This window comes from Gossypium raimondii, chromosome 13, assembly GCF_025698545.1.
Source record: "Gossypium raimondii isolate GPD5lz chromosome 13, ASM2569854v1, whole genome shotgun sequence".
Taxonomy (NCBI): Eukaryota; Viridiplantae; Streptophyta; class Magnoliopsida; order Malvales; family Malvaceae; genus Gossypium; species Gossypium raimondii.
The window spans coordinates 55,579,814-55,631,111 of NC_068577.1; the positions used below are offsets into that span (position 1 = coordinate 55,579,814).

Sequence of the window (51,298 nt, forward strand, 5' to 3'; positions counted from 1 at the left end):
TTTGAAGGCTTACCCGGTGCCCCGAACTGGCAAATGTCATCCAAAATACGCTTTATGATCATCCTCTGTTCCTTCCAAGCTTCAGCAAATAGCACCAAATCATCAACAAAAAACATATGAGAAACACTCAGTCCGTTCCTTGCTAAATGGGTTCCCAACTACCCTCCTTCACCTCATAACTTATAGATCGAGCCAGTTGTTTCATACAAAACAAATAAATAAGGGGACAAAGGATCACCTTGTTGAATTCCTCTAGATGGTTGAAAGCTCTTTGTCATTGAACCATTCCACAATATTTGTGTCGTTACAGAAGTCACACAGTGCATAATCACTTTTCGGAGGCCCTCTGGGATTTCAACGTCTATCAAGGTATCCTCGATGTAATTCCACTCAAGTCGATAGTAAGCCTTCTCAAGGTCAATTTTCAGTGCCATCCACCCTTTATGCCCCTTTTTATTTTCTTGGGCATAATGATATTATCTATTCCACAATACTCCTACTTGGTACAAAGCTCGTCTGATTAGGAAGTACCCATCTGGGCAAGAATGGTTTCAATCTGTTCACTATGACCTTAGTGACAATTTTATACAACACAGTGCACAAGATGATGGGTCGAAAATGACAAAGTTTTAGGGCCTTCAATTTGGGAATTAACACAACCAGTGTTCGATTAATCCAACCAACTAAAGTGCCTCCCGACATGATACAACGTACAAAATCACAGACACTACGGCCTACGATATCCCAATTCTTCTGAAAGAAAACGGCATGTAGGTCGTCAATCCCGAGGCTTTAAATGGATGCATTTCGGAAACCACATGATGCACCTCCTCATCTGTGACTTGTAACTCTAAACTTTGCATCTCTAAATTGCTCAGCCTTTCAAAACCAGCCCTAGTCCCCCAATCACGTGAATATCTAGCATCACTTGTAAAAAATGCTTTATGATAATCGATAGCCATCTTTTGCAATATCTTATGATCCCCACACCACATTCCATCCTCTATTTTCAGCACATTAATGCAATTTGCTCTATGCCGCTTGACAGTAGAAGCATGGAAGAGCCTTGCATTCCTATCACCACTCTCAATCCATGAGCTCGAGATTTTTGGAACCACAAACTTTCCTCCTGCTCAAGAACCAAGTCCAACTCCGTCTTTTATTCTTTATCTAACTCCACCAGAAAAGTCGAATTAGCCCGATCAAGTGCCTCTTCAATCCCTCGAATTCGAGCTAGAATGTAGTTCATTTTTCGACTCCATAACATTATTCCGGAATAAGTCGATATTAGCAATTATTTCACCATCAGTCCTCCACACATTATTAAGGAACTCTTTGAAATTCTCATGAGCTTGCCAGGCAGCAATAATATCGGCCGATTATCAGAGCCAATACGTTCCAAATGTCAAACCTGTTAAAGCCTGTTATTTATTATGGTTTATGTACAAAATTTACTACAATGATAAAAAGAAGAAGGGTAAATTCTTATAAAAGAAATATTTCAATAAGAATGTATCAATCAAAATTTTATGATATATCACACATTATCCCCCAAGTGTTATCTTCTTTAAACCAAACCTTCCTTAAAAATAAAAGGTAAACTACCTTTAAAGTCTCTAAACTATTAGTAATTTTACAATTTAGTCATTAAATTATTCAAAAGTAACAAATTGTACACTAGCCTATTAAGCTTCTAACGTACATTAGATGTGAGGATTGGTAAATTTACAATTAGTAAGTTTACAATTGGACCTAGTCGCTCTAAAAAATTAATTTTTCAATGAAAATATTATTAAATTATAGTAGAGTGATCAAATTTTAAATTTACTAATAGTTAATAGTTAAAGTGAACAAATTATAAATTTATCCATCTCCACATCTAACGTCTTTCAGGAACTTAATGGGCCAGAGACTCACTCGTAACTTTTGAATAATTCAATAATCAATTTGTAAACTTACTAATAGTTTAATAACCTTGGGTATAATTTACCCAAGAATAAAAATGTTGACATTTAAAACACGTTCGTCATCTCGGATAATGCTGAATACATATTTTGGCTTAGCCTGGATTGAAAGTTTGAAACCATAAACAACGCGGCGGCCATCGGATCGGAAGTGTGGGAGTGGTGAGCGGTCAACGACAGTCCAACGCGGTGCCTGCCGCATCGACTGTTCAAAATTGGCGAAATTAAAACAAAAAGACAGAAGCAGATAACGACACCGGCTGGACCACTGGGGAGATAGATGAATCCAAAGACAGCACCTTACGGCATGTCTCTACAGACTAGCAGTACGCGTTTACATTGAATGTTTCCAATAAAAAGGATTTCCACATGCTCAAGGCCCTCCCAAGTTGTACCCCGAAAAACAACAATACAACTCGTCTTTGTTTTGCTTACCGTTATATTCCGTAAAATATGCGAATCAACGGTGGATCAATTTGCCCCCAAATATATTATTATCTGTAATTAGGGGCCAAATCAGAAAAAAATTTTAGTGGTCAAAATTAAATTGTAATTTTTAGGATAGTAAAGGTACTATTTTACTATTTTAATGGCCTATATTTTTAAAAATTTAAAATGACTAAATTAAAATTTTATCATTTTTAGGGGTTAAAGTGTAATTTTATCTTTATTATTTTAAAATTAAAAAAAATTTTAAAGGGCGTAAATAAAAAAAATTCCATTTTAGGGGGCCGAGGCCCTTGCTAGCCCCCTAGTTACGCCCCTAGGTGTAATATCATGTCAAAATTGCTATTTTTACATATTACTCATAAAACATCAGTTAATAGATTTAACGGTTGTTATTGTAATAAGACTGAAATTTCGAAATTCAAAAAACATAACAATTAAGAATAATACTGATGGAAAACATGGATTAAATCTACAAATTTACGCATAATAGAGGACTAATAGCGAATTTAGCTTAACAGATTTAATTGTTCTTTGTTTGGTCACGACTAAAATTGACCAATTCAAAAATGTATGGATTGAAATTGATTAAATTAAAGTATATATACTAAATCCACAACTTACATAAAGTATAAGGTCTAATAGCAAAATTTGAAAGAAAAAAATATGCCTAGATTCATTTAAAAAATAAAAATTTAAAGGTATTAATGTCTTTTAATAATTTTATATGTTTTTAAATTAAATATTTTAAGAAAAACTATAAAAATGTTTTTAAATTAAAGGTATCACAAATTAAATATTTTTAAATTAAAGGTATTTAACGTCTTTTAAGAAAAAAATATAAAAATAGATAAATTAATTTTAATATTGTTTATAAATTATAAACTAATATTATTTTTAGATATTTCTTTGGGACAAATTGTATGTTACTTATTATATCTTTGTCATAATATATCCCACGTTTTGTGATCATCCCGGGCCCACTATCCTAGGCCAAAATGACCGGAACATTCGGTAAAAAAGATAAAAAAGTACATAACGACTCACCTCCACGTGTCTATCTTATCCGTTACCCCACCTTCCCCTCACTCTTTACCCTTTATTGCATCAGTGCAACCTCTATAAATTCCTCGATCTCCATTTCAACTATTTTCCAGAAATTTCCCAAATTCCAGAAACCCTAATTTCCTCTCGATAATCCCTTTAAATCAAGCGTTTTCAATGGCTACTAATCTTCTCACTTTTCGTCCCGCCGGAATTTACGCCAGTGCTATTCCCGGTCATACAAAACAGGACCCGAACCGCCGGAAGAGTAATCCGTCGCCTTCTTCCACGAACTGGTGGGGACCGCTGTTTGGAATGTCATCAGAGCCCGACTATTTCGACTCCGATAACAAAACCGATTTCAAAGAGAAAAGAGAAGTCGAACCGGGAACGGATACGGCACAAAAGTCGATTAGATCGAAGTTTTCTCCGGGAAGCTTCACGGAGGAGAAGGCAAGGCAACTCCGTATGATGACTACGAACACGTCATCGTTTCACGACGCTATGTACCATTCAGCTATCGCTTCTAGACTCGCCTCCGATTTCAAGGATTGTTCCGATCTATGAATCGCCGGTGATGCGGTACTATATTTGAATCTTTCAATCTTTTTTCAAAAGTTAGAAAATATAGTATTGTTAATGTCAATGTAAGATAGTGATGGCCAAAAAAAAAAATGTAATAATCAAATGTTGATGTATATAAAATAATTTTTCAAATATTTATTTTATTAGCACTTGAAAGTTGATTTTAACTTTAAATTAAAGTTGTTAATGTCATGTTTTATCTTGTTTCGATTCCGCCGTTGATTGACTAGTTTTAGCTTAGATTGATTATTTAAACATTTAAGGAATATACTGGAATTCTCCAAGTTGACGAATATACTGTATCAGAAAATCTTAAAAGAGGAATATGCTTAATTGAGATTATATTGATTTGCTAATCAAGTGATCTAGTATCTGTATTATACATTTTAAATATTGTTATCAAATAATAATTGTTCGTACAGGATTATGTGCTAATTTATGTTATTAGATATTGGTAAGATTTTTCTAAGATTTTGAGTTTGAGTCAATCTTAATAATCTTGTTAGGATAGAATTATTCTGTATGGATAAATTCAAGTCATGTCATAGATTCTTTATCCGTTTCTAAGGTTTTTTTTCAAATTATTCTTTTAAGACTATTAAATATTTGAATTTGGGAGTAGATTAATCATAAATTTATCACGTATTTGTGCATTTTATCATGTTACAATCATATTAAATAAATTGAATAGAAAATTCAACTATTTTAAAGATGGTCAAATTTATCTGATTTAATTGATTTAATTAAATAAATTAATTAAAATTCAATTTAACCTCTTGGATCCATACTTTTTAACTAATTTCTTGTCCGACAAAATTAAAACAATTAGGAGAACTTTACGTCGTCAGCCTAATTATTCACCTCTTTTAAATTATTGTTGGATCTTCACAGAACGAAAGAGAGTGATGGCATCAATAGAATCTAACTCTTGAACATTGAGATACTAGCTTGCTCTTTAATATATTCATATCATATTTATGTTTTTTAGACCATATTTTAATTACTTTTATCTGGTGTTCAGATTGTATACCTTTATCATGTATAATATTATTTGCAAAGTGGATGTAGACTCATTTATGGGTTGGGTTGGAAAGATCTACTCGAAAAGTGCAAGAGTTTAAGTAAAAATATAAGTCTAAAAATGAGCTTAAGTAAAAAAATAAGTCTCGTTTAGAAAACAGGTCGGGGCTCAGGGAAGGCCTTTTTGGCCTCTAGCATAGCTCAGCCTGGTCTGGCCCGATTTCACAAAAATAAAAACAAAAAATACTGTTTTTTTATTATTTTGTTGTTATTTTCTCTCTATTTTGTTAACATTTCACTATTATGTTGCTACTATTTTATTGTTATTGTTTGGATGTTGTAAAACTCTTATTTTATTGTTAATTTTATTACTATTTCTTATTTAAGTACACTTTTTTAATTTGTTGGAAATATTTATTTTAATATTTTTAGTATTTTTGATGTATTACATATTTTTTAAAATTTTAATATAGGTAAGCCGAGCCCGGGTTTCAACATTTTTATTCAGGTCGAGTTTACGCAAAATTTTAAGTCTATTTTTTAGATTGAATTGGACTCGAACTTAGTAAACGTATCTAAAATTTTGGTTGAATCCATTCTGGTCCAGCCCATAAACATATCTAATTGTACATAGGTATGATAGTATTAGGAGGATAGTTATTAAATTAAAAACGTGGTCATAAAGAAAGCAAAAGCAGACGCTAAGGGAAGTGAAGTGTTGTGAAACTGTGGTCCAAGACCACCGCAGGCAGCCACTCGTTTTCTGTTTCCTATGTCCCGTTAAATCCAAGCAACCGACAACTTAAAAGACATATGCATAAATTCTAAGATACAAATGGGTGTAAGTATTATTTGAAAGTTTTTATTTAAGTTATTAGATTGTTAAATTTTTTTTTTTGTCTATATCGTCTGCACCAACTGAAGAAGATAGTCTAGGTTTTTTTAATGAAACAATTTTAAATTGTTATGAATTTGCAAATTCAAATCCAAATAACTTTTTTCTCTAATCATCAACACTAACCGTCGGGTCGATTTGGATCTAAGGTATGTTATTCTACTCATCGATGAGTATTGATCTATTGTATTGATCGTCGAATAATCACTTAGAGCTCGCTAGCAAGATTTATTTTAAAAAAAAACTTAGCAATGTAGTGACTTAAATAAAATATTTCGAAAAGTTTAGTGACTTGAATGAAAGTTTTTGAATGATTCAATAATAATTTTATAATTTTTTTAATTAAGTGATCAAAACATAAATTTATTAATAACTTGGTTATAGTATACACATTTTATTTTAGTTGGAATGAGACATGGAGATAAGCAATCAATGAAGAAGGCTAATTAGTGGGCAAAGGAAAGATGAGGACATGAGTTTTACTTTAGTTGGCCTAAAAGTGGGGATTGTATTGTGCACCAAATAAATAATATAATGCTAATATTAAATAAAAACAAACATATTTTGTTAACTTTTTTTAAAAATAATATGTAAGCGTAATCTGATTTGGACAAAATTTAAGCTCATGTTTCTAACATAGGTAATTGTGTATTATATTGTTATCATGTATGATCCCGCGTGCAAATCAAAAATAGTATTGGGTTTAGCTTATTAAGGGAAGACTTGGTTTGGGATCAAATATATTTTATACTTGTTTAAGTTTGGTTGGTCTGAAATATAAGTTTAAAATTTCACTTAAATTAAGTCCATTTTAAGTCGTCCAAATTCTTTTTATTTTTAAAAAGTTATATTATTTGTTAACATTTAATAATTTTATATACTTTTTCATTTATTAAAAAATTTATATATAAGCATCTTAACAAATTTTTTATATTATAGCATTGTATATTATTATATAATTAGTTTTTATGTGTTATAAATTATATAATTTATAAAGAAATAACATAATATATTATAAATATAGAAAACAAGTCGGATGGATTAAGTTTGGGCCTTGAATATTCATGAATATTCAAGTTCAAGCTTGATCCATATTTTAAATACACTTATTTTTTTATTGAAGTTTATTTTTAATCTAATCTTTTGTCTAAACCATCACAAATTTCGAGCAAACCTTTAGACTTTAATAAATAGCTTGAACATGAACAGGTTTATTTGAGACAAAATAAACCATAATTAAATCTATGAAAAGATTGGATTGTTTAGTTGATTCAGTAAACCTCCAAGTATAAAGCATAATTCATATTTTTTATTCATATCTAAATAAATATTAAATAAAATTATATAAATCAATAAGTGTTGGATATAACGATAAGACACGTTACATTCTCAAGTGTTGTATTTAATAAATCGTTGATAGTTTTTATTTCATTGATTTTTTTTAAAATTTAATTTCACTAAGTAAAAGATAGAACCCAAATGGATGGGCTTGAGTAAACATACCATATATACTAATATAGATGATTACTCATTGTATATGATATTGATTTACCCTACTATGCTTTCCTTTGTATTCCAAACAAGTATGGACATGGTGAAGAATTAGAGGGGCTACCCCTCAAAACTACTCCCTTACCCTGTCTCTTCTTTAAAAATAGTAGACGGGAAAAAGCAAATTGAAGCGGATTTCACTCTAATCAAGGTTAACACGTAATTCTATCACCAATTAAAAGACATCTCGATTTAGTAATATTTAGATCTCATTCAAAAATGTATCACAAGTTAATTGATTTTTTAAATTTTAAAATTAACAAATTTAGTGAACTTAATTTAATAAATTTCGTTTTATCCGTGCATGTATTATAAATTTTAGCAAAAATCTTTCTAAGTGTTGTAGGTTTACTAGCGTATAAAAGGCTACCAATGGCACTAACAATGGTTGATGCCAAGAAATGACGACTCGACGTTTAACGTAAAAAATGTTCACATATAAAAGGTTCAATTAATTTTTTAAAAATTAAAAAAACCAACTAATAATTATAAAATAATTTAAAATTTTTATTAAACCTCCGATAATTTTTCAAGTCAAATATTATGTTGATAGTTACATTAAGAGTGTAAATGAGACTTGGCGTTCGTAAGTTATCTGAGTTCGACTCTAAAAGAATTCGACTTTGATTCGATAATTATCAAGCTGAGCTCAAGCTCGAGCCAAATTCATGCTTAGTAATACTTGACTCGAATCACTCGTGACCCTTATTGTAACACCCCAAACTCGGTCTAAACGTTATGACCGAATCTGACGATGTCACATTGTAACACCCTTACCCGTATTCGACGCTGAAATAGGGTACGAGGCATTACTAGAAGACATACATTTGCATACATATTAAACGAGTTGCAAAATTTTATCCGAATTAAAACTTTTAAATTATTAACATGCTTTTATCAAGAAACATATCCTCGAAATATTATATTCATAACAAATAGTGCCTACGAGACCCAATATTTACTCATGTAATTCAAAGCTTTATTTCCATTTCATTCAATTCACAATTTCTCATGTTCACATCAAATCAATTTCTCAATCCAATATATATATTTCAATCATCTAAGAATATAATTCAAGTTACACGAACTTACCAGGCTAAATTGCAGAAATACTTAAATTCAGGGACATTTTGGTAATTTTATATTTTCCTCAATTTCCACCCAATCTTGATATAAATTAATATTTCATTCAATTTATTAATTTAAATAATAAAACAACTCATTTCATGCAATTTGGTCACTTTTTGACATTTTACAAATTTACCCTTAAAATATTACTTTTATTCAATTTAGTCCCTGAACCTAAAACATTCAAATTAGCCATTTTTAATGAAAACTCATGCTAGTTGAATAATCATATATTTTCCTCCTCCTCCTCTCCATTCCACATCCTTGTTGTATATAACATGTTTATATGTAACATTATCTATAATTTTACTATTTATTTATTTGTTCATTCAAAGCTGTCCACTTGAGTCATTGTCACAAAATTATTTATATCTTGAGCTATGTAACTCCGAATTGAGATCCGTTAATTTTCTCTGAAACTAGACTCACATATATTCTTAATATAAAATTTTTAGAATTTTTGGTTTAGCCAATAAGTACAGTTATTCTTTAAAGTCATCCCTATTCTGCTGCCTGACAATTCTGACCCTTCTTCGCTAAAAATTAATTATCTCCTCGTACAGGATTCGGATGATGTTCTCGTTTGTTTCTCTTGAAAATAGACTCATTAAGGATTTTAAACATATAAATATAAGCCCATAATTATTTTTCTCCAATTTTTTTATAATTTTCCAAAGTCAGAATAGGGGAACCCGAATTCATTCTGACATTGTCTCGCATAATTTATTATATCTCATGATTTACAATTTCATTACTTACACCGTTTATTCTATGAGAAACTAGACTTAATAAGATTTAATTAAATGTTTTTTCATCCTCTAATTTTGATTTTCATAATTTATGGTGATTTTTCAAAGTTAGCCTATTGCTGCTGTCCAAAACTGTTTTAGTGCAATATGTTTATTACCATGTTTATAACACCCTTATTTTCTTTCTCTACACTATTTCTCATCACTTTCTTTTATTTTCTATTCACTAACATATCAAGAACATAGGACCATATATAATAAAACCCTACATTAACATCAATTTCATACTTTTTCAATAATATCAAACTCAAAAATATATTGAAATCTTGATGTTCTTACCTTGTGCTAATGATTTCAATCTTTAACTTGATTTTCTCTCTTCTCCAGCTTCTATTTCTTGAATCTAACTTGATATTCTATCTCCCCATAGTCTCCTTATTATTTTTCTCTTTGGAAGCTATGGAAATTCTTTTGATTTCTAAGTGAAAATAGTGATTTTTTTGGTAAAAGGACCAAATTGTAAAGAAAGCAAAATTTTTTTTCTTCTCTTCTCTTCTAACGTTGGATGCATGGGAAGAAGATGAAGATTCATCATCTTTCCTTCCATATATATATACTAAATAGAATAATAATAAAATAATAAAATATCATTTAAAAATCAAATTAAAATATTAATAAACTATTAATTAATTAATTAATTAATTAATCTAAAATATCACCAATATCATAATTGCCTTCTAAATTTCTCTCTCTTCTAACTGACCATTTTACCCTTTATAATCTTTAAAAATTCCATCCTCGAGTCATCACTTAATTTGGTAAAATTGTGATTTAGTCCCTAAAAATTATTCACCTTTTCAAGTTGGTCCTAATTCATCCATTTTCCTTAGTTTCTAGATTATTCCACCCTTAAAATATTTACACTATTGGTCCTTCAACATTTTGTAATTACACTTTAACCCCTCAAATTTCGAGTATTTACTCTTGGGCAACAAAAATTTTCTCACTTTTGCGATTTAATCCTTTCTTGAATTAATATGTCATAATATAATTCCCAATGTTGCCATAACTCAAAATTTCCCCTTTGTCACTTTATTTCCTTATTTTACTATCAAGGATACTTACTTTCTTACTGTAGAAATTTTTGGGGTATTACAGTAGTAATTTTCGGGATATTACACTTATTAAATTTTTCATAATTTTATATTATTATTAAATCACGTTATTGCTCTAATATATATTATTAACCCTAAGTTTAATTATTGAGTCGAGTTTGAATATAAAAAGTAGTAAACGAACATAATCGAACTCGATTATATCTCGAACTTAAAGTAGACATATGATCAAGCTTAAGCTAAGTATCAAACTCAAGCTTGACAAGATTTCAGTTCGATTCAACTTGAATACACTCCTAAGCTACATCACCAATTTTTTTGCAATCAACTTAGGGCATTTTTTGATGGGCATTTACTTCTTTTTGTCTCACGAAACAATACTATTATAATATCTAATCTTATTGCTATCGTTTGTACTCTTAATATGACAAAAAAATATTTGAATTAAGGGTTGAATTAATTACAATTTTCAATTAAAACTCAATTATTTTATAATTTTATATTTTAACATTTAACATTATTTTATATTATCTTTTGAGAGAAAAAAAATCCTAAAAACGACAAAATACAAACAAGAGGAATTAGAATAGTGGGGACAAAAAGAAAAACAAAATTTGGCCTTTGGAATTTGAAGACCAAAAGAAATCGAGATTTTCTTGGTATCTTTAAAGTCTTTCATAGTGTCTTCAGTCTTCGCATCCAGTCGACGTCATCCTTGAAAAAAAAAGGTGAACTGCCTAAAACCCTAAAACCCCTTTTCGTTTTTGATCTGTCCTTTTCCCCACTTTCTTCATTTCTTAGAATTTTTGTTTAATTTTTTTGCAGTTCAATCTACACTTCTTTGCAACCTATTGATCCTCGAAAACAGTTGACTTAAAGTTTCGTTATTGTTCCTTTTTTTGGGGTTCCTTTATTTATTTATTTATTTATGATTTGCCATCTTAGGTTTTTGAATGAATACCATTATTTGGTTAGAGTTGAAGTTCCAGTCTTATGAAGGGTTTTGAAAGATATGTAATTTGGATTAGCTAGAAAAAAAAGGGATTTTCTCTTTGATTATTTTGTTGTAATGTACCTGTTTTTTATTGGCAAGTTTTGATTTTGAGTTTAGTTAAATAACTTGGGCAGGTGCCTAGTTGTTTAAATCATAAGTATCATGTATCGATGTAGTGAAACTGAATTACATTGTGGAACTGGCTTTTGATTTTCGAATATAAATCTGGGTCTCTGTTCGTTGCAGGATAGTGTTGCCTTCTGCTCGTGTAATAGGCGGGGTTTGGTTAGTGCCGCTTTTCTGTGGATTACTATGAGCTTCACCGGTCCTTCGGTTGGCCCTGGTTAGTTTATCTGCTTCTTTCCCTCTTGCTATGGTGATAAATAATTTCTAAAATGAGAGCTGACTAGCGAGCTTGCATTAAATATTGCGATTGTTTTTATGGCAATTGAAATGTAACACTTATAACTTAATGTAACAAATTTTAGGTGGTAGAACTGCTAGAAGGGCACTTGAGTTTGGAAGAACCTATGTGGTCAGGCCAAAAGGTAGGCACCAAGCTACCATAGTTTGGCTACATGGTCTTGGTGATAATGGTTCGAGGTATGATAAACTTTGCATTGCTTTCTAAGTTTCGTGTTTGTAGTTACTGGTTCTCTTTTGGTTGAACAAGTTTTAGATTATTTTCTCTATGGCCTCATTTGTTTAACTTTTTTTCTCCTAGGAAAAGGAGACAATTGATAGTTCAGGTTCCTCATCACTCGTTAATTTTCAATTTTTTGGATGGAGAAATATTATGTATATTATATGCATGTGGAGTTTATTTCTATTTGTTCCTTTCCCTCAACAGTTAAACAATCTTTCAAGGAAAATAGCAATTGCATGTGTTTTATTATTTTCCTTTTCATGATTTTGGTAATGGCAACTCTTTTCACTACTTCCACTTTCCCTACAAGCTATGTTTCTTATGTGTTCCCTATCTTTGTGATCAATTGTTTCGGATATTAGACAAAAAATTGTTGATAGCTTTTCAAATATCTATTCATCCTTGTTTATATTTTTCATCTTGTTTGACAGCTGGTCCCAGCTCCTGGAGACGCTCCCTCTTCCAAATGTAAGGATGACTGACTGTAGCCGAAGATGTTTACGAGAATATATTCTAATGATTAACCAATGAACTTAATTTTCTTGATTACATCATAATTTCCATGTTTGTGATGATCCATCCTATGGTGCACAGATTAAATGGATATGTCCAACTGCGCCTACTCAACCAATAAGCATATTTGGTGGCTTTCCATCAACTGCTTGTAAGTATATTCTTAAATTTATGTAACGATGCAATCTCATATGATGGAAACTAAATGCATTAAATTTATTTTCTTAAACCTTTTGATGATGTTTCATTGAATGCTAATCAAATTGTTGAATTCTAATGTGAAATACATCAGGGTTCAATGTCGGTGAGCTTTCAGAAGATGCTCCTGATGATATAGAGGGTTTGGATGCTGCTGCAGCACATGTTGCAAATTTGCTGGCAGCAGAGCCTGCTGACAGTATGTTTTCTATTGCTCCTTTTTATGAGGTTTTATTATGCTAAATTTTTTTTCAGGGGCATTATTTTCCCATTTCTCTTCCAAATATTTTGCTACCAATGCATTATTTTTGTATAATAGTGAGAATGCATGGGACATAAAGTTTTACATCGTACAGCTGCCAATCTTTTGCTTTACATTCTGCAGGGTTTATAGTTTTTAAGTTTATTTCCTGTCATTTTTGGCTACTAAATGTGAATTTCTTTTTCTATTTTTGGTCAAGTAAGAATATGAGAAGCAGTGCTGGTTTTAAGAGTGGCAGAAAAGCTGCCTCTCAAGTTTGTAATGGCCTAAAGAGCTCCTTTTAGTCTTCTCTTCTTATTTATGTTTCTATCTATCTTGACAATCATGGTTTCTTTGATAACTTTTTTTTTCTGGGTTAAACCATCATTCCCGTTAATGTATTTAAAGAGTGACTGAACTTTTGGGGTTAGTTTAAATGCATGTAGTTTTCTGTTGCTTGATTAGTTTTGCTTAAAACCAATGCAATGTTGCATTTACCTTGCTTTTCACTTTTATCAATGGAAGTTTTGTTTTCTGTCATTGTTTTTGACATTGTTCTAATAGTAGTTTTTTCTGGTTACAGTTAAACTTGGTGTTGGAGGCTTCAGTATGGGTGCAGCTACCTCACTATACTCTGCAACCTGTTTTACTCATGGAAAATACGGAAATGGAAACACATATCCTGCCAATTTGAGCGCAGTTGTAGGACTTAGCGGATGGCTTCCGTGTTCAAAGTTAGTTTCCTATATTAGCACCTTCTTATACGAGCTTGACACTCTCTCTCTTACCACCGTTTTGTCTGGTTTATTGTTATAATTTCTGTTCTTTTCCAGGACTCTGAAAAGAAAAATAGAAGGAAACAATGAAGCTGCAGGACGTGCTGAGTCCTTGCCAATTTTGCTATGCCATGGAAAAGGTATCTAGTTTTTACCTGCACTATGTAAATTATCATGGATTGGTTATTCTGTTTAGACATGGTGCCAGATTGTTGGCGTTATCTTATCCTCTGGTACTGAACTGGTTGCCATGTCGATTAGCACCATTATTTCGATTAGCAAATAGTAACTGGTATTGAAAGATAGTACTGAATACTAGTTGAGGAATTTGTCCAGCCAAATGTTTAGTGTCAATCCGAGTTTAGCTTTCCATAACTAGAAAAGAAAATACATGTTCTACATTGGACAAGTATTAAAGGGGACTAATAGAAATTACTGGCGTAACTTCTAAAATTACTGCTTTTTCTTAGGGGTCATCGATGAGTTCTACTGATTAGTGGTCGTAGCAATGTATTTCACATTTAATTAGCGATTGTTGTTTTCTAAATTGTGTACTTTTGATGTTATGTGAAGGCCTAGTAGGTTTATTAGGCTTGTCTTGAAGTAATCAAGGAATAAGTTGTTGCGTATTTTACATTGAAAACAAATAGCTGACTGAAAGGTGCCTTTGTGTCCTCAATAGACTAATAAACCTGACTGAAGTGAACATCTCTTTTGCTGTTTACATATCAATAGACTAATAAACCCGACTGAAGTGAACATCTCTTTTGCTGTTTACATATCTGGGCATGAAAGATCATTTTCCCCCGACATTTAAGTAAATATCGTCGTTAGTGAAGCCTAAGCTCATGCTTGGTGCACTTGGTGGCTGCCATTGTTGTTACCAAATTCAGTTGTACTCATATATTAAGTGTAGTTTCATGATTGTCATCAAGGTTACAGATTATATTCATTAGAAAAACGTTATTCGTATATTACATGTTCGGTTGCAGGTGATGATGTGGTTCCATATAAATTTGGCGAGAAATCGTCTCGAGCATTGACTTCAAACGGATTTAAGGACATGACTTTCAAATCCTACAATGGGTATGTATCTTTCATGAGTCTAACAAAACACTTCATATTTCTTATATACCAATCATTGACTTTAACCGAATACTTTGTTTGACAATTTAGGCTTGGTCACTATACAATCCCAGAGGAGATGGAAGAGGTATGTGCTTGGTTAACTTCAAAACTGGGGCTCGACGGTCGATCCACATAACGAATGTAATGCGGAAATGTTTATGCATTACTTGAAGCAAAGTTGTTCTGGTTGTGGGTGTCATACATGGTATAGTGATAATTTTGCATACCTTGTTGTAGTTGATGTTTTCTTAATTGGTTCCGGTTCTTTGCTAGAACTCCAATGGAACACGAGAACATGTACCGATCCGAATCGTCAACTTGCGGTTTTGAATATTATTATTTGAATGCAATTTGGATTGTAAATTTTATGTTTTGCCAATGGGTTTCTAGTGTTTTAACTATTATCCGAATCAAGTATTAGGATTCTAATCGATTTTCGAATTTTTGGATTCTAACCCTAAACCCTAGTTTTTTTTTCTTTTGAAGCTTCATTTAATCACAAAATATCATAATAAAAAAAAATTAACAAACTATATTTCAAATGCCAAATTCTTCAGCCTAGTTAAAAAAAGCTGGATAAAGAAGAAAAAATGAAGATAAAAAATTGGGGACAAATATGGGAAAATATTACACAAACATTTAAATGGAAAAAAAAAAAGAAAGCCCCAAGAATATAAGTTCATTGTTCTTTTTAAGGCATTTCGGCCTTGCAATCACTCGGGGCTGCTTTAACAAAATTTATATCTACACTTCCATCTTTTGGAGACAGCAAGGGATTCTCCGGTTCCGTTTCGTCGATTTCGCTGGGGGTGGTGGTCGACAGAGTTTCGTTTCCTTCTGGAAAAGAAAAGAGAGCAAACACAACTATCAAAATACGAGCATTTCATTGCAGTTAGTATTTTTTGAGTAAAAATCGGAAGCATACCAATTTGGTGGTATTCAGGCACCTTCTTCACTCTAGTTGCTTGAAGGCTTTCTGGGAGTAGGCAGCTGAATAAGGAACCTGTAGTTTTGACAAAGCATGAACTTAGTGATTTCCAGTGGATGATGAAAAGCAGACAAAATGGTCGTTTAACGACGACAGTCGATACTTGCATGCGTACATGCATGCATAGGCGAATGTACATTTGATATAAGCACACAGATAGCTGCATTTATACATTGCATACATATAATGCATATATGAACGGTTGGAAGGATCGACAAACCTAGCCGAGCGAGTCGGTTCACCCATCTGGGGATGTGTTTGCCGGTTAGTTTATAAACAATGTCATCTGAAAAGTGGTTGCAGTTCTTGGAGATGAGGTGATAGGTATTTCCATGATAGTCGGAAGCCAAGTTCTCGATGAACGCTCTGAAATCGGAGGACGACATGTTTATCCTTCCCAACGAGATCGAACATCGATAAGAAAAACCAGGGCAGCACTTCGGTTCCACTTCAAAAACGCCACTGATTGAAAAATCATGAGCCCCGAACCCGTACTCTTTACCATGAACTGTTGATACACATTCAAACACAGATACTTTCAGTTTCCTAATTGAAAACAAGATCATAAACACATGAAGCAAATTTCATTTCATATTTCCGAAAATATTGAATCGATCGAAACGAATGGCAATGATGCATTAGCAATTAATTTCTACTTCAAGCATTCATTTTCCTTGAGATTTGCTGGATTTCAATCCCACCAAAACTAACCAGAAATGCCTAATTTAAAGAATACATACTTCATTAACATATAGAACCCTAAATTAAAAAGATTTTCAACAATTAAAGAACAAATGCATGCCATCATTTTCGTCATAATTCAAATTATATTTTTCTATTTTCTCCCTAAATAAAACTTCATTTTTAGACTCCCCCCCAAGTAAATATCAAATTTCAGCTACAGAAATGGAAGATGATCACGAAATCAATTACAAAGAAGTCAACCAACCCATAGCTATTTTCAATCATGGGAAACGAAATCCACCTTTTAGAACCAATAAAGAGATGAAATAATCAATACCCAAATCCCAAAACCATAAGACACAACAAATTTTCCATAGCAGAAAAAATCCCAGAAAAATAAATTCAGAAATGGGAAGAAGGAAACCTTCAATGCCGGAATGGAAAATCCCAAAACCAATCCAATAAGAGTAATTGTTCATAGGAGTGAGATCATAGATATTCAAAACCAGCTTGGTTTCATTGTCATTGCTCTCATTATGGCTGGAATTTGAGACTTTCCCTTTCCCCATTTCTCTTTTTTTAACTTTGAACTGAAACCCAAAATAAAAACGAAAAAGATTCCCCAAAATCCCCAGAAAATATTTCCCTTTTTCTCTACTAAGAAACCCTCAAATATTAATGTAAATCAAAATAAAAAACCACTGTTGCTTCATTGATGAATCGAATAATTGCTGGTAATTATAGTGTTCATAAACATGAGTTAGATATGGGTTTTGTTATAGTACCTGTTAAATCACGAAAAGCATTCTCTCAAATTGGGTTTTGTTTTACTGTTACAATCATTCAAATTATATCTGTCAATCAGCATCTTACTGTTGCGTTCGTTCATTTCCCCTGTTATGTTCTTGTTGATTTGATTTTGTTTTAAGAATTGAATCCAATAAAAACTAACGTTTATAGTTTAGCCCTTCTAGAAATTATAAAATTTTGCCCACATGAAAACCCCATAAATGGTAAACTTATAGTTTAACCCCTCTAAGAATTATAAAATTTTAAGTTAATTACATTTTAATTCTTTCAAAAATTTATATTTCATCTTTTAACCCTAAAAAAAGCATTTTTATTTTTATAAAAAGAGAGGATAAAGAATGTTGATAGATCAACCAGTGGCAAGGAAAGGGAAGGTTATATTCAAAGTTGAAAAGCAACGGCTATTGTGAAGTCTATAATCGAAGGGGCCATTCCTCTTTTCTGCAAAAACAGTAACAAAGCAAAGAGTGGCTCAACTTCAAAGGGTTTTTCTTCCCATCAGGAATATTCAGTATATATGTAGATGGTGATTACCATTCTTCCTTATCCAACCCATTGCTCACAACCCAAGCATTTTCATTTACCAGAAAAAATTGTATAAAACACAAATATACCACATTAATAACTTTATCTTGAATCATATATATGTATGTGTATGACATAAAAATGATTATATGATACTTGTTTTCACGCCAGAACTGGAGTTAAAATTTTGCTTGCCATGTAAACAAATAGGGACCACATATGTCATAGTCATAAGGTTGTCCCATGCAAATTAGGGTTCACAATAAGGATTAAAATATTCATTTTTCTAATAAACAAAACGGAGTCGAATTTGGATAAGGTAAAATTTAAATCAGTAGGTTCAAATTATTATTTATTAATATAAATTTATTTTTATTTAAATTAATTAAAATTATATGTTTTTAAATTTTTTAAAAAAAATTAAAATATGATGGATTGAAATTTTTGAAACAATAAGAACTAAATAAAATAAAAGAAATATAATAGGCTGTGATCTCCATGACATGCTACGTTGGGGGGAATCCTTTATGCAAGTCAAAATGAACGTAGAGCTCATCAGCTTGGAAGTTTTTTTGAGGTGCAATGGAACCAAAAATGAACTTATACTTCGTGATTAAAAGTGTTCATGGGCCGGGTTGAGTTTAAACATGATATTAATATATTTTATATTCGTTTAAGCTCAGCTCGACTTGAAATATAAATTTAAAATTTTATCCAAACTCACCCATATTTGCAAAATATTAACCCAAGCCCATTTTAAGTTCGCTCATATTATTTAAATTTTTAAAACAAATATTTATATTATGTTATTTCATATTTAATAATTTATACATTTTTTATATAGTCATCTTAACATTATTATAATAGTTAAGTTAAAATAGTATTATATATTTAGTATAGATTTTTTTAAAAAATTTGTTCCAAGTTATATAATATATAAAAATAACATAATATAAAATATTATAAATTTAAAAATGGGCCGGGTCAGGCCAGACTTGGGCCTTGAATGTTTAAGCCCAAGCTTGACCCATATTTTAAATGGGTCTAATTTTTTTGGTCGAAATTCATTTTTTGGTTTTACTTAAACCCTCTCGACCCATTAACAGTTCTAATAATGAGACAAACGCCAATATTGAATCCTTTATACAAGTCAAAATTAATGTAGCTCATCACATAACATGTATTTATTTATAAAATTATTGTGTTTTATCAATAATTATTGGATGTAATTGAAGATATATTACATTTTGTAAGAAAAATAAAATCAAATTCGACTTGTGAAAGCTATTTGGAGGTGCAATGGAGACCAAGTTCAGTGTGCGTATGCTTACTTTTATCGGATAACAAATTAGGTGATAACCCACCATAGTCGGTCCGCCGCAAACCATATTCCAAGTTAAGACATTGATTACCAGAACATTCCTTTCTTCTTTTTTTTCCTTGTCAGCCATGCTTGTTTGTCTTCCACCCCCACTCAGGCTATACCAGCAGGCTGGTAGGTGTGGCCAAAAGAAAAAAAAAAAAACAAAACAAAACTCCAAACATATCATGTTGACATTTAAAAAAAAAAATTTAAAAGGCCAATTGATTCCTTAAATATTAGGTTTTTCGTTAAAATTAGATTTAGGAGCTTAATTGATAAAAATCTAGAGTTTAAGGACTTAAATTGGGATTGATGTATAACATTACACATTGTATTAAAATTCATATATGATTTTAGTATTTATCTGAAATAAATAACTATAGGTAAAATTTTTTGAAAGGTAAATTCATTAATTCATTCAATGAATGGAACCGTACAATTCAGAGAGAAAAAAAATAGCAAACACACGTCATAGATGATGAAGGACAAGCTACATCAACACAACAAAGGCTTTAGCCTTAGCATCAATAGAACATTATGATACGTTGACAATTGATTTTGTCACAACTTAAGCACGACATATCTGGAGTGATTGCAAACACTTAATACAATAATGAAATCAATCCCGAATGGTCCAAAGTGGCAAGTAAAAATCGACAAAAGAATCGGCAACCACAAAATAAATCTGTAAACTAAAAAGAGAGAATATGTGTATAGTGAATGAGAAAAAAAAAAAAAAGAAAGTGTTGATGAGAATGGAAAAAGGCGGGCGATAGCAAGCCCAAAAGTTAACTATAAGTAAATTTTTTAAAAGAGTGAAAAAGAAAAGATGGATAAATGATGGATATATTAGATTTAGGAAAAAGAAAATTAAATTATTAATACAAGCTTCTAAATAAATAATGTTTATTTTATAGTTTGGTTATTTTTTTGTTGTATTTTTCTAGTGGAAGCCACCAAACTCATTTAAAAGTTTTGTAATTTCATAAATGATAGTTTAGATATATTGATTTTATAAATATTTTCTATAATTTTAATTACATTTTAAAATTTTACTAGCTTTTATAACATATGATAGAAATTTTTAAGCATATGCGTATGTGCGTAGAATACATGTAAATATAAATATGTGTTTAAAATAACATATAATAAATAATGAAATGTATGATTTGAAACTAATTAATAATAATACGTGAAATATGTACGATATTAAAATAAAATTGAATTAGATTGTAAGTAAAACAAAATTTAAACATATAAATACATAATATTAAAAATATTATATTAATACAATTGTTTATCATAGTTGTCATCAATCCTAAGTTGATATCGAGTTAATTTGTTCGCTCAATCAACAACATTATTAATATTGAGAATTCTATCACATGCGTATGTATGTGGAAACCACATACTTAAAACACAAATGTTAGTTTAAAATAATATATAATAAATAAATAAAACGTACGGTTCGAAACTAATTAATTGTAACGCATTAAATATATATGATATTAAAATAAAAACTTAAATTGTGAGTAAAATAAAATTTAAACACATAAGTACATCATATTAAAAATACTAAATGCATGAAAATTGTTTATAATGATGTTGTCATCAATTTTGAGTTAATGTCGAGTTGGCTTGTGATACCAACTTAGGGTGAGTGGGCGGTGCGTTTACCTGCGGTTATTGTAAAAACGGCAGTAGCGGTGAGATTAGATACTGTAGCGTGAGATAAAAAGTAAGCTAAACACACCGCACGACACCCAATCGCCCATCCAAATCCACCCTTAATCAACAACATAATCAATATATACGATTGATGGAGATAATAAAGTATGCATAATACAATTAAAATGTAAATAATATATTAAAATAAAGCTTTGACTTGGTAATAAAGATAATGTTTTATTGATGTAAATAACACGGATGTAAATCTAACTCATGCAAAGATCTTTAAAAAAAAAAATCAAAATATCCTTGCATGATATAACTTATTATAATTACAAGTGAACATTTTTGTAATTTCTTTAATTAAATTGGTGTCTGATTGACTCGTGACGAGAGACTAATAATAATATAGATTTGGCTTAATTTTATAAAATTAATATAATATAAAATATTTTATAAATTTTTTGGGATTGCTTATAAGAACAAAAATGGACAAAATATTTTCAAGGTCGGAGTTAAAGTTGAAAGCCTTAAGGCAGGGCTAAGCAAAGAAATTGATTCGAACTAGTGTTTGCTTTAGTTTTGATTTGATTTTATTAAATTTAGTTATGTTATTATTTAAATTTATTTTTCAATTCATAAAATAAATAAAAAGTACCTGAACTAAATCAAACTCTTTTATTTAATTTAATTTATAATTTGTTTTATTTTTATAATATAAATAAATATAATATGTAACACCCCCTAACCTCAAACCGTCGCCGAAACAGGGTTATGAGGCATTATCAGACCTATCAGACAACTTACGAATAATTCATAATTAAAATAACATTCATAATATAATTTAATAATTAAATCCCTATAATGGACTCTCGAAACCCAAAACATGTATTAAAAGTAGAATGAAACTTGTTCGAGTATTCTAAAAATTTTAAATTTTTTAAAAAAATTTTGACAAGATTTCGATTATTTTTACATAAAACCCCCGCAATTAAAACCGTATCCATTTCCAAACATAACCAATTCAACCAATTCAATATAATATCAATTTAAAATTTATCAATGTACTAATTAAATTGAAACGGATAAACTTCTTTCATTATAATTCTTAGACTTGTACTACTAACATTTTTAACCATTTATATTCAAAACATAATAACCTTTATATACATCCTATGTATATGCCACATTACCAAAAGAAAATATACGTCACCAAAAGTTTGCTGAAGTCGGGTCTGGCTTTGGATGCTGGTTCAGTACTTGACTTCTACAACCTGCGCACGGAAACAATCGTACGTTGAGTATGCATATACTCAGTGGTATTACTATAATTCAATTTGTATTTAAATACATTAAATCACACACACACACACGTACTTTTACATTACAATTATCATCACTTAATGAACAATTTAGTCTTTTATATTATCATTTGATTATATACATACCATTCATATTTCTTTATTTCAATTCTCACCTTTCACATATGTCATATCATTCAAATTTAGTTTTATCAGTAAGTTTATTTCATTTGCCCCTATTAACTTGACTCGGACTCAGCGGATACACAGTTTCTAACCAACATACCAATACTACACATTGTACCTTAACGGTACACAACACCTAAACAGTAATCAGTAACGGTAGCAGTAACAGTAACAATAACAATATTCAACACACAAAGTGCTGAATCTGTAACTGTAACGGTAATAGTATTCAACACACAAAGTGTTGAATCAATAACAGTAACAGTAGTTGGCATATAAATGCCTGATCAGTAAGTCGGCAAAAACCCGTACTCTTCCATATCCTCTGGCATGCCAACTATATCCGACTAGCCCGACTAGTTAATAGGTATTTAATTCACTTTTCAGTACAATTTCCATCTTAGTTCAGTATCAATTATAATTCCTTATTTCAATCAGTTTCACAGTATTACAGTAATTCATTACTTCAGTAATTTCACAGTTCAATGCAGTACACATAACAATATTCAGTAACTTCACAATTCAATTCAGTACTCAAAAACAATATTCAGTATTCCATAATTCAGTTCAGTATCAGTCTCAATTTCAATACCCAATCATAAATTTTCATTTTACTAAACACTTACCTTAAAATACTTACCATACATAATTAGTAAATTAAACACATAATAATGATAAAGTTTGAATTGTAGTGATACAAACCAGAATTCTCTTCAGATTTAATCATCGACGATCTTTTCTTTTCCTTTTTGGGCCAATGATTCAGGCTGATATTAGCTACGAACAATTAAAATAATTTCACAATCATTAGCACAACACAATTTAATTGCTGAAATTTTTATCTAACTTTTACTTTAATTCCAATTTGAATCCTAACTAAACCTATATTTTTTTTCTCAATTCATACCTTTTTGCTACTCAATTTCTTGCCAAACTCACATTTAACTATCTAATTTTTATCATATTTTCATAATTTTGAATTTATTTCAATTTAATCCCTAAAATTCAAAACTTATAGCTTTGTTTACAATTCAATCCTTTATTCAATTCCAATCAAAATTTCTATCAAATAAACCCTCAATTCCATCATTTTTTTCAACATAAACCCTACTAAAAATCTATTAACTTTCAAATTTTCAACTTAAATCCAATAGTATTTCACTCTAGAATTCCAAAAATCAATTTTATAAGAAAAGAACTTGATTAAACTTACCAATTAAATTTTAAGCTTTAAAAGCCTAATTTTCCCTTTCTTCTTTCCTTTTTTCTTCTTCTATCCTTTCTCTGTTTCGTTCCTGCTTAATGTTTCAGTTTCTTTCTTTCTTTTATTTCATTTTCTTTATTTTATAATTAAGTTAATTAATAATTATAAAATATCTATTAATTAATAATTATAAAATATCTATTTTAATAACAAATATAATTAATACATTTGTGCTATATCATAACCTTACATTTGTCTTAATCTAACTAATTTATCAAATAAATAAAATCTTTTAATATAATAATTTAATTAATAATATCTTTTACTTAAAATTTAAGAAAATATACAATTATATTACAAATATATAAATACATATATTACACATGTATTTTATCATATCCATACAATTGACATATTTTGATTTATTTAATAATATAATATCATTAATTATATAATTAAAACAAATAAAATCTTAGATTTTATTCCCTTTATGCTGCCTCAACTATGCCAAATGGCTTAATTGCCATTTTAGCCATTTTACTTTCTTTTAATCTATAATTAGACTTTCACTCTTTATTCAATTTGATCCTTTTCCTAATTACTTTAAATTAAACTAAATTCACTAAATAAAAGAAATCTAATTAAATACACTACCACACTCATAATTTTAATTACTCCTAATAATTATTTACTAACTCGGTTTACTAAGACAGAGGCCCGATAACACACTTTTCCATTGCCTATGAATTTTGGGTCGTTACATAATATACATGCAAATTAGTAAAAATAACTCTAATATGTATATAATTTTTTTTAAATAAATCGATTGAATTTGAAACGAAGAAATTCAGTTTGGTTAAAAATTTAAGGGTAAACTGCACTCAAGGTCACTAAATTATTAGTAAATTTATGTTTTGACCACTCAACTTCAAAAGGATACAAAATAGTCATGAAATTATTCGAAAGTTTTCGTTCAAGTCACTGGGTTGTTAAAATCGTTGTTGTATGGCCTTCTCTATTCGCACCGCTTGCAGCAATTGAAAGCTTTCCTTCACCTTCTCTTCTACAAGTCCATTTTTTTTATAAAACAACTTTGAATGTCTGATCTTCGACACTGATCGTCAGATTGACTTTGATCTAAAGTATGTTCTTCTAGTCATCGATGGGTACTAATCTATTATACCACTCATCGAATTGTCACTTGGAGCTTACTAGCCAGACTTTAAAAAGAAGAACTTAACAGCTCAATAATTTTTAAAAAACCTTTTGTATAATCTAATGATCATTTTATAATTTTCTAAAGTTGAATGACCATAATATAAATTTATTAATAATTTAGTGAACTTAAATGTAATTTATCCTAACTTTAAATAGGGTAAGAAAAAAAAAGTCAGAGGTGAAGTCATATTTGGAATATGCATATAAAGAGTTATTGGGAGGAGCATTGAGAGCAAAGGTCTCTCTCCAATTGATATGAATCTTCATGTGACTTTTGAATTATTGCCAAAAAGAGGAATTTTGCAATGGAGATAGAGCATTATAATTTAAGCATAAATTCCACATACTATTTATAAATAAATATAGATGGAGAAGGCATTTGATGTGTCTATCCACGTGGATGCACACATCGGCTAGGGAACATATTTGACGGATGAGAAATAATGGTATGAAATAAGGATATTATCTCTTTTAAATAGTTTAATATCATATCAATAATTTTATCCGTAATTTCAGGAAATTTCATTTGGATAAATGCTAAAATTCAGGATGAAATTGGAAAATAGATACGGATGACGTGACATCATTATTTTATACAATCATTTCCCTTTTAGGATTTAGAAAAATATTATTATTTTTAAAAATATTTATCATAAAAATAATTATAAATAATAAATACATAGACATGTCATAGTGTATACAAGATATAAAAAAATATATAAGTTGATGTATAAATGTCACAATCAGTAGAAAAAACCCAAATAAAACATAGTAGAGTAGTACATAATATATTTATAGCTACATATATGCATCAATGATTAAACATTTTAATATGATGTAATTCTATATTATTTATTATATTCTATAATATAATAGTACTACATTATTATTTATTATTGTTTATTATTATACCTGTTGAAATATGCTCCAACTCTCTATACTTTTCAGTATATTTGAAAGGTAACCTTCTTACTATATTAAATAATGTTATATCATATCATATCATATACTAATAGTTTATATATAGGCATTAATTATTAAACATCATAATATAATGTAATATTATATCTTTGATTATAATCTATATTACAATAACAGTTATATATAATAGTAGTACATTATATATTACTTATTGTATATTATATATTATTATTATACTAGTTAAAATATGCTCTAAGTCCCTATACTTTTCATACATTTAAAAGTTAGCCCTCCTACTATATTATATAATACTATATCATATCATATAATATAATACACTTATAGTTTATATATATGCATCGATGATTAAACATTATAATATCATGTAATACTATATCTTTTATTATAATCTATATTATAATAATAGTTATATATATATATTAATATTTTTAGTAATAGTTATATATTATCATATTATTTTATGTATTAGTAATATACTAATTTAGTTTATCGGTTTAAGGTCAAGTTAGGTAATCGGTTTTGGTAATAGCTATATAATATATGATTATATTATCGTTAAAGTTTAATTTTATATGTATAATAAATATTTATATTAAATTAATATTTTTAAAATTTATTTCACTTTATAATTTAATATAAAATCATTATTAATTACTTTCTTATTAATAAAATTTTAATATAAAAATGCAAGGCTTATGAATACATTTTCAAAAAATAAAAAATTATCATTTATTTATATTTTAAGTAATATCATAAAATTATATTAATTATTAATGCTTATTATGGCTGTTCAGTTATAAAGTTGAGCTTTGAGTTGAATTTATCTCAGGCTTGGGCCAGATCAGTCTCGAACTCGGGCTTGGACCTGTTATAGACTCGAACATTTTCAAGATCAGTTCATTACAAGTTTAGATCAGCACGGGCGGCCTTTCGAGCTCGGGCCTATTTTGCTAGCTCTAATAAGAACAACCTGATGACAAAAATCAGTCAATTAAGAAACCATGACCAAAAGCTCCAAGAGAATCGCTGCATTAGATGCTCAGCATTTTAGAGTTTAATTTTGCGAACACTCTCCCCTAAGAATGGTTTTCAGTAAATTTGATGGTGCTCTTACCTTAACAAATACGACTACTATTTTTAGAGAAAACATGGTAAACAAGAGCCACCATAACTTTCAAAAGAAATAGATTCAACTCAGAATTCAACCACCTAAAGTTTAAGGAAAAACAAAATAGATCGAAACTAAAAACTAAAAGGAAAAAAACACAGAAAATTGTTGAAAAGGCTGTGGCTGGCAACTAGCCCGAAATGTGGTGCTGCCGTTGAGAAGACTTAAGTTGAGCGGCTAACTTTTGTAATATTTTATTTCGATGAATATTGAATACATTTATACATATAATATGGATATATTTAAAAAAAAATTAAATATAATATCGAATATATAATTAAATTCTTCAAAAAAAATATATTTTAAGAAAAAAATAATAATTCGAATAACATAAAAGTAATTCATTTATTGAAAGAGCTAATATTGAAACTATTAACATTTGCATGAAAAAACATATACGTACGGACAGTCTAAGAATAATTCATTAAAATGAAGTGAATTTATTTTCAATTTAAAAAAAATTACCAATAAATAGTTAAAAAATGGGAATTAAACTCAAATAATAAAATAAAATTAGAGGCGATGGCATCACTATCGGTTTGATCACCAAATAACATCTTCCCCTCGTAACACCTGGCTGGTGGCAATATGGGATGAGAAGAGAATAATATTTCACATTCGTGTTTTTTTTCAGCAATAACGATAAAAGGAATCAGGCTTGTTTGGATTTCTATTTCCATTTCTATGCATGAATTCACTATCCTCTTCCAACCAAAAAACATATATATATATATATATATATATTTTAAATATCATTAAAAATATCTATAAAAATATACGTAACATGTCATGTGTTATTATTTAATTATTTAATTAATAAAATTAACTTTTAACGGTATAAATAGATAAATTTTTTAACAGAAAATATTAATTTATTTTTAATTATCGTATAAAAACTAATATTTAATAAAGGATCAAAATGTAGATATAATAAAGATTTTTACGGTAGTTTTATTGACACTTGGAACTCTTCCTGAAAAGAAGTCTACGTGCTACATCATAGCTATCAACAAGTATATATAGCCCTTCCACCCCTAACACCAAAAATCACCATTTGCACAAACAATTTGTTGATTCAGCTGATATCTATATAGCACTTACCATTACTGTTTCTTCAAGCTCCCTCGTAAGCTTCTCCAATCCAATCTACCTTGTTTTTTCTGCACTTTTAAATTTATTTAATGATGAAACAAGCTTGGTTTGAGGATCAAAATCTGGGTCTGATTTTATTCCCTTTTTTGTTATATAGTTTTAAAGATAAAAATGAGCTGCTGGGTCGGAGGAGACTGGATGTGCGGCGCCTGCCAGCACCAGAATTTTAAAAAGAGGGAATCTTGCCAACGCTGCGGGTACCCCAAGTACGGCGGCCCCGATGTGTCGACTTACTTATACAACAACAGTTACAATAGTGCTGAAGTTTTAGCCGGGGACTGGTACTGTTCCGCCATGAACTGTGGGGTTGTCAACTACGCTAGCAGAACAAATTGCTATCGCTGTGGTTCGTTGAAAAATGATTTTGTTGGTAATTATAATACAATGGGCTGTGATGGGACTGTTCCCCCTGGATGGAAAACCGGTGACTGGATTTGCACCAGGTCAGTAAAATGAAAGATAATGTTACTATTCGTGTTTGACACATAAATACGAGTTGGAGTAATATAGATAGTATCCTGTGAATAAAAATGTAGGACACATAAGCTGCATTGTGTCTGGTTATGACATTGGTTTATGATATTGCATTCATTTGACTTCCAAACATGGTATCCACCCAATATAGCAGATAATGAATTCCCATCTTATCACATGTATGTTATCTATGGAGACTGTCATTTATATATGCTTATCGTTGATCTGATATGACTGCAAACATTTGTTTGGTCAGATATGGATGTGGAGTTCACAATTATGCTAGCAGGATCGAGTGCTTCAAGTGCAAGACCCCAAGGAATTTTGGTAATATATATATATAGCAAACAATACGGGTAAAACTATATAGAGGTTTTTGTATTAAGAGTTAAATTGTATTTTTTTTTCTCTTTACTCAAAAAATAGGTAAATTAATCCTCATATTTTAGATCAAAGAGCAAATTAATCCTTTTTGTTTAAAATTTCATTCATTTGTACTGTTAAAAACTCATGTGACTGATAGAATAATCAAACAGATAAATTTGACATGCAACCTATACCTATTGACGTATAGAGATAAGTTTTTGACAGAATGATCACTTTGCTTTTTGATCTAACATACAAAGGTTAATTTGCCAATTTTTTGTGTAGAGAAAGCAAAAATACAATTCGACTCTTAATACATGAAAGAATATGATTTATTAGCATGAATAGGCTATTCAGTTTTTTTTTTGGTTGATGTTTCTCAGGTGGTGCATAGGGAATTAAGAAGAATATTGTGCGCAACCAATGTTAATAATTTCTTTTCATATATCTAATCCTTCACTCACCAGTTTGTGTTTGGTAATATTGGTGTCAACAAATATAGCATTTAGGATGACCAAAAAGGTGAAAGCTTTTTCCTTTTTCAAGCTTATCAATGTAATTGTAATCATCAACAAAAAAGGGTTTCTGGTTTGATTAATGGGGTTATGATTTTTTTTTGTCTTTTTCTATGGTTCAAGCCTTAATGATGATGGATGATTAAGATTTAATATTAAATAATTTTAAAATTTTATATGATAAGATATATTACATTTTTAAAAAAGAATACATATTTGAATTTTAAAGACAATATTACTAAAAGAAATAACTCTAAACTTTGAACATAAATAAAATAAAAATTTTAAAATTCAAATTTAAACATTTCTCTCACTGAAATCTTTTCTAGGAAACAAAATAATGTAATAATTTTTCTGGTTATCTTAATTTAAACTTTCTTCTTCAATGTGAAATTGTAATTATGTCAGCTAGCCCTAGAAATCAAGTTACTAATACCAACATTTTTATTTTATCGATTAAATTTTAATTCCGTTTGTATCAATATTTTTATCTGTACAGAAATATATAAGTTCAAACGTGTTAAATTATATTTATTTTTCTAGTTAAAGATCGAAAAAAATTATGAATAAATTCATACTAAAAGTATCGCCCTTAGCTTTGGATTCAACCAAACCAAACCAATGCAATGCAATTAATTCAAAATAGAGAAATTCATTCAAGGAGGCTTTAATAATTTATGAACCCTTTAAGCATAAAAAAATAAAAATCTGTAGAATTATGTGTGTGTATATATACATGAAGATAAGAACCAAATGCTCCAACTTTAAAAGCATAGATGCTTAAAGTTACTGAAACTTTGAAGTTTAAATATATATAGATCAGATCCTTTTATGCTTCGGGTTCATGATTGTTTTTCTCAACAATGTTGTCTTTAAGGCTCGAATCGTGTTCTCTACTTGAGAGTACAATGTGTCTTATCACTACACCCAACATTGATGAGTATTTACGTTTTAGTTTGAATTATAATAGCATAGATGCAATGCCAAATATGAAAGCAAAATGTGGAATCCCGCTTTTTCACTTCATTTTCATTTGCCGTTTTATCATATGAGTGGCTCACTACTTCCCACTGCTAAAAATGGGATGCTGACTTGTTCCCATACAATGGTTAAAAAGTATAAATTAATCTTTTTTTAGTATTATTGAGAACAAATAAAATTGGTAATCTGTACTTTTGAAGTCTAATTGAAATCATATATATATATATATATATATATATATATATATATTTATTTATTTATTTATTTATACTATTTTCTTTTTTCCATTGACTCTCTCTCTCTATATATTGTTGACACCATTTTTTGGATGAAAAAACGGGGTCGACTTGGGTTTTGAAAAAAAGAAACGGGAGTCGCCACCAATCCCTTTTTTTTATGAGGTGTGATTGGATCACCTCGAAAAGGGGTTGTTTTTTAATAAACAGTTTGATTTTATTAAAACAACAAGTTTGGTCCACGAAATTCAGAAAAACGGGTTCGGGAGTCGGTTACGCACGAGGAAGGATTAGCACACTCGATATGCCCAAAATTGGTACCTAGTTGATTACTTAATGTCTTAGTGTCGAAAAACTGAAAACTTTAAAGAAATTTAAAAATACGATCCTTGTATTAAAATGTTGAAAATTTTGGGAAAAGAGGGTACGTTCCACGTTAATCGAGAAAGAAAACATCATATCCAGTAAGTTAGGACACAATGTCTCGAATTCCCGATACGCGAATGAATGTAAAAAAATTACTTATTTAAAAGATGTTTAACTATCTCGAATTTAAAAAAAGGGGATCAAGTCCAGTAAGTTAGGACTCGATCTTTTCTTAATTTCGAGATCATTTAAAATTTTGGTTAAAAAACTCAAGATTTAGATTTATCGTGAAAATCGAAACCAGAAGTTAGGTACGACCTTCTCGAGTCTAAACATGAAATTTTGTTTATTCAAAATCATAATTTATACATTGAATGAAAAATAATTTAACGCGTAATAGTAGAAATAAAACACGATGTTAATGCTAGTAACAAAACAATAATGAATTCGATAATGTAAGTATGAATAATACGAGTAACAACAAATAAAAGATAAATAAAAAACGAATTAAACATGCAAAAGAATAAGCAAATAAACTATTCGAATGAAAGTGGGCATAAATAAATAAAAGAAAGTAAACACCACGCTAAATAACGAAACCATAAAGAAATAAAATATATAAATACATGTATATATATATTTTAGAATTATGAAAACATAGAAAATATGTAAAATATGTATACGTATATCTATGTGTAATAAAATACATAGAAATAGATATAGGTATATGTAAGTATGAAAGATGAAATATAAAAATATATTTATAATAACTTTAAAATGTATGTGTATATGTATTAGGAAAATGTATATATTCACACACAAAAAATAAAATAAAATAAAATATGTACACATATATATTATAAAAAGTATGCGTTTGTATATGTAAATATATAACAAGAATTTTAAAATTAAAAGAGTATAATAATAATAATAATAATAATAATAATAATAATAATAATAATAATAATAATAATAATAATAATAATAATAATAATAATATGAAATTTGTTAGGAAAATAAACAAAATAGCAAAAAGACTAAATTAAACATTAAAACAAGATTCAGGGCTCAAAACGCAAATAAACAAAAGTGGGGGGACTACTCTGAACATTCATAAAACATGGAGGGACCAGTAAAGGAAATTTCCCTTCCATTAAAATGACGTAGTTCGGGTAAGGATTAAATTGAAAACGCAAAAAATTTCCGGGTACAATTCAAAAGATTAAAAGAACCTAATTTTAAAAGCATTAAAAAGAGGAAGGGCTAAACGTGCAATTAGCCATTCCGTCAAAAAAGCGGATCCCCCTGGAGCGGGTCGGGTCGGCCAACGGGTCAGGTCAAAAAGGCGTCGTTTTGGTGTCTGAGAAGGCTGCCCAAAACGATGTCGTTTTGGAAGCCTATTTAAACTAATTGTTTTTTTCAAAATTTTCATTCTTCCCTTCTTCTCCAGAAAAAAAACCAAAAAAATTCTCTTAAGTCTCTCTCCCTTCCTCCGACCAGAGCCCAGAAACCGACGAACAGGGCCGCCACGTCGCCGCCGCCGGCCACCGTACACCGTGGCCGGAAAATTCAGAAAAAAGGTAAAATTTTTTATACTTTCCTCTTTATATATATTTTTTAAATGTAAACTGTTTTTATAGAAAATAAATAATAACAAAAAGATTAAAAAAAAGAAAAGAAATGCAAAACGAAAATCACCTTGAAACTTAAAATTTTTTTTATTGATATCTGTTTTTTTTGTTACAAAAACGGAAGAAGAGAACCCCCAAAATCTCATAGAAAAATACAGAAAAAACGAGCCCCCCCTTTTTAAAGCATTCTTGTTACTGCTTCTGTCTTGTTCATTTCTCTCTTTGCGTGTTTCTATTGTTTGCGTGTTTGCAGGTGGAGCAGGTGAGGACGATGGGACGTGCGCGGCGCAAGTGGGGTGAGTCGGTGGTGGCAGTTGCGGCGGCAATGTCAGAAGGCCCTAGGTGCGGCGCACCAAGGGTTAAGGTTTCTTTTTTCTAATTTGTGTTTTGGGTAATGGGTTTTGTAATTGGGCTTGGGTAGGTTTTAAATTTTTGGGCTTGTTATTTGGTGAGGCCCGGGTAAATTTGGGCTGTACATATATATATATTTAATTATTTCTTAAAAATTTCATAAAATTTATAATGTTTTCGTCAATAATTCAATTACAAAATTAAAATATAATAATATATAAGTTTAATTTTTTTTTAAAATGATAATTGATATTAGACGAATTTAAAAATAACATTTTGAATTTTTAAAATATTAATATTATAATAATAGATTGTGTTAACTTAATTTAATTATTAATTAGTGAATGTAGATTATTAACTAAATTTAAATATTATGGCCACAAAATAATTTATTTTGGAGCAAATTAAATTTTAAATAATGTAAAAGTGTAAATTTAATTTATTAAAAGAATCATATTTTTTATTGTGATTTGGATAGTGTTGTGGGTAAAAAGTGAAATATTTAAAATTATTACTAAAAAAATACAAAACAAAATCAGCAACCATATAAATCAAACATCGTCCATGACTCCTCAAACACTTACAAATCACCAAAAACCAAAACGAAACAATCAAAGCACCATGAGAGACTTGCCCATAATGATCCAACGACCAAAAAAAACACCCTTACCGATGAAAACTATCCAACTTCGCATTCAAACAAAACAAATTCACTCATCACAGTCAAAACCAAAACTTAGAAACCGATGAAATAACGAAACTCCAATGTAAAAAAAAAGGAGAAAACTCATGAGGAGATGTAAATCCAACTCAAATCTAGATTATTCTTGATTATGGACCGAATTAAGTTGGATCGAAATAAAATTTTAGATCTATTTTTTAGATTCTGACTCGACTCAAAAAATAGACTTAAAATTTTGTCCCAAATTAAAATATTAAACATAAGTTGATCCGATTTGCCGATATTAAATTTTTATTTATTTTTATATAAAAATAGTTTTTAAAATATAATATATTAAGTACACTAAAAACATTGAAATAAATGCTTCTTAACAAGTTGAAAATATATTAAAAATGAAATGTAAAATTAATTTTCCACAAATCTAACATATGGCAATTATTTTAAAAGTATTTTATTTTTTCAGAATTTAAAAAAACCCAAAATCAGTAATTATTTTGTCGTATCAAAAACATAGAACCTTCTAAATATGTAGAATGTTTTAAATTTATTTAATATTTTATTGACATAATATTGAATTCAAATAAGTTCAGCGGAGTAAAAATTGGAACAATTCCTAATTTCTTATCGCTTTCAGAAATTTCTTTGATATCTTTTTGTCTTCGTCAGGATTAAGTGTTATTGACGAGACATCAAACAAAAGTGGTTTAGAAGGAATTGAACCTTTCATAGTTGTAAACATGACAATACGTTAGAAACTTATTTTGCACTAAGAAAATAACAATATTTCTCATTTTGATTTTGCTCAATAAATTTTATTGTTTTGAATATTTATTCTTAAATTTTTTTAGTTGCTTTTGTTTTCTTCGTTTCCCTAAATCTAATTAGTTTCTTCTTTTTATGTTAGATCCGAGTCCCCTCGCATCAAACAACTTGAATACGATCTTGGTCTACTTCCTCTTATCATTTTGTATCAGATTTGGGTGCTTTTAAGTTATTTCTAGAGCTGATATGGGTCAGACTGGACCATAAAAAAAATTTAGGCTCGGGCTTGATCCGAAAAATGAGCCTAAATTTTTTCCAAGTCCAACTCGAATTATAGATTTTAAACTCAGACCCGAACCAGTCTGACCCATATTAGATTTTTTTTTAAAAATTTCCTAACAATTTAAGGACAAATTTGTAAGCCCCTGTTAGGTCCCAATATTTGCCGTGGTTCAAATACTTAACTTGAACATCAACTTTCAAGTTAATCAGCATATCATCCCACTATTTTAGTGTGTGTTTTACTTGAAATTCTTTGTTATCCAATTTGTTGTTTTCTAGTAAATGATAAAGTTATTAATACTTACACAACAAATTCACAAACATGAAATGGATTAAGAAAACTTGAGCAAAATTTATGAAAATAACAACAACCAAGGTTGGTCAAATATTTGGATGATATATGTGAAATTAATTGAATTAAAAAAATCGTGAATACATGAGTGAATCAAGAAGGGTAACAACAAATTGCCTAGTTCCACTTTCATATGGAAAACAACAGTTTGTTTCATTCCAACTAGATTGTGGTATTGTAAAGAAGTGAAAAACACCATGTTAACTTAAAATTAAAGGAATAAAACCTACCTTTACCTTATAGAATATTCCTTCTCAATTGGCAGTATACTTGCATACAATTTTTGGACCCCAAGGACCTAAACCTCTGCATACAGAATCATCCAGAAAAAAGATAAAGCAATTAATAAACTATTTCATTCCAAAAGCAATCAATGAAACTAAATAAAAAAATCAAATTGGGGTAAGAGGACTTTGACAACAATATAAACAAAGGAGACCTACAAAATTATTCCAACAACAATTTAAGGTAGAAGTAATAACCAAATAAGAGTTGATGGTGAGATAAGATTTTAGTTCTCAGTAGTAATAAATTGCCATGTTTTTCCTAACATTTGTGGCTCCCTTCTACCGAACCCCAAAAGCTATTTCATCTACAATGAGGGTTTCTTTAGGTTTAGAATGCTTTAGGGAGAATGTTAATTGAGTCAAAGTCTTTGGGGTCCAAAATAAAAATTGAGAAAAAGGAAGAGAACATTTACCAGAGCAATGGAGGAAACCAAAGTGGAAAAATGAGAGGGAAAGGGAGATTCCTGACTTGAGTTACCTTCAGGTTCTCAGTCCCGTTGCAACAGTAGTGAACGATAATGGACTGGTGGTGATCGGAGTGGTGAACGATGATGGTGGTGGCCGATGGGTGTTGGAGTGGAGAAGGGGTTTAGATTTGCTACTGTTGGAGATTAGAACTAGAAATTTGGGGAAGGGTCGATTGAGGAAATCAGGAAAAGAAAAGATGTAACACCTTGTTTTTCAGTGGTGTTAGAAATAGTAGTTTCGAGACCACAAATATAACGAGTAAGCTTGTAAATATTATTATTTAATATTTACAAGTCAAATTTATTAAATTTTTACATGATAATTTTTTTAATTGAATGAATAGTTAAGTACAAGTAGGTTGTTCCTAAAGTCAAGTGGTTTTGGGAAACAAGATATCGGGACCTCATTTCAGTAAAAGGAGATCGTAAATATTTTTATTAAATATTTACAAAGTTACAATATAGGAATATTGAAATTTGATTCAGAAATTTTGATGTTTGGATAATTAATTAAGGAAAAAGGACTAAATTGTAAATATTGCAAAAGTTATTTGCTATTAGTTTACTAATGTTTAATGGTTATAAAATCATGGTTGGAAGGTCTTATGTTGAAATTAGACCATGTTAGGATATCTTGGACGGTTAATGGGTTGTTTTTAAGTATTTTGTATGTTAAGTTCTATTTATTTTATAATATATGTTAAAATAATAAAATTGAAACAATTAATAAAACAAAATGCAACCATTTCATTTTCACTTTTCTTCTACCTTCATTCAGGAACACCATTGTTAGAGAATACAACCTTCAGCCAATGTTAATTTCTATTGCATGGTATGTTTTTCTAGTCAATTTTTAGTAATTTTTATGTTTTTGAGATCGTTGTAGCTTAATCTAGCTAATCCAGGGACTAATTCATAAAACTGTTAAATGTGTTGATTTATGTCATTGATGAATTTGTAATATTTTTGAAGTTTGATAATAGATTTATAAGTTTGATAGTTAAATATGAGTACTTTGCAAAGGAATTTTGGTTAGTTTTAAGTTTAGGGACTAATTTGATAAAATAATAAATTTAGCATGAAATTATTGTGAAATTTAAACAATTATGGGTTGTATATCTAAAATTAAAAATTTGGCTAGCTTGGTTTTGAACTTAATTGTGGTAATTGTAAAGGTTTCGATTTAGGGACTAAATGTGAATTTAAGTGTTTTAAAGTATTTGAATTGGTTAATTGAATGAAAATATTATATTTAGATAAAAAAACGATTAGTCGGTTGATAATCATGACAAAGGAAAAGTCGTCAAGTAGTCATCGTTGAAGTGTTCGTAGCTATTGTGATTAGGTAAGTTCATAATTTGGTTAAAATAATTAGTTGTTTTTGTGATATAATATCTATCTATATATGTTGTGATTGAGTTCATTTATTTGTTAAATGGTAAGGGATGAAATGGACTAAGTTGTAACGTTAATTAAATTAAATGTTATATTTGAAAATGGAAAATTATATGGATGAATTCTTGTGATGAAATAATGTGTATATGGCTAAATTATATACATGTGAAACACGGCCCGTATGAACCTCGTGAATGCTTAGGATACAGATGAGATATCATTAGGGTTATTTACTGTTTCGAGTGTTGGTCTTGGATGTTTTACCGATGGCTGAGGTCCTATATTTGTTGCGGATTCTCTACAGTTCGTGTGAGCAGTATCATGTAGCCTAACATCCCAACCCATAACCCATGTGAGCAAACTCGTTTTACAGCTTATGTGAGCATCATTCTTGCGTATCCGACGTTATTTCATTTGGTTCATCGGGTAAAAATGAAAAATGAAAAGAGTAAATGGAAATGGTTATATTAAGTGTTTATATGAATTGGTTATATGGAAATAGATATATGAATTGGTGATATGAATCGATTTTATGGAAATAGATATATTAAATGAAACATTGGATATAGACATTTGAAATAAATTGTGAGTTGTTAAATGAATAGGTGATGGTTGAATTGAGTTTTAAATGTGTTTACTTGTAACGTTTTTGACATGATAAAGTTATATGTTCATATATTTGAACTTACTAACCTTGTGAGATTTGTGGTGTGTATAGGAAATAAATGAACTCATGACCTTGTTTATGAAATTAATTGCAAAATGTTTTAGTTACAACTGTTATGGTAAGTCAAAGGTTAAGTTTAATACAAACTTACCAACCTTTACTTAAGCTTACTCTATTTGTTTTTTTTTCTTTGTAGATCTTCGGATACGAGTTGTTGATTGGATTGCTTGTGGAGATCACACTATCCGTCAACTCTTCCGTTAGCTATACGTTTATTTTGGTCGGTGATAAGTGGCATGTAAATATGGCTTTGGTTTATGCATGTTGGTGATCATTTGGTCATGTTTTGTATCATTTGAATTATGAAATATGTGTATTGATTTAAATCCTTAATGGTATTTTGGCTGATTTGGTATTTGATGACATTTGTGTGCTTGAAAATTAATGCATTGTTGGTTTGTTGAATTGGTATATACATGATAGGTTAATTGGTGATAAATTGGCATTAAAAGGCTTGGTATAAATGGTTGATTATAACATATGTTAGTTGGAAATTATTGGATGATTGAATAAGGTTAATATGTTGATTATGTCCTGTTTTAGATGGTTGTTGTTTTTGTTGAAATGTGGTGACAATGAGGGCATATTGGTTAGGCGCATAGGTTGAATGTGTTGAAATGTTGTTGTTTTGGTACACTTTGAATAAGTTAACGTGATGGTAAATGTATGGCTTGACGTCTAGGAAATTGTAGGTGAATTGGCTTGTGTTTAAAGGTATTTTAGGTACACATGGTCTGTGACACGGTCGTGTGTCTCACACAATCGCATGACATGGCCATGTGACCTATTTGATTTTTGGTGCAGGTTTGTCCACACAATCTCTAAGAGTTATATAGTTTGGCGACACGACCGTGTGACCCTAAGTAACACGGACTTAAGTTGTTACATGGTTTGACCACAAGGCCAAGTTTTTGAGCCACACGGCCGTGTAACCCCTGTTTTCACTTTTTACCTAAATTTTTATATAAGTTTTAGTTTAATCCAAAATTGTTCCCAGTTTTCTTTAAATGTTTCGTATGTCCAATTTAGGTCCAGATATGATTGATTAACATGGAAATGATTGTAATTGAATTCTGAAATGAATTATTTGGTTATTTATGGAAGGGTAGCTAATAAGTTGATGTTTTATAGTTGTAATACCTTATAGCTCGGGTTGGGTGACCGGGCCGAGTATAGGTTATAGACTTGTTAAGCCATGTGCTTCGAGTCGGGCCAAAAAAACCTTACACAAGGCCTGACTCATTTTGAAAACAAGCATCGTTTTTTGCCTAAACTCATTTTTTAGGCCTATATTTTTGCTTAAACCCTCCCACTTTAAAGGCAGACCTTCGGATCTAGTTGAGTAACCCAACCCATGATCAGGTCTAGTTATTTCCTTGTGCTAAATAAATTGTTTTCATCAATTTTTCTTAAACAACCTCTAAAAACTATTTTTCCTTGAAAATTTTCGAAAAAATCTTTATTTCAATAGGTAAATGAATTCAAATCGATCTGAAATTTTGTATAATATTTCTTGGAACTTTGGTACATTGAAGAAAATATTTCCTAAAAAAATTTGAAAAAAAGTTGAAATAATTTAAAAATATATATTTTGTGGGTTGAATTCATGCCAAAAAAATCCAGATATTATATTTAACATATAAAGATGCTCCAGTTTAATTTTCGTGATTTTAGCACACCGGGAACACCTTGAACAAAAAATTCAACTTGTTTTTTATTGTTACGAGATTTCTGTTGGGTATTTTTTTCTTTGATTCTAGCCTTAGGTTTTTGTTTGTTTTTAACTTTTCTTATTCTATTACGCATTTTAATACATTTTTGCTTCTTGTGTTAGTAGGTGCGAAAAGAGTTGTCTTTCATTTCTCTACGCAACTTACTTCCTTTAGAGTTGAGTTTTTTTTTTTTTTGGCTTCTTAGAATCTTAGGCCAGCTTTGTTAGAGAGTGATCCCACATCATTTTTAGATATTATTTAGTTTGATTACTCTTTAAAAGTTACAAGCAAGAAAATCTCAACTTCTTTTTTTTTTTTGGCATTTTAAAGTTGTTTATTTTATTGCGAGTGCATAACGGTGAAGCTTGATTTTACTTGATCAATTTTCTATTTGAGTATTTTTTACATTCAGATTCATAAAATGGGGCACACACGTAGTATGAAAGAGGAGAATGATAAACCTTAGGTAAAGCTTAGATTTTATATTTGTAAAAATACCCGCATAAGCATGTTGTTTCCAATGTTGTTCAGTTTTCTATTGTTATGGACTTGTCAGGAAAAACATTAGAGCAAACATAGCAAGTTTTACGAGCTTGAATGACTTATCTAGGTATGTAAGTATGACACAAAGCCTATTGAGAAGCCTTCTTCTACAGCCATCAAAGAAGATGATGATATTCATCAACAAAAAACATTTGTCGATATCATTTGTGAAGAAATTCTATGTGATAATATGCTATTGTTGAGATTTCCTCTAGAGACAAAGAATGTTGTGATGATGAATTTAACGTTCAAAATTTTTGTAAGAGGTTACAGGGAAGTTGTAACACCCCAAACCCGGCCTAGACGTTATGGCCGAATCTGACGATGTCACATGGTAGTGCTTTTTGTAACACCCCTTACCCGTATTCAATGCCGGGATAGGGTATGAGGCATTACCAGAACACATACACTTGTAAACGTATTTAACCGAGTCATAAAATTTCATCTAAATTAAAACTTTCAAAATTACTAACATGCTTTTATAACTCTTCACAATATATCCTCAAAATATTTTAATCATAATAAATATGGCCTATGAGACACGATACACACTCATGCAATTCAATGCTTCATTTCCATTTCATTCAATTCGTAATTTCTCATGCTCACAATTTATATCAATTTTTCAATCCAATATATATTTCATTTCAATTAGGTACTTACCATTTTAATGCATAACTTGTAAATTTAACGTGGCATAATTTAGCCACCACTTGGCCAAGGCCTAAGCGTGTACACCACACATGTTAGCCAAATAAACATATAGCTTAAGCATTATAAGTATGGCCGAGTTCAACATTTATTCATGTATCAAACTTACCAACATGAGTTAATCCATAAACCATTCATGGCCTTACTTCATACCAAATCATATACCAAATATATCACACTCTCATACTATGAAACTTTATTTTCCCATATGAGCTTAAACCATGACCAATAATACACAAATATAAGCATCACTTCTATTTCATCGTCTATCGATTATAATCGAGCATATGACTAATTATGCTCAAATCGTTCGTATATATCATTTTCCTCCTCCTCCTCTCCATTCCACATCCTTAATGTGTATAATACACTTAAACAACATTAACTATAATTTCACTATTCACTAACATGTATATTCAAAGCTGTCTATTCAAGTTAGAGTCACTAAATTATTTTTATTCAGAGCTACAGAACTCCAAATTAAGATCTGTAAATTTTTCCCAAAACTATATTCACATATCTTCTTACCATAAAATTTTTAGAATTTTGGTTTATCCAAATAGTACATTTTATTCTTTAAAGTTTACCCTATTTCACTGTTTGACAGTTCTGACCTCTCTTCACTAAAATTAATTATCTCACTATAAAAATTTTGGATATTGTTTCCGTTTATTTATATTGAAAATATATTCACTTATAATTCTAAACATATAAAATTTATCCAATAATTATTTTTGTAAAATTTTGACAATTTTTCAAAGTCAGACCAGGGGATTCCAAACTCGTTCTGACTCTGTCTAATTAAACTTCAAATATCTCAAAATATATAACTCTTTTGCTTACTCTGTTTCTTTTATGTGAAAATAGACTCATTCAGATTCAATTTCATATATTATTCAGCCTCTAATTCAATTTTCACCATTTTTGGTGATTTTTTTAAAGTCACACAACTGTTGCTGTCTAAACTGTTTTGTTGCTAAATATACTCTTTCATAATTTCACTTTTTAATTTTCAATCACAATTCAATTCAAAATTCACTTTCCATTTCTAAGTCGATATTCAATTCAATTCCACACCTATATTCATTATTCAATTACACTTAGTCAACTTCCCGTTGAACACTCGAAATATACATGGATACGTAGAGAATTAGCACATAAGTGCCACACTGATATGTAGCCGAAGCTACCACTGATACGTAGCCGAAGCTACCACTAATATGTAGCCGTAGCTACCACTGATATGTAGCCGAAGCTACCACTGAAATGTAGCCGAAGCTACCACTAATATGTAGCCGTAGCTACCACTGATATGTAGCCGAAGCTACCACTGATCAATAACATTGGAAATGTCCATGGGCCTGCTCACACAACCTATCAGGTGTCTGCAACACATGCTAGATCACCCAGCACCCGGGACTCACTGTAACACTGGTCTCTAGTGACATGTCACTTGTATCCAATTCTATTCCTAAGTTCAATCGGGAATTTACACTTAACACTTTATTATAAACACTTTATCACTTGAATAATTAATGAACAATTTTCCTTCCACATTCAATATTGATTCACATATCAAATAAATTCACAATTTATAATAATATATTGCTATTATTTACACGTAACTTACTTTGGTGCAACAATATAAAAATTTAGCAATTTAGTCTTTAATCTTTTTTTTTCTCCGATCAAGGTCGATTCCACTTCTTTCTTGATCTATAATAACACATTTGACTTATTTAATACTCACATTTATCAAAACAGTCCTTGACTCAAAATTTGGAAAAATTACAAATTTGCCCCTAAACTTTTGCATATTTATACTTTTTCCCCAAAGCTCGTAAATGAAACTTCAACCCTTATTCTTATGTATTATGGAATTCTGAACATTTTTCCCTTCTATGGCAACATCAAATTCCCACTCTAACACTTGATTATGAACTTTAGGTATTTTTACCGATTATATCGTTTTACTCGTTTTCACTTAAAATCACTTAGCAAAAGTTGTTTAACATAATTTCAAGCTTCATATTCTACCATAAAACATCAAAATAAACACATTTCACCTATGGGTATTTTTCCAAATATAAACCCTAGGTTAAATTATTGCTAGAATAAGCTAAATCAAGTTACCGAGACTTTAAAAACGTAAAGAACATTAAAAATGGGGCTTGGAATGACTTACTATAGAGCTTGGAAGCTTGAAACCCTAACTATGGCTTCTCCCCTTGTAAAATTCGGCCATGGGGTTGAAGATGATGATTTTTGGCCTATTTTGTCCTTTTAATACATTTTAATTACCAAATTACCAAAATGTCCCTAACTTAAAATTTTCCTATTTCACTTATCTAATGTCCATTTTTGTCCACAATGTAATAAATGATCTAATTACCATCTAAGGACCTCCAATTTAAAATTTTATAACAATTGGACACTTCTAACATGTAGAACTCAACTTTTGCACTTTTTACAATTTAGTCCTTTTGGCTAAATTGAGTGCCCAAACGTCGAAATTTTTGAACGAAATTTTCACGAAATGATTCCATGAAATTTTAGATCATAAAAATATAATAAAAATAAAATTTTCCTCGTCGAATTTGTGGTCCCGAAACTACTATTTCAACTAGGCCCAAAATCAGGCTATTACACTTTTCGAAAAATATGCCGTCGCTAAATCCCATTTTCTATTTAACCATTTTTTTTCAATATCTTATGTTAATTTCAAATTGTTTTATTCGTTTTCAAAATTTTATTCATTTACAAATCGTTATTCAATTTCAAAACATTTTTTTTATTACGGAAGCTTTTAAACAATTTGCATATTCGTGGTATTTTTTATAAAACATTAATTTCATTTGAAACCCGAGTTTTACCTAACACTAGCATATTTAAATCATAAAATCGTATAAAATCTAAATTTAAACCAAAATCCGTAAAGGCCATAATTACAACAAAATACTCCCAAATAAAAGTAAAATCACAAATAGGTAATAAACAGTGTAAAAGAAGTCATGTGACCACCACTGAGTCCTCTGCCGCACCGATCCGCTTATATCTGAAGATTACCTGTACAAATTAAATAGAAGTGGTGAGTTTATGTAAACTTAGTGTGTAATCCCCATACAAATGAACAGACAGTAAACAGATAATCACTGTAACATCCCGATTTTGACCCTAATCGGAACAGTGGTTTCAGGACCACAAATCTAAATCTGGAAAATATTTTAATATTATTTTCTGTGTTAATTATGTGTGAATTTATATGTGTGAAAGTTTCGTGAATATATTTTATTGTTTGTGTGCTTAATTTGAGAAAAGGGCTTAATCGTGTAAAATAGAAATTTAATGGTTAAATATGAAAGAACCTAATTGTTGTTGTCTTTATAATTTAGAGGTTTTATGATGCAATTAGCCCACTATATAAGTTAGTGGACGGCAATGTTCAAGAATGACCTTATATTATATGTTTTATATATTAATTAGTAAAGGTTAATTTAGTAAAATAATAAGGTTAATATATGTTATAATATATCAAATTAAAAGCCATGTTCTTCATCTTTTTACCGAATTTGAAAGAAAAAGAAAAGGGTTTTAAGCTTTGTTTCATTTGGCACTTCCAAGTCTTGATTAAGGTATGAATTTTTTTTGGTTTTTGATGATTTTTATGTTTTTGAGATCGTTGCTACGTGTTCTTCAAAACCCATGCTTCAATTTTGTGAATTGATGATGACTTTGAAATATGTCATTTATGAATTCATGAGTTTTATGATGTTTGAAGGTGAAATATGAAATATATGTGTTAGATTAACATAGTTTGTTTTTGAATTTTTGATGAAATTGAGTAATTAGGGCTAAATTGCAAAAATAATATTTTTAGGGACTAAAAATGTGAAATAAATAAAATGTGTGGACTTAGATGAACATGGGCAAGATTCGTCCAAGCTATAGTGTAGTTAAATTTTACATATATTGTGTTTTAAGCAAGAGTGGCTAAATTGCAAAAAGTGTAAAAAGTCAGGGGCAAAATGGTAATTTTTTCATTTATGTGTTTTTGGATTAAATTGAATGAATGTGTGATTAAATTAGTTAAATTTGAATTTATTTAGATCAAGAACGAAAGAAAATGGAATTAGATCGAGGGAAGTCGAAAGTTATCGAATAGTCAATTATATCGTCCGACAACATCCGAGGTAAGTCTATAAGCTTATAAATAATGTTAAATTTGCAAATATATAATTGTTATTTGTTGAATTGAATTTTTTGGATTATATGTGTATTGGCCGAATATATATTAAGCCAGAAAGCTTTATTTCGTGTTTGATTCGATCGAGATTCAATGTTCAAAAGCCCCGTATGAACCTGAGGAATAATTAGCATATATATGTCATGCCATAGTATTTTTGATATGTGTTTTCATGTAAGACCACGTCAGGGACGTTGGCATCGATTTGTGTTTACGTGTAAGACCCTGTCTGGGACAGTGACATCGATATGTGATTACATGTAAGACCACGTCTGGGACTTTGGCATTGTACGAGCTTTTCGATTATCCGCGTATCCTTTTTAATTCCGAACTGTTCAATGGGAAATGTTAAGTAAAGATCGATTATGAAATCGAATAAAAAGGTTCAGGTATGTGTTTATTCTAAGTTGTGGAAATAAGGTAAGTTGGATGTTAAAATTGATTGCATAAATGTTTAAATTATAAATGTGATTGATGTGTAAGCATATGTGGTAGTGTATATTCGGCCAAATGAGCTATATGTGTTATCAGTAGTGAGATTATTATATTTGTTCATATATAATTATGCATTTACCCATATGATATATGAACGTATGATTAAAATGATAACTTGGTATTTGAGGATATGTATATTTGGCTTTATTAGCTTAGTATTAATATACAATCATTGATATATATTTTGCTTATGACTTACTAAGCTTAAATAGCTTACTGTGTGTATGTTTACTCTTCGTTTTATAGATTTTGGAAGTTGGTTACGAGCTCGGGGATCGTCAGAGAAGGCTATCACACTATCGATTTCTTTCGGTATTTTGTAAAAATTGAATTCAATCTTATGGCATGTATAGCATAGCTAAAATGTTTGGTTTTGGGTTATGTAATATTGAGCCATGCGAAAATGGCTTGCCTCTTTTTGGTTAAGCTTGGTTTCTATGCTTATGGTTATAATGGCCTGAAATGGAGTTTATGTTTATGCATGTTTGGCTGTGGTATAAGCTCATGTTAGGTATATAAGTGTGATATGTTTGGTATGCTTAGCCATGGTGATTTGTTATAATTTAACTTAAGTGAAATAGGTAGGGATAATGAATGAATTTCGTGTGATGGATAATATTTTGGTGTATTTAATTATGATTTAAATTGTTGTAAGGTATGTTCCATGGGATATAATCTTGAAATGCTAAGAAAATTATTGATGGAATATTAATTAAGTTCGGTATATGATGTATAATAATATGTGCATATTCAGTTTTATGGAATTGCTACAAAATGGGTTATAATGTGCTTGTGTATTCGGTTATGCGTTAGATATATAATATGGTTTAAAACAATTGGTCAATTGATTAATTAAATGGCAAAGTATATGGTTTAGTTGTTTTGTGCATGCAGATAGATGCTATGAAATGTCTTGATGTTCGAAAATGATTAAAGATGTGGTAGGTAAATTGCACATAAATCAGTAATGCATATAAATATATGCTGTCCAATTTGATACGTTTAGTCTTGTAACTTGTTAACAAAGTTGTATATATGCTTGGTTAATGGAAGGTGAGTAATAGGTCATTGGGATTATAACTTGTGCATATGTTGATTTGAGTTGTTATATATTAATTAGGTTATAGGCATATAAAGAAAGCAAATGACATTAAAGGTATATACAGTTATATTATAATGTTTCTAATGTTGCCTATGTGATTGAACTTTAAGTTGTATACATTTTGGTTCGAATTGAGTTATTATGGAACATGTTCAATTGTTTTAATGTAAGTGTGAATTGTATTAGTTGGAAATTTTGAAAAGTGTTGATTTATGAATTATGATTAGTAAGATATGATTGATTTAAAATTTGAACTAAGATTCATGTTTACGAATTTTTAAATGATTGATTCGTGGATAGTTAAGTCTAATAATGTTATAAAGGTATCATTATTCTTTTGTGCATAAAAGGTGTTTAATGATTGTGCTAAATCATGCTATGTTCGGTAATGCCTCGTAACCTTAATCCGACAACGGATACGGGTTATGAGTGTTACAATCATAGTTTGGGCTTAAGCACTTTTCAGTATCAGTATCAGTCTAGTTTGGGCCTTAGCCCATCTCAGTACAAAAACAGTCATGCAGTAGGGCCTTAACCCATCACAGTATCAGTAGCAGTAACAGATATGCAGTCACAAAAATCCTACCCATCCAACCTCTACATACCATCTCCGTCCAACCTTACACTCCATGTGGGGATATAATCAACCCACCCATCCCTACACTCCAAGTAGTACCGAATGCGGCACTAGATAGTAGTTTGCAGCTGAGCTGCCAGTAAATTAGGCTCGAGGCCTTTCAGTACACTTCCTCCGAACATTATAATCCCCCAACCTAATGCAATGCAATATACAAATATGACATGCTATAACATAATATCATGCATGTAAACAGGGCATACCGTATCAAATCAGTGGGACATCATCATGCATAATCATATCAGTCATACAGTCATTTCAGTCAATTAGGGGTCTAGGTAAGCTTACCGACCCTACAGTAGGTCCACAGTCGACTCGAGCGACCCGTGCAACCTTAGCAATAAAAAATGAAAATGGGCCTACAAACCCATGATGTTCACCCGTGTGGCCCACATAGCCCAAATTGGTCTTGGCCTCGTGATCCATTTTACTGTAACATGTGCTAGTTAATTGTTTATATGTGTTTCCACTATTTACTTATATGATCTTTCAAAGTTGTCAACTTGAGTCACTGTTACTAAATTATTTATATCTTGAGCTACAGAATTTCAAATTAATATCCGTTTGATGTCTTTGAAACTAGACTCAAGTACCTTTCTACCATAAAATTTCCAAAATTTTTGGTTCAGCCAATAAGTACAGTAAAATATTTAAACTTACCCCTGTTCTATTGTCTGACGGTTTCGACTCTTCTTTGCTAAAAATAGTTATCTCCTAGTAAAAAATTTGGATGGTGTTTCCATTTATTTATATTGAAAATAGGCTCATTAATAGTTTAATCATTTAAAATTTAACTCTTAATTATTTTTCTCCAATTTTTGATAATTTTCTTAAGTTAGAATAGGGGAACCCGAATTCATTCTGACCTTGTCTCACTAAGTTTATTATAACTCACGATTTAAAAATCCATTACTTACACCATTTATTCTATGAGAAAATAGACTCAATAAGCTTTAATCTAATATTTTTTTCATCCTCTAATTTGGTTTCCACAATTTATGGAAATTTTTCAAAGTTAGCCTACTGCTGTCCAAACAGCAAACAATTTCAGTTTTTCACCGAATCCCTTATTTTTGTGTTTCGGGTACACACCTGGTTTTGTTTCTTTGCAAAAACACTCCTGAGCACTCCAATACCTAAAATTAACCAAACGAACCCAGAATTAAAAACTTAGAACGACATTAAACCGAACCAAAAGTGATGGACAACCCACTTAAATTGACTAAAATCTTACCTTAGGTCGAGCAACGTTAATCCGCACGTTTAAAGTGCTGATTGGGAAACTGACGTTGCTAGACCCCAAATCAAAGGAAGAATGCCAAAAGAGATCACCTACCAGATGAAAAAAGGCCACGAACGCAAGAGCAATGATTGACTGCGAAAAATCCAACAGGAACAACCCACTATCTTCTCCCCCATCTTCTATCAATTAACTACCTACCCACTAACAATCCACTACTCAGAATCCATCTTCTGCACAACTCTTTTAGGAAACCGAGTAAAAAGATTAACATTCTCGCTCGCACAAAGATTCTTCGAACACAGAACCTCCAACACTCCAACTCCCTTACCACTTGGACCAATAGGCTCATTTTGATATGGTTTTACAAATAATTAAACTTAAGCCCACTGAATAAGGATAAGGCTTTAATCAGAAAAAAAAAATTTCAAAATTTTTCCAAAGGCATGGCTTAAACTTGGGACCTCATACACACACGTAAAACACTTAACCATTGAAGTAGACAAATATTTGTGTCATATTTTTACAAACAAAAATATACATTTTTGGGGAGTTATAGAAGTGGGTATAATTCATGTAAAAAGACTAAGAGAAAAGAGGCATTAAGTGATAAAAGTCAATTTGATGGTTCAACTTTGGTGAGTGAAAATTCTTACAAGGCAAAATTAGAGAGTTCAATTCACATTGAAAAAGAGACTGCAAAGATAGAGAGAATCTATCAAGAAGAGAGGAATGATTATGTTTTCACTAAACTTACCTTGAATTTGTCTAGTGGACTTGTTTCATTTTTTTCAGGAATTTGTTGATCTTTTGAAAGGAGCTCAATAAACCATTCACCTATGATAAAGATTCTTTCTTGTTCGATCAAAGACAATATTCGAGGACGGATCTTTTCGAGTAAAGAGGGAATGATACATGCATGAATGTGATGAAATTTATTAAATTCAATTCAACCAAGATGTCAATATTCAAGCTCAAATGATCAATAAAATTGCAACAAATCTTTGGATAGTATTCAAGAATCTTTGAAGAGCTATCTCTTATCTTCAAAATGCACTTTGAATCACTCGATTTCGAGCCCGAGAGCTTAAGTTATGACCATTTTACTGAAGATTGCGCGAGCAAAATTTTTGGACGGGATTATTACGGGAAATTACGAGTTTTGAGGTTTAATTCAAGTTTAAATCATATTGAGTTTGACTTTTAGGCTTAATTTTTATTATATGGATGAGCCTATTGTTGTATTTATTAGATTTTATTATTTATTCCAAATTTTGGAATATTTGGCTAGGAGTTTTTATGTTTCTTAGTGAACAAGAAAGTTTAGTTTAAAACTACTTCTTATTTAGATTAATTAGAATTTCATTATATTTGAGAATTTTATTTGAATGTAATGAGCTAGCTTATATAAAGGCATCTTCATTGGTATTAAAAAATAATTGTTTTCATTAATAAAATTTTCAACTCGGGAGTTATTTATTTCGTGCAAGATTTTTTTCTTATAATTTTTAAAAGTAGTTTTCTTCTTGATTTTTAAGGAGTCGTCGAATCCAATCAATATCTTTCAGTTTGTCCGGTATTTCAAATTTTTTTCAAATTTTTTAAAACACCTAAAATAAATAATTTCCTTGCCTTGTCCAAAAATTTACATCTTTGTCATGGAATGTTTTAAATTTATTTAATATTTTATTGTCATAATATATAATTCAAATAAGCTTAACTGAATAAAAATTAGAATAGTTTCTTACTTGATGTGGTCTTTTAACTTAACAAGACATTTAATAAAAGTCATTTAGAAGGAATTGAACCTTTCATAGTTGTAAAATGGCAACACATTAGAAGATTATTTGCATAAAAGCCATGTATGAGTCGGTTTATAATTAGTGACAACGAAATATTTGTAGTTGAGCTGCAAAATTAAGAATTCATTAAAATTTATTTGCACTAAAAAATTTTAAAATAGTTGAAATAATTTAAAATATATATTTTGTGGGTTGAATTCATGCCAAAAAAAAAATCCAGATATTATATTTAACCTATAAAGATGCTCTAGTTTAATTTTCATGATTTTAGCACATCGGGAACACCTTGAACAAAAAATTTAAGTTGTTTTTTTATTGTTACGAGTTTTTTGTTGGGTAGTTTGTTTTCTTTGATTCTAGCCTTAGGTTTTTGTTTGTTTTTAACTTTTTTTATTCTATTACGTCTTCAAATACATTTTCGCTTCTTGTGTTATTAGGTGCAAAAAGAGTTGTCTTTCATTTCTCTACGCAACTTACTTCCTTTAGAGTTGAGTTTTTTTTTTTTTTTGGCTTCTTAAAATCTTAGGTCAGTTTTGTTAGAGAGTGATCCCAGATCATTTTCAGATATTATTTAGTTTGATTACTCTTTAAAAGTTACAAGCAAGAAAATCTCAACTTCTTTTTTTTTTTGGCATTTTAAAATTGTTTATTTTATTGTGAGTGCATAACGGTGAAACTTGATTTTACTTGATCAATTTTCTGTTTGAGTGTTTTTTACTTTCAGATTCATAAAATG

At 30.0% G+C, this 51,298-nt stretch overlaps 4 protein-coding genes across 6 annotated transcripts; 3 read left to right on the plus strand and 1 right to left on the minus strand.

Annotated features, from left to right (window-relative positions):
- The first annotated feature begins 3,548 nt into the window (after nt 1–3,548).
- On the plus strand, nt 3,549–4,178 carry LOC105784304 (uncharacterized). Its single transcript, XM_012610146.2, has one exon. The coding sequence runs from the start codon at nt 3,633–3,635 to the stop codon at nt 4,020–4,022; it is 390 nt and encodes a 129-aa protein (XP_012465600.1). The 5' UTR covers nt 3,549–3,632; the 3' UTR covers nt 4,023–4,178.
- Nucleotides 4,179–11,093: 6,915 nt separating this feature from the next.
- Nucleotides 11,094–15,373, plus strand: LOC105783711 (uncharacterized). 2 transcript variants are annotated; one of them, XM_012609308.2, is made up of 11 exons: nt 11,117–11,226; nt 11,324–11,376; nt 11,739–11,835; nt 11,981–12,095; nt 12,570–12,606; nt 12,733–12,802; nt 12,944–13,048; nt 13,674–13,824; nt 13,924–14,006; nt 14,859–14,952; nt 15,043–15,373. In XM_012609308.2, the coding sequence occupies exons 3-11, from the start codon at nt 11,805–11,807 to the stop codon at nt 15,128–15,130; spliced, it is 774 nt and encodes a 257-aa protein (XP_012464762.1). In that variant the 5' UTR covers nt 11,117–11,226; nt 11,324–11,376; nt 11,739–11,804; the 3' UTR covers nt 15,131–15,373. The 2 variants fall into 2 exon arrangements, with proteins under 2 accessions (XP_012464763.1, XP_012464762.1); XM_012609309.2 differs by lacking the exon at nt 11,324–11,376 and having other exon boundaries at nt 11,094–11,226.
- A 116-nt stretch (nt 15,374–15,489) lies between these two features.
- Nucleotides 15,490–17,420, minus strand: LOC105783712 (deSI-like protein At4g17486). Its single transcript, XM_012609311.2, has 4 exons — nt 17,091–17,420; nt 16,203–16,490; nt 15,920–15,997; nt 15,490–15,831 (listed from the first exon to the last, which is right to left on the minus strand). The coding sequence occupies exons 1-4, from the start codon at nt 17,233–17,235 to the stop codon at nt 15,686–15,688; spliced, it is 657 nt and encodes a 218-aa protein (XP_012464765.1). The 5' UTR covers nt 17,236–17,420; the 3' UTR covers nt 15,490–15,685.
- A 10,690-nt stretch (nt 17,421–28,110) lies between these two features.
- LOC105781188 (RNA-binding protein involved in heterochromatin assembly dri1) lies at nt 28,111–29,665 on the plus strand. Of its 2 annotated transcripts, XM_012605737.2 has the most exons (4): nt 28,111–28,177; nt 28,301–28,646; nt 28,934–29,004; nt 29,427–29,665. In XM_012605737.2, exons 2-4 carry the CDS (start codon nt 28,315–28,317, stop codon nt 29,435–29,437), a joined length of 414 nt encoding a protein of 137 aa, XP_012461191.1. In that variant the 5' UTR covers nt 28,111–28,177; nt 28,301–28,314; the 3' UTR covers nt 29,438–29,665. The 2 variants fall into 2 exon arrangements, with proteins under 2 accessions (XP_012461191.1, XP_052481871.1); XM_052625911.1 differs by lacking the exon at nt 29,427–29,665 and having other exon boundaries at nt 28,934–29,420.
- The last annotated feature ends 21,633 nt before the right edge of the window (nt 29,666–51,298 follow it).

What these genes read in the sequence shown, in the direction of transcription:
- LOC105784304 (XM_012610146.2), top strand. Translation starts at nt 3,633, where the DNA reads ATGGCTACTAATCTTCTCACTTTTCGTCCCGCCGGAATTTACGCCAGT.
- LOC105783711 (XM_012609309.2), top strand. Translation starts at nt 11,805, where the DNA reads ATGAGCTTCACCGGTCCTTCGGTTGGCCCTG. An exon ending in GGATGGCTTCCGTGTTCAAA is followed by an intron (nt 13,825 to 13,923) that starts GTTAGTTTCCTA and finishes GTTCTTTTCCAG; the next exon opens with GACTCTGAAAAGAAAAATAG. An exon ending in ACTTTCAAATCCTACAATGG is followed by an intron (nt 14,953 to 15,042) that starts GTATGTATCTTT and finishes TTGACAATTTAG; the next exon opens with GCTTGGTCACTATACAATCC.
- LOC105783712 (XM_012609311.2), bottom strand. Translation starts at nt 17,235, where the DNA reads ATGGGGAAAGGGAAAGTCTCAAATTCCAGCCATAATGAGAGCAATGAC. An exon ending in TTTCCATTCCGGCATTGAAG is followed by an intron (nt 16,491 to 17,090) that starts GTTTCCTTCTTC and finishes GTGTATCAACAG; the next exon opens with TTCATGGTAAAGAGTACGGG. An exon ending in GCCTGAATACCACCAAATTG is followed by an intron (nt 15,832 to 15,919) that starts GTATGCTTCCGA and finishes TTTCTTTTCCAG; the next exon opens with AAGGAAACGAAACTCTGTCG.
- LOC105781188 (XM_052625911.1), top strand. Translation starts at nt 28,315, where the DNA reads ATGAGCTGCTGGGTCGGAGGAGACTGGATGTGCGGCGCCTGCCAGCAC. An exon ending in GGTGACTGGATTTGCACCAG is followed by an intron (nt 28,647 to 28,933) that starts GTCAGTAAAATG and finishes TTGTTTGGTCAG; the next exon opens with ATATGGATGTGGAGTTCACA.